The sequence below is a fragment of the Leptodactylus fuscus genome, chromosome 1, assembly GCF_031893055.1.
Source record: "Leptodactylus fuscus isolate aLepFus1 chromosome 1, aLepFus1.hap2, whole genome shotgun sequence".
Classification (NCBI taxonomy): Eukaryota; Metazoa; Chordata; class Amphibia; order Anura; family Leptodactylidae; genus Leptodactylus; species Leptodactylus fuscus.
Window position 1 is genome coordinate 26,184,465 of NC_134265.1, and position 72,089 is coordinate 26,256,553.

The 72,089-nt window shown below is 45.1% G+C and overlaps 4 protein-coding genes across 4 annotated transcripts; all 4 read right to left on the minus strand.

Annotated features, from left to right (window-relative positions):
- Positions 1-10,697: 10,697 nt before the first annotated feature.
- SKA1 (spindle and kinetochore associated complex subunit 1) lies at positions 10,698-15,875 on the minus strand. Its single transcript, XM_075262376.1, has 6 exons — positions 15,775-15,875; positions 15,169-15,293; positions 13,403-13,494; positions 12,312-12,446; positions 11,895-12,064; positions 10,698-10,949 (listed from the first exon to the last, which is right to left on the minus strand). Exons 1-6 carry the CDS (start codon positions 15,860-15,862, stop codon positions 10,801-10,803), a joined length of 759 nt encoding a protein of 252 aa, XP_075118477.1. The 5' UTR covers positions 15,863-15,875; the 3' UTR covers positions 10,698-10,800.
- A 7,510-nt stretch (positions 15,876-23,385) lies between these two features.
- LOC142197934 (acyl-coenzyme A amino acid N-acyltransferase 1-like) lies at positions 23,386-28,126 on the minus strand. Its single transcript, XM_075268665.1, has 3 exons — positions 27,664-28,126; positions 24,159-24,361; positions 23,386-23,982 (listed from the first exon to the last, which is right to left on the minus strand). The coding sequence occupies exons 1-3, from the start codon at positions 28,124-28,126 to the stop codon at positions 23,386-23,388; spliced, it is 1,263 nt and encodes a 420-aa protein (XP_075124766.1).
- Positions 28,127-34,318: 6,192 nt separating this feature from the next.
- On the minus strand, positions 34,319-36,061 carry LOC142197921 (acyl-coenzyme A amino acid N-acyltransferase 1-like). Its single transcript, XM_075268639.1, has 3 exons — positions 35,599-36,061; positions 35,052-35,254; positions 34,319-34,915 (listed from the first exon to the last, which is right to left on the minus strand). The coding sequence occupies exons 1-3, from the start codon at positions 36,059-36,061 to the stop codon at positions 34,319-34,321; spliced, it is 1,263 nt and encodes a 420-aa protein (XP_075124740.1).
- Positions 36,062-57,057: 20,996 nt separating this feature from the next.
- Positions 57,058-60,731, minus strand: LOC142197942 (acyl-coenzyme A amino acid N-acyltransferase 1-like). The gene is made up of 3 exons (XM_075268676.1): positions 60,269-60,731; positions 57,802-58,004; positions 57,058-57,654 (listed from the first exon to the last, which is right to left on the minus strand). The coding sequence occupies exons 1-3, from the start codon at positions 60,729-60,731 to the stop codon at positions 57,058-57,060; spliced, it is 1,263 nt and encodes a 420-aa protein (XP_075124777.1).
- Positions 60,732-72,089: the final 11,358 nt, after the last annotated feature.

The following is a 72,089-nucleotide window of genomic DNA, read 5'->3' on the forward strand; positions in this document are numbered from 1 at the left end:
CCACTTATGAAACCTTTGAAGGAGTCTCAGGAGTTGAACCCCCACGGATATGCAATCCAAAAATTAAAAAGTCCCAGAAAACCCCATTAATAAAACTAGTATGTAATACAAAAGTAAATAAACAACAACTAACAACACCCCCCTCTGCTAAAAACGGGCTCTGTTTTCTATAAGCGTTCATGTGGGTCGAGGCGAACTATGGCTTTGGACATGTTACAGATTTCGGGTTGTCTAGATTTTATCTCTACAAATGGGGTGCTAAAACTGCTACCGGGAACTGGAAGGGCTTTGGTGGCCCAGCCTAGGGCCCCTAGAGCCCTCCATTTCTGTTTGTGGTTTCAGCTCTTTCTGGGCACAGAGACATTGTATACAATATACTGTAGTTCTGGGGTGCACAGTGGGTCTTAAAGGTTCCGTAGAAGGCGACATTGAAATCAGTTATTTACCACTGGCACCTATAGGGGGAGTTTATTAACCCATCTGCACCAGTTCTGATTTGATTATAAGGTGAATTCGTGCTCCTTCCGACCATGGTGACATAGGTAAGGTCTATCTTTTATTTGGGGTGTGTGTGACCCCCATCGCTGTACCTTCAACATATAAACCTTCTATGGCTACAAAGAATTTTACACATTTAAAGTAAAGTTCCTGTTTTAATATGTTTTGTCCCAAACACGGATGTAACTATAGATCCCCCACCATACACGGGCCCCGGGGCTTGAAAGGGCCCAATAGCTTCTCTGCCATATAAAACCCAGTGTTGTCTTAGATGATGCAATCTCTGCAGCCCGGGTGATAACCGGGGACATGTCTCAATGAAAGCCAACGCTCGGCTTATGACTACTAGATTTGGAGTCTTTTCCTTTTGCATAAATTATTCCGTCTTCTCTTTGTACTCGGCATCTATAGAAAAAACCACACAGCCTGAAACGTAAAGGTCAATAGAGCAGAATTAATTCCTGCCTTATACGCCATGGCAGGAAACCCTGGTATTTAGAGTGGATGCAAAATCCTTCCCGTGGTCTCTGCAAATTACCATTTCTAAATGTCACTTCTACAGGTCTTTCACCAGTTTTTTTTTCCATCTATTTTTTCTAGTCTGTCTTGACGCAAAGTGACAGTAAATTGTGCAGGCGGCCGGGTCACCGTCATATTCTTCTGGGATGATATAGAAGCAAATCATCCTCTACGTCAGGTATGGAAATAGGATGCATTCATTCTATCCAAGGTGATAGGCAGCAATGGCCTGAAAAAACTGCAACGTGAGGACAAGTGCATTTGCTGTAAACTCAGCCCCGCATCAGAAGTCGTCGTGGTCGTGGGTTTGGGACGATAAGGGCAGGGTTATGATATCCTTAGGATAGGTCATGAATTGAAGATATCTAGGACCCCTGCCATTCAGCTATTGGAAAAGGTCGCAATATTTGGGTGAGTGTTGCAGCCTCTTCGCTAAGCACAGCGCCATACATTGTATAGTGGCAGTGCTTGATATGGCAGCTCAGCCCATTCTCTTGAATAAAACTGAGCTGCAATCCAGTCATCTGGCCAATGAATGTGATGTCACATGACCTGTAAAGCAGAAACGGCAGCCAGGACGGGTGTCTGACCCCGCTGATCTTCAGATGATGGCCTATCCCAAGGACAGGTCAACTAGATAAGTCCCAAAAAACCCCTTAAGCATATTATTGCATTGTGGCAGATTTGTTATGGATGAGTTGATATGGTATCGCACCAGATAAGACCGGCGATCCTCCCCAAGATGGCGCCTCGTGCCGAGTCTCTGATGTTCTTGATTTTAATGGGATGTTCCAGGATTTTGGAGGTCCAACTTTGGGCAAATGTTTTTTTTCCCATGTCCTTTTCAATAGACTTTACAAGACAGAAGATAAGTCCCTGTAGCTATATTTTCTGCACCAGTTTCGGTGACGCAGTTTGCGTCCAGGGCCTTCATTACCCACCAGCTGAACTTCACGCCCTATCGAGGCTCCACTTGTAGAGCGGACGGTAATTAATTGTGCAGCCGAGCGTACCGGGAAACTATTAGTACTATTAGAGGATGAGCGCGGACGCTTGTATCCATGTCATTACACTACGTGTTATTGTATCAGCCATCTTGTGCTATTAATAATCCCGAAAGAGCAGGGCAGGATTGGTTATTAGTCACTGACTAATAGAAGTGTTATGGGGTTAATATTCATGGCTGGAAAAAAACCTCTCTTATCTTGTCCCTAAAAACTTAGTATGCAATGTACATATTCTTTACATATAACCTGCAAGTGTAGGCCATGCCCAAACAAACAGCCATACAATAATCCCAGCACTACCCACTGTATCTATATATACTGTGTGCCTGTATGGTGCCTAACATCAGTAGTACTCAAGCAGTGGCTATGGAAGCACTTGGGGCTCTCTAGTAGTTGGCAGCTGCAGATACTATGCACAAGCAGCCATTGCAATACTAGAACTTTCTCACCAGTTGCATTAAAAAGCACTTTACGAGCTGTGAAAGGTCCGGACTGCTGCAAAAAAATACTGGTTGTTGGCAGTAACCACAATGGGGAACTCATTGCATACATAGGAAACCTCTTAGGACATTCTTGGTGCCCAAACTATGAGCAACACGCCATACTGACAGGATCCCACTTTACAAAGAATGCTGTGACATTTCACATAATACTGCCCCATGTCCGAAAATATAGCTACTATAATACTGCTCCTATATACAAGAATATAACTACTATAATACTGCTCCTATGTACAAGAATATAACTACTATAATACTGCTCCTATGTACAAGAATATAACTACTATAATACTGCTCCTATGTACAAGAATATAACTACTATAATACTACTCCTATGTACAAGAATATAACTACTATAATACTACTCCCTATGTACAAGAATATAACTACTATAATACTACCTCCTATGTACAAAATATATAACTACTATAATACTGCCCCTATGTACAAGAATATAACTACTATAATACTACTCCTATGTACAAGAATATAACTACTATAATACTACTCCTATGTACAAAATATATAACTACTATAATACTGCCCCTATGTACAAGAATATAACTACTATAATACTGCTCCTATGTACAAGAATATAACTACTATAATACTGCCCCTATGTACAAGAATATAACTACTATAATACTACTCCTATGTACAAGAATATAACTACTATAATACTACTCCTATGTACAAGAATATAACTACTATAATACTGCTCCTATGTACAAGAATATAACTACTATAATACTACTCCTATGTACAAAATATATAACTACTATAATACTGCCCCTATGTACAAGAATATAACTACTATAATACTACTCCTATGTACAAGAATATAACTACTATAATACTACTCCTATGTACAAAATATATAACTACTATAATACTACTCTGTACAAGAATATAACTACTATAATACTACTCCTATGTACAAGAATATAACTACTATAATACTGCCCCTATGTACAAGAATATAACTACTATAATACTACTCCTATGTACAAGAATATAACTACTATAATACTACTCCTATGTACAAGAATATAACTACTATAATACTTCTCCTATGTACAAAATATATAACTACTATAATACTGCCCCTATGTACAAGAATATAACTACTATAATACTGCTCCTATGTACAAGAATATAACTACTATAATACTACTCCTATGTACAAGAATATAACTACTATAATACTGTTACTATGTACAAGAATATAACTACTATAATACTACCTCCTATGTACAAGACTATAACTACTATAATACTGCTCCTATGTACAAGACTATAACTACTATAATACTACCTCTATGTACAAGAATATAACTACTATAATACTGCCCCCTATGTACAAGAATATAACTACTATAATACTGCTCCTATGTACAAGAATATAACTACTATAATACTACCTCTATGTACAAGAATATAACTACTATAATACTGCTCCTATGTACAAGAATATAACTACTATAATACTACCTCCTATGTACAAGAATATAACTACTATAATACTGCCCCCTATGTACAAGAATATAACTACTATAATACTGCCCCTATGTACAAGAATATAACTACTATAATACTGCTCCTGTGTACAAGAATATAACTACTATAATACTGCCACCTATGTACAAGTATATAACTACTATAATACTGCCCCTATGTACAAGAATATAACTACTATAATACTGCTCCTATGTACAAGAATATAACTACTATAATACTGCTCCTGTGTACAAGAATATAACTACTATAATACTGCCACCTATGTACAAGTATATAACTACTATAATACTGCTCCTATGTACAAGAATATAACTACTATAATACTACTCCTATGTACAAGAATATAACTACTATAATACTGTTACTATGTACAAGAATATAACTACTATAATACTACCTCCTATGTACAAGACTATAACTACTATAATACTGCTCCTGTGTACAAGAATATAACTACTATAATACTACTCCTATGTACAAGAATATATCTACTATAATACTGCTCCTATGTACAAGAATATAACTACTATAATACTACTCCTATGTACAAGAATATAACTACTATAATACTGCCCCTATGCACAAGAATATACAGTCCTATGAAAAAGTTTGGGCACCCCTATTAATCTTAATCATTTTTAGTTCTAAATATTTTGGTGTTTGCAACAGCCATTTCAGTTTGATATATCTAATAACTGATGGACACAGTAATATTTCAGGATTGAAATGAGGTTTATTGTACTAACAGAAAATGCGCAATATGCATTAAACCAAAATTTGACTGGTGCAAAAGTATGGGCACCCTTATCATTTTATTGATTTGAATTCCCCTAACTACTTTTTACTGACTTACTGAAGCACAAAATTGGTTTTGTAACCTCAGTGAGCTTTGAATTTAATAGCCAGGTGTATCCAATCATGAGAAAAGGTATTTAAGGTGGCCAATTGCAAGTTGTTCTCCTATTTGAATCTCCTCTGAAGAGTGGCATCATGGGCTACTCAAAACAACTCTCAAATGATCTGAAAACAAAGATTGTCCAACATAGTTGTTCAGGGGAAGGATACAAAAAGTTGTCTCAGAGATTTAACCTGTCAGTTTCCACTGTGAGGAACATAGTAAGGAAATGGAAGACCACAGGGACAGTTCTTGTTAAGCCCAGAAGTGGCAGGCCAAGAAAAATATCAGAAAGGCAGAGAAGAAGAATGGTGAGAACAGTCAAGGACAATCCACAGACACCTCCAAAGAGCTGCAGCATCATCTTGCTGCAGATGGTGTCACTGTGCATCGGTCAAAAATACAGCGCACTTTGCACAAGGAGAAGCTGTATGGGAGAGTGATGAGAAAGAAGCCGTTTCTGCAAGCACACCACAAACAGAGTCGCCTGAGGTATGCAGAAGCACATTTGGACAAGGCAGCTTCATTTTGGAAGAAGTTCCTGTGGACTGATGAAACAAAGATTGAGTTGTTTGGTCATACAAAAAGGCATTATGCATGGCGTCCAAAAAAACAGCATTCCAAGAAAAACACTTGCTACCCACTGTAAAATTTGGTGGAGGTTCCATCATGCTTTGGGGCTGTGTGGCCAATGCCGGCACCGGGAATCTTGTTAAAGTTGAGAGTCGCATGGATTCCACTCAGTATCAGCAGATTCTTCAGAATAATGTTCAAGAATCAGTGACGAAGTTGAAGTTACGCCGGGGATGGATATTTCAGCAAGACAATGATCCAAAACACCGCTCCAAATCCTCAGGCATTCATGCAGAGGAACAATTACAATGTTCTGGAATGGCCATCCCAGTCCCCAGACCTGAATATCATTGAACATCTGTGGGATGATCTGAAGCGGGCTGTCCATGCTCGGCGACCATCTAACTTACCTGAACTTGAATTGTTTTGTAAAGAGGAATGGTCCAAAATACCTTCATCCAGGATCCAGGAACTGATTAAAAGCTACAGGAGGCGACTAGAGGCTGTTATCTTTGCAAAAGGAGGATGTACTAAATATTAATGTCACTTTTCTGTTGAGGTGCCCATACTTTTGCACCAGTCAAATTTTGGTTTAATGCATATTGCACATTTTCTGTTAGTACAATAAACCTCATTTCAATCCTGAAATATTACTGTGTCCATCAGTTATTAGATATATCAAACTGAAATGGCTGTTATAAACACCAAAATATTTAGAACAAAAAATGATTAAGATTAATAGGGGTGCCCAAACTTTTTCATAGGACTGTAACTACTATAATACTGCTCCTATGTACAAGAATATAACTACTATAATACTGCTCCTATGTACAAGAATATAACTACTATAATACTGCTCCTATGTACAAGAATATAACTACTATAATACTACCTCCTATGTACAAGAATATAACTACTATAATACTACTCCTATGTACAAGAATATAACTACTATAATACTACCTCCTATGTACAAGAATATAACTACTATAATACTACTCCTATGTACAAGAATATAACTACTATAATACTACTCCTATGTACAAGAATATAACTACTATAATACTACTCCTATGTACAAGAATATAACTACTATAATACTGCTCCTATGTACAAGAATATAACTACTATAATACTACCTCCTATGTACAAGAATATAACTACTATAATACTGCTCCTATGTACAAGAATATAACTACTATAATACTGCTCCTATGTACAAGAATATAACTACTATAATACTACCTCCTATGTACAAGAATATAACTACTATAATACTACCTCCTATGTACAAGAATATAACTACTATAATACTACTCCTATGTACAAGAATATAACTACTATAATACTACTCCTATGTACAAGAATATAACTACTATAATACTGCTCCTATGTACAAGAATATAACTACTATAATACTACTCCTATGTACAAGAATATAACTACTATAATACTACCTCCTATGTACAAGAATATAACTACTATAATACTGCTCCTATGTACAAGAATATAACTACTATAATACTGCTCCTATATACAAGAATATAACTACTATAATACTACTCCTATGTACAAGAATATAACTACTATAATACTGCTCCTATGTACAAGAATATAACTACTATAATACTGCTCCTATGTACAAGAATATAACTACTATAATACTGCCCCCATGTACAAGAATATAACTACTATAATACTACTCCTATGTACAAGAATATAACTACTATAATACTGCTCCTATGTACAAGAATATAACTACTATAATACTGCCCCCATGTACAAGAATATAACTACTATAATACTGCCTCCTATGTACAAGAATATAACTACTATACTACTGCTTTCTTTTGAGACAAATCCTAAGCAGGTAGTTTTTTTTCCCCAGCCTTGTATCATACTTCTATTCCCTGAGCCGTGTCCTGATCTCACATCAGTAGTATACGGCACATTTGCAGTCACATCTTCTGCTCGCTCTGGTTTCCCTCTCTTACTGATAGATTATGTTATCATTCTGCATGCTAGTCAGGCCTATATACCATGAAGCTGCTCCTCGGAGAGTCTCTCTTGCCGTATTACTTTCTACTTAATTAAAAAGTGAGAAATGAAAGCCATTCAGTGTCACGGCTTTGTGAAATGTTGCAGGCGGCTTCTTCATTGCAAGACGCGTATAATTTATTTATATAGGAAGAAACGTCCAAAGAGATCACACAGCATGGAGAAGAGGAAAGAACATCTCAGATATTACGGCGTCCACTGCTGTCCAGCTATCGTATGTGGTATCGGTTTCTGAGAAACCTTGGGAAGTTACTGACTCTCCTTAAGAAGACTGGTGGGTATGAAGTCACGAAGGACACTGCTTGTCACTGGCTGAACCTGCTGCACGAGGCAATTGCTCAGATATCATTACACATGTATGGGGTCAGTAAGGGCGTGCGCGCAGTCTGCATTTACAACAGATAACCTTTGCACTTACAGATTTTTCTGTCTGCACACAATCCATCTCCTGAATAATGTAAAGTATATAACCCATGAAAAGACAATTGTTCTACAGGAACCTACAGCTATAGATAAGGAGGTTACTAAGACGTCACGGGTGAAATCAATGCTGTAATGGTAACACATGTCCTTGGAGGCGTTGTATGGCCGGTCCGTCATATAGGAACATGAGAGGTGTAATTCCACTGTGATAAAACTGGTGCAATGTAATACAGATACAGATTTGGCTCTAAGACTTAAGTCCGGTACTGCAAGGGTCTCATATGTGCTTGATATCGCAGCTCAGCCCACTCATTTGAATGGGACTGAGCAGCAATCAGGCGATATGGCTGATGTCATAGAGGTGTCTCTGGTGTCAGACCTCTGCAAATCTTTGGTTGAGGTCACCAGTGAATAAGTCCCAAAAATCCCCTTTAGCACTTGGGAGTCACTTTGTATTGTTCGTGCACAAAAGTGCTGCAAGTATTGATGATTTTACACGAAAAAATTTAAAAATTGCAATACCGCATTTGACCACTTGGTGCTGCTGATGAGAAATCTGTCCAAAAGCAACACAGCAGTCTACACCACTATGGAGCCACCTAGTGGTAGAAACATTTAGTGCATGGATAAGATAATGCTCTACACACCATCTGCAGTACACAAATCTCTTTCAGTTTGCTACAATGTATCATGATGTCGAGCTCATAGAGCATTGCATAGACTGGATACAATGTATCAGACTGCTGTAGATGACATTGAGCTCGCAGAGTATTGTATAGACTGGATACAATGTATCAGACTGCTGTAGATGACATTGAGCTCGCAGAGTATTGTATAGACTGGATACAATGTATAAGTCTGCTGTACATAACATTGAGCTCACAGAGTATTGTATAGACTGATTACAATGTATCAGTCTGCTGTACATGACCGTCGAGCTCGCAGAGCATTGTATAGAATGGATACAATGTATAAGTCTGCTGTACATGACATTGAGCTTGCAGAGTATTGTATAGACTGGATACAATGTATCAGTCTGCTGTACATGACATTGAGTTCGCAGAGTATTGTATAGACTGGTTACAATGTGTCAGTCTGCTGTATATGACATTGAGCTCGCAGAGTATTGTATAGACTGGTTACAATGTGTCAGTCTGCTGTATATGACATTGAGCTCGTAGAGTATTGTATAGACTGGATACAATGTATAAGTCTGCTGTACATGACATTGAGCTCGCAGAGTATTGTATAGACTGGTTACAATGTGTCAGTCTGCTGTATATGACATTGAGCTCGCAGAGTATTGTATAGACTGGTTACAATGTGTCAGTCTGCTGTATATGACATTGAGCTCGTAGAGTATTGTATAGACTGGATACAATGTATCAGTCTGCTGTACATGACATTGAGCTCGCAGAGCATTGTATAGACTGGATACAATGTATCAGTCTGCAGTACATAACATTGAGCTCGCAGAGTATTGTATAGACTGGATACAATGTATCAGTCTGCTGTACATGACATTGAGCTCGCAGAGTATTGTATAGACTGGATACAATGTGTCAGTCTGCTGTATATGACATTGAGCTCGTAGAGTATTGTATAGACTGGATACAATGTATCAGTCTGCTGTATATGACATTGAGCTCGTAGAGTATTGTATAGACTGGATACAATGTATCAGTCTGCTGTACATGACATTGAGCTTGTAGAGTATTGTATAGACTGGTTACAATGTGTCAGTCTGCTGTACATGACATTGAGCTCGCAGAGTATTGTATAGACTGGATACAATGTATAAGTCTGCTGTACATGACATTGAGCTCGCAGAGTATTGTACAGATTGGATACAATGTATGAGCTGAGAGCAGGACTAGTGACATGCAGGGTGACGGACGAGGAGTGTGGTCAGGAGTCTGCTCAGTCACTGACAGCAAGCAAAGATCAAGAGAATGGTGAAGAGCTGAAACAAAGTATAAAGTTACAGAATATTTTATTTATACAACCGTTGTGCAAACTTGACATTTTATTACCCATCTTCAGTCTGATTGCCCAGACCCCCTCCACTGAGGAGAACTGGGGTCCCCTGTGCTCATCCGAACGCAGCCCTGGTTGCAGATACACTGCCGCTCCGTCATCTCTATGGGACTGTCAGATTACTGGCTGCTTTACTCTGATTGTTGTAGTCAGCCCCCTAGAGACAAGCTGAGCGACCACTATTCTATTGAGAGACTACAGACCCCAATTCTTGCGATTAATGGGGGTCCCAGCAGTCAGAGCTTCCACCGACCAGACACTTAATATCTTACATACAAACAGGCAATAAGTGGTCAGCTTGGCACCGCCCCTTTAAGCTTTCCGAACCTAAAACTGGAAAACTCAACTGCTAGGTTTACACTAGTGTCTGCTCTCGGTCCTTCGGGAGACCTGAACACTAAAAAAGCGGTAACACATGGAGAACGACTGATCCCACTGGCTAGAACAGGGTCCGTCGTTCTTAAACTGAAACTGGCGAGAAAAAAGCCCCCCCCCATGTAGGACTTTGTTCAGCAGACACAGCAATGGAGACCCCGGAGCAGATATGAATGTAGTCTTATATACAACTAATCCCGTACTGTAATAAAGGATGCAGTGATGTCATGTCAAAGCCATTAGAATAAGCAGGGCATTAGAACAAGAAATTTGGGGGTCAGTTTCTCGCTCTGTGCTCCGTATCCAATAGACTGTTATGTAGTGGAGTCCTTCCTGACGTCCTGTGTATTGTCTGTAGTGTCGGGGGTGCTGAAGAATACTCCGTATGGGAGAGTCATTAGCAGATAACATAACGCACCATCCCTTTCCCTCGCAGCTCTCGGAGGCGGTGACAGTGCCGCAGGATGCTCAGCATGCCGTGGAATCGCTTGTCTACCTTCACTTGGGTGAATTCTTTGATATCTTGCTCGACCATAAAAAACTGGCCTAAGGGGAAAAGGCAGAAGAGTTAACACGTGACAGTGAGGTCTCTGGTAGATTGTCTGCAAAATCGATATTTCAGGATCACTTTCTGTAATGTTGCCTATACAGTAGGGCTGCAGCCCAGACACCAGTCACCGTTTCTACATTAAAGGGATCCTATCATTGGATCCCCTTTTTTTCCCCTAACTTGTAGGAATAGCCTTAAGAAAGGCTATTCTTCTCTTTCCTTTAGATGTCTTCTACGCGCCGCCATTCGGTAGAAATACGTGTTTTCTTCAGTATGCAAATGAGTTATCTCGCAGCACTGGGGGCATCCCCAATGCTGTGAGAGAACTCTCCATCTTCTTCTGGAACGGCCTCTCCCTGTGTCTTCTTCCATCCTGGGTTTCAATCTTCTAGGCCTTTGGCACAGCCGACTGTGCATGCCCGACTCACAAAAAAATGGCCGCTTACATCTGTGTAAGCGGCCATTTTCTTTTGGCCTGGGCATGCGCACTTGGCTGTGCCCGAGGCCTAGAAGATTGAACCCGACTCTGGAAGAAGACACAGAGAGAGGCCGTTCCAGAATAAGATGGAGAGTTATCTCACAGCAATGGGGACGCCCCAAGTGCTGCGAGAGAACTCATTTGCATACCGAAGAAAACACGTATTTCTACCGAACCGCAGCGAAGACATCTAACGGTAGGAGAAGAATAGCCTTTCTTAAGGCTATTCCTACATGTGATCAAGAAAAAAAGGGTATCCAATGATAGGATCCCTTTAAAGTAGAAATGGTGACCGGTGTCTGGGCCGCAGCCCTACTGTACAGCAACATTACTTACTACACTGGAGTTTGTCAAGTAGACTTCAGCTATCCAAAAATCATATCAAAATAGGGTAACACTGTCCCTGTTAGTTCAGCACCGTTGAAATTTTACTCCTCAATCCCCCTAATGTTGTATGAGATACCTTTCGTATCTGAAGTCTCCTCCTCTTTGAAGCGTCCCAGTTGCTTTCTGGCAATGTTGTTCAGAGATTTAAGGGGCTGGTGCATGATCTTGTACTTGCTGACCACGGCCTTGTTGAGCTCTTCGATAAGGTGGTTGATCTGCTCGTACGTCAGGCGGTTTTTCATATACCTGTGTAAGGAACGCTATGGTTTAGCGGATCACGTCTGGCATCACAGTGTTGGGTCCTTCTCTATCAGACTTGGACACAGTGGAGAAGATTTATTACGCTTTGCGTGCTCGTTTTTTGGAATACAAGGCACAAAATGTTGCAATTTATTTTGCAAAATTCTGACTTTTTGATTTCTATGTCACCTGCCATAGTCATAGATGCTGAGATGTAGGATGCCTTGATAGAATACCATTACATTTCACTTACGCCGGCACATTGGCGAACTCCTGCACCGTAATCAGCTCCATTTCTTTGATGTGTTTTTCTCTGACAGATTTCTTGGCCGGCTCTGGAGCGGCGACCTTAACTTCCACCGGAGGTTCCTCACCTGGGACTGAATTACTAGGAAACAGATGAGACAGGACATTAATATTCAGGGGATGAAGTCTCCGAGGAGGAGGCGGCTGGGAACAGTGCGTTCTGCATCACCCGGACCCTGCCACACATGTGACTGCGAAAACTACATCTACCTTATCACTATGTGTAACTCAGAGGGGCGGGATGGGAGGAAGAATGAATGCAAGGTCAACAATGGAGGGCACGGATGCCAAATATTAGAACGAGCATCCTTTCGTGTTATTGCAAACTGGGGCATGGGACACTATGGGCAGGGCAGAAACTTGGCACAATACAAGCTTTTTGATAGGCTCGAAATTGCAGCTCAGGGCTCATTCACATCTGCGCCCAGGTGTCCGTACTTGAGGTTTCCGTTTCCTGCCTAAAACAGATGCAGGAGACGGAAACCTGCAGGAGTCTTTCATTTGAATGGGTGAGAAAGCTGTCCGGCCGTGAGCGGCGGTGAGCGTTTTGCGCTCTCCGCCGCGAAACCGGGTTTTATAATCCAGACACAGAGTCGGACATGCAGTACTCTGTGTCCAGATAAAAAAATCCGGTTTCGCGGCGGAGAGCATAAAACGCACACCGCCGCTCACGGCCGGACCCGGTCTGTGCTTTCCGTCTTCTGGCATGCAGAAGACGGAAACCATAGAACGGAGAGCAGAACGCAGGTGTGAACCTAGCGTCAGCCCCATTCAATTGATTGGGACTGCATTGCTGCTGTACCATATGAACCATGAATGTCACAATCCTTCTGATGACCAGTCCTTTGAGATAGGCCATCAATTGAAGGTCTATGAGGGTCCGAAATCTTGGACCCAGCAGCATTTGTATGTGAAGGGGACGCAGAGCAGATCGGTCGGGGTCCTGGGTGTCAGACCCCCCTCCACTGATCTTGACATGATGACCTATTCTGAAAATAGCGACCTGCCTAGAAAACCCCTTTAAAGACTTGAATTTACCTGGTAGGACATTTCTTGGGAAGATGAGGCGGAATATTGTCATTGAGATGAGACGCTTCCTTGACATCTCGCTCTAGAGTTGCTTGCAGCTCCTGAAGCACAAAGAATTCACCCTCCTGAGTAACACACGGGATGAGCGGTACACTTTATACTTCAGTCACGAATACATCTTTGTGTTCAGACCCTAAAGTGGGACTCCACTCCACTTTATCGGGAGCATTCAGCATTTTAAAGGGAATGCCTCACCTCTAAAGGAGAGTCCACCCTCTTGGCTGAAAGGTGGTCAGCAAAACGGTATTTCTGCTCAGGGTCATGTGACTAGGGATTCTGAACTAAAACATATCAGATTGCAATAAAATGATCCTGTACATCAGGCTAATGAGTTCTCTCGCAGCAATGGGGGCGGGCCCCAGCGCTCAAACAGCGATGGGGGCGTCCCCACTGTTGCCCAAGAACTCTCTTCGGCGACGCCTCCTTCTTCAGCTGCATCTTCCCCTTCTCTGTCGTCTTCCTTCGGCGTCAGCTCCGACACCTGCGAGACACTAGTAGAGCCGACTGCGCAGTACACTCCTCGAAGTCTTCGCTGAACAGAGCGTTCTGCGCATGCTCAGTAAGGTCTGTACAGACCCTCCGAAGCCTGGATGACTTCACTCGCGCGTCGGAGGTCTGTACAGACTTTACTGAGCATGCGCACTACGCTCTGCGAAGACTTTGAGGAGTGTACTGTGTGTAATTGCAGCCTCGAAAATATGGCCGCCGGCTGGCATGCGCAGTTGGCTCTACTAGTGTCTCGCTGGCAGAGCTGACTGCGCAGGCGTCGAAGATGACGCAGAAGGAAGACGACAAAGAAGGGGAGGATGCAGCTGAAGAAGGAGGCGTCGCTGAAGAGAGTTCTCGGGCAGCAGTGGGGACGCCCCATTCGCCGTTTGAGCGCTGGGGCCCACCCCCATCGCTGCGAGAGAACTCATTAGCATACTGGTAAAAACCGGGATTTCTAAGGAACGGTGCCACGGAAACCACGTCTAAAGGTAAGAGACGAATAACCTTTCTAAAGGCTATTCCAACGTCTAAAGCAGAAAAAATACCTATTTAGTGGTAGAATCCCTTTAAAGAGGAGCTTTCACCGATTTGGGCACAGGCAGTTCTATATACTGCTGGAAAACCGACAGTGCACTAAATTCAGCGCACTGTTGGCTTTCCCGATCTGTGCCCCGGGTAAAGAGCTAGCGATCCCGGTTCTGCGGCTCTTTACAGTCAGAAGGGCGTTCCTGACAGCCAGTCAGGTATGTCCTTCTTCAAAGCAGCGCCTATCGCGCTGTACAGTGTGAGGGGAAGGAACGCCCCCCCCCCCTCCTGATAATACTCGTCTATGGACAAGCACTGTGAGCAGAGGGAGGGGGCGTTCCTCCCCGCTCACACAGTACAGCACAATAGGCGCTGCTGTGAAGAAGAACGTACCTGACTGACTGTAAAGAGCTACGGCACCAGGATCGATAGCGCTTTACCCGGGGCACAGATCGGGAAAGCTGACAGTGCGCTGAATTCAGTATACAGAACTGCCTGTGCCCCAAACCATGAAAGGTCCTCTTTAAGGTCATTTAAGGCCTGGCAGTCGGACCCCCAGCGATCAGGAGAAAGTCCCCCATACAGTCTCCTGGTGATTGGAGAGACGGTGCACTTGCTATGGCATTGCCATTCCTGTGGCATCCTGCAGCCAAATACGTGGATGACCCCAGTAACAGAAGCCACATTGCTCTCCATCTTACCTTCAAGGACTTTGCAATGGTTTCCTGCCTGTGAACTTCCGTCTCCACTTTATTAAGGAGCTCACACAGAAGCTGCAACTCCTGGGCCACTTTACTGAGCACAGACCCTAAGGAGGGGTCCTGACCTGGGGATAAGGGGAAGCGCAAGCAGATGTTATACAAAAGGGAATCAATAGATAATCAATTCTATATTATACTACAATATATAAAGCAGGTTACCAGTGGGGTCCGACATCTGGGACCCCCAGTGACAGGTTCCCTTTAACTAGGTCACTAGGTCATCCCATGTCTCAATACTATTTCTATCAACATATCCCATAGGAGACGCCCCCTTTAGGTAAAGTTCAGACATGGCAGCAGATCACAGTACAAGACACGTGAATGAGGTTTAGCTGAACTCTAAGGCAGGATAGTGCGCTGTAGAGGTCCCCTTTAATACATGGGGTGAAGTGTCAGCACAATCTGCACATCACGTGTACGGTATATGACACTGAGGAGCTGCCAAGGATTTACAGGAGATCCACAGTGGGGGACAAAAAAACCCAACAACATGGACTTAAAGGCATGGCAAACTAGAGCGGCCAGTCTGACCTGAGGGAGACTCACCGATGTGACGGAGCTGCAGGGTCTTCTTGATGACAGAAATCTTAGAATGGACGTGAGAACAAAGATCATCCAGGTCCAGCGGATCCATCTCTCACCACTGAGGAAAGAGTCAGGGTGTGAGGTCAGGCTCCAGCACACAGCTGGTTAAAGGGAGGGTAAAGATTGGGTAACGTCACCCCCAGACTTAGCAATACCTGCACTGTACAGGAGAACTATGAGCGAGGCTGTGATGGGGACAGGTTGTTATTATAGTAACATTACGGCTTCTTCTATTATGGGGGCACTCTGCCAGGATATACTATAGGGGCACTATGGCTTCTATTATGGGGGCACTCTGTCAGGATATACTATAGGGGCACTATAGCTTATATTATGGGGGCACTCTGCCAGGGTGTACTATAGGGGCACTGTGACTTCTATTATGGGGGCACTCTGTCAGGATATACTATAGGGGCACTATAGCTTATATTATGGGGGCACTCTGCCAGGGTGTACTATAGGGGCACTGTGACTTCTATTATGGGGGCACTCTGCCAGGGTGTACTATAGGGGCACTATGACTTCTTCTATTATGGGGGCACTCTGCCAGGATATACTATAGGGGCACTATGGCTTCTTCTATTATGGGGGCACTCTTCCAGGGTATACTATAGGGGCACTCTGTCAGGATATGCTATAGGGGCACTGTGACTTCTATTATGGGGGCACTCTGCCAGGCTGTACTATAGGGGCACTATGGCTTCTTCTATTATGGGGGCACAATGCCAGGCTCATAGTTATAGAAATGGATTTGCCAATAGTATATTACATGACGTCATGACACAATGAATACACAGCCCATATCCTGCCCCCGTATACAGACCTGTCACCCCTGTACACAGCACTAGTCACTGACCTGACAGCCGGGACTCTGTAATTCAAATCTACCCGCCGAGCGCTGCGCTGACGTCACATCCAATACTGTATGAACACTAGAGCTCAAACACAACGCCCACACCCGTCCTCGTGCTCCCGTGTTACTGATCGCGGTCAGCCATTTTTCTGAAGACCGTGGTTTAATCTCACCGGGAAAACCACGTCTGTCGGACGCGGCCATGTTGTGTTCGTCTTTATGTTGCTATAGTAGTGCTGCAAGAGATATTAAAACTTAATTTTCCCCTGGTGTGTTATTATACTGGTGTATTATTATACTGGTGTATTATTATTATACTGGTGTATTATTATTATACTGGTGTATTATTGGCCCCCATTAGTTTGTGGGAGTCTTTATTAATACCTTCTCCTGATATCTGCCTACCCTGCCATCTACTTAACGGTACATTCAGACATAGCTGTTATCTTGCAGTTTATTGCTGCGACTACTGCGCGATTTACCACAAAATGCCGCCGATTTGCTCTGATTTTGCAGTAATTGTGGCAGTAAACCACTACATCCCCGCTGTGTCTGAATATACTCCTAACATACCGTCTTATCGTACACTGTTATGCAGCTGAAAAACGCATAGGTGTGAACACTGGCACAGTTCAGAGATTCATTGTGTAAAATTCATCCTGATTTTGTAGGTTTTCCATAAAATCGTATAGTGACTAACCGTTAGAAATCCATTCAGAGAGCAGGGCCCGCCGTGTGGTTTTCATCCTCCCTGTGGCTATGGCATTGGACACTAAGGGCGTATTCACATGACGCAGTTAGGGTAAGTTCTACGTAAATAACGTGTGGCTTATTTTGGCATTGGAAAAAAAAAAAAGCTTCCTAATTAGGAAGCTTTTTTTGGACCTTCCCAAGCTTTTTTTGGAGCTTTTTTTTCCCGTAAAAACAGCTTTAAAAAAAAAAAAGCCAGGCTGTTATCCACTCCTGTAAAGTGAATGGGCTGAAAAAACCGTGTCGCGTTTTTTTTCCGTGTGTTTTTTTGCAAAAAAGCATCGCTTATTTTTGCAAAAAAACACAAGGTTTTCGCCTCCCATTTACTTCTATTGCTTTCTTCAGGCGGAAAACGCCTGAAGAAAGGTCATGTCGCTTCTTTTTCTCTGCTAGCAGAAAAGAAAAAGCTAGCAGTCTACATAGACTAAGGGTGCATTCACACTTCGGATACGCTGACTGATTCTGAACGTTAAAACACGTTCAAAATCAGCGCGTATAAAGCAGATCCCATTCATTTCAATGGGAGCCGGCATACGAGCGCTCCCCATTGGAAATGAATGGGCTGCTTTTTTCTCTACGAGCGCTCCCATTGAAGTGAATGGGAAGTGTTTAGAAGCGCTCATGTGTACGGCTCGGAATGAGCCGAGCGCTTACGCCGTGTGAAGGGGCCCATAGAGAAAAAAGCAGGGTAGGGTATGTTCACACAGCAGAATTTGTATTCCGCGTGTGAAAACTTCCATGCGGCTAGCCGCACATGGTGGTGCATCCCGTCACTGCATTCTGCTGCAGATTAGGCCCAAAGAATGGACCTCATTGGGAGGGAGTCTCGTGTTGCAGAATCCACGGCAAGATAGGGAAGCTCGCTTCTTTTTTCCTCTACCAGCTAGCAGAAAAAATAAGCAAGCGGCTCCCATTGAAGTCAAAGGGAACCGTTTTTGGAGCCGGATTTTGAGGTGGATTCCGCATCAAAATCCTCTCCAAAAAACTGTGTTTCGGCTTCGGCTACTGAAGCAATCACGTGGGATACAGAAATTTAGGCACTGAAGCCATGGCATCCAAACAGACAACGGTGGCGTACACTGGATCGCCAGGTACCGGTGAGTATGAATTTTTTTTTTCTGCTACACCTTCCCCGGCCTAATCTGTCATTTGTTCAATTCCTGGAAACCCCTTTAATGGAAAATCAGCTGTAGTTCATCATTCGGGACCCTCGAAGACCAGCTGTTTGAAGGGGCAGTAGCGCACTTTGAATGCCACTTCCACTTCACATGCCATGTGACGTAATGTTCATTGACCACCTTCAAGTGAATGGGCAGTAGTGAGGAGGAAAGTAGTGAAAAGTCTGCAGCGCCCGCCTGTTCACTAAAGGCCTCTTCAAGCAGCACTCATTCCCCATCCATAGGGCAGGAGACAAGAGTACGATGGCTGGGGGTCCGACCGCTGTGTCTCCCAGTCGTCAGGAAGATTGGGGACTGACAGTAAATAGAGTATCAAAAAGCTTGTGGTTCTTGTCGCAATTACAAGTATGTCTAATTTAATTTTATAAGTATGGTAGACTACAATTATAAGGTGTTATTGTTTGGATTTAGTAAGGTTGTTGATATATTTTCCTTTGTGGATCTTAGGATAGAGGATATTTAATAATTGTACTAGGTATCTAATAGAATTATCTGTAAACTATGGTGCACCGGGCTCTCCAGCGGACGTTTCAAGTACCGTATTTTTCGGACTATAAGACGCACTTTTTTTCCCCAAAATTTGGGGGGAAAAGAAGGGTGCGTCTTATAGTCCGAATGTGGCGCCTGGCACCCGCTGTACTAGAGAGGTGGAAGCCGGAAAGGGATAGACGCCGGGGCCTGAGACATCGCTGCGCTCCTCTGCCTGCATGAAGCCAGCAGCGGGAGGAGTGATGCTATTCCGCTCCTCCGTCCCCCCGCTGCTGGCTTCATGCAGGGCAGGGCAGCGATGTCTCAGGCCCCGGCGTCTATCCCGTGCCGGCATCCGCCTCTCTAGTACAGCGGATGCCGGGTCAGTATCAGCGGCCCCTTCTCCCCCGGGGCCGGTCCCCATCGGCCCCGTACCTGTAGAGTTGCAGGCCGGCTCGTGGCGATATCGCAGGAGCCGACCTGTTCGGGTGACAGCCGGGAGCCTAATGAGGCTCCCCGGCCTGTCACTGCTGTATTAGTATTGCGGCTGGTCTCTATGACCAGCCGTAATACTAATAGACAGAATGTCCCATAGACGGCAATACAGTTGTATTGCCGTCTATGGGACTTGCAATCAAGCGACCGCAGGTTCAAGCTCCCGGGGGGGGGATAAAATAGTAAAAAAAAAAAAAAAGCTTTAAAAATATAAATAAAAGTTCTAAATCACCTCCTGTCCCTAGAATTTTTATATATATATATATATATATATATATATATATATATATATATATATATATATATATATAATTTATTTTTTTTTCTAGGGACAGGAGGTGATTTAGAACTTTTATTTATATTTTTAAAGCTTTTTTTTTTTTTTTACTATTTTATCCCCCCCCCGGGAGCTTGAACCTGCGGTCACTTGATTGCAAGTCCCATAGACGGCAATACAACTGTATTGCCGTCTATGGGACATTCTGTCTATTAGTATTAGTATTAGTATTATTATATTATATATCATAAACCACCGGGTTTTTTTTCAATACAAGGTGATCTAAGCAATAGATATTCCCCAAAATGGTATAACTAAAAAGTACAGCTGGCTCCACAAAAAAAAACACTCTATGCGTCCCCGTACAGCTGCAGGGTCACCTGTCAATGTGGCCTTGCAGCTGTTGCAAAACTACAACTCCCATATATTAAATATTTTACCATTTTTTGCTTCAAATTTTTTTTTCCCTATTTTCCTCCTCTAAAACCTAGGTGCGTCTTATAGTCCAGTGCGTCTTATAGTCCGAAAAATACGGTACATATTATATGGTGAGCTGAAATATACCTACTTGTTGGTTATACATTACACGTCACTTATCCCTGTGACGTGTAATGTAGCTGTAGTGAGGCTGTAGTGAAGTTAATAGCAGCATTAGGAGTGATATCCGTCATCAGTAGCCATCTTCATAACCGGCAGTGTCCGTCAGTTTGCACTTTCTCTTGTGTTTTCATATGTACATCATTCTAATCTACACCCCCATGCTTAACCCCACCCCCAACCACACCCCTTCCCCACCCCCATCCACACCCCTTCCCGCCCCCACTGGGCCATAGAAAAATTGTCTTGCTGAAACTGGTCCCTGGTGGAAAAAAGGTTGGGGACCACTGGTCTATGGTGTTCAGATCAGGTGAACAAGGCGGCCATGTCATTATTTTTTCTTCTTCTAGACCTTTACTGGCCAGCCACGCTGTGGAGTATTCGGATGCATGTGATGGTGTATTGTCCTGCATGAAAATCATGGTTTTATTGAACGATACTGACTTCTTCCTGTACCACTGCTTCAAGAAGGCATCTTCCAGAAACTGGCAGTAGATCTGGGAGTTGTGTTTCACTCCATCCTCAGCTCGAAAAGGTCCCACAAGTTCATCTTTGATGATACCAGCCATACCAGTACCCCACCTCCACCTTGCCTGCGTCTGAGTCGGAGTGGAGCTCTCTGCCCTTTACTGATCCATCCTCGGGCCCATCCATTTGGCCCATCAGGAGTCACTCTCATTTCATCAGTCCATAAAACCTTAGAAACATAAGTCTTAAGATATTTCTTGGCCTAGTATTGACGTTTTATCTTATTTTTCTTGTTCAAAGGTCGTCAGCCTTCCTTAACTTGGCCATGTCCCTGAGTATCGCACACCTTGTGCTTTTTGATACTCCAGTAACGTTGCAGCTGTGAAATATGGCAAAACTGGTGGCAAATGGCATCTTCATGCAGTTATTTTGCGCCTTTTTTTATCAACACGCTTCTAGCGACCCAGTTGGCTATTTGCCATGAAACACTTGATTGTTCGGTGATCACGCTTCAAAAGTTTGCAGTTTCAAGACTGCTGCATCCCTCTGCAAGACATCTCCCAATTTTTGACTTTTCAGAGTCCGACAAATCTCTCTTCTGACCCATTTTGCCAAAGGAAAGGAAGTTGCCTAATAATTAAGCACACCTTATATAGGGTGTTGATGTAATTAGACCACACCCCTCCTCATTACAGAGATGCAAATCACCTGATTTACATAATTGGTAGTTGGCTTTCAAGCCTATACAGCTTGGAGTAGGACAACATGTATAAAAAGGATGATGTGATCAAAATACTCATCTGCCTAATAATTCTGCACACAGTGTAGTGCTGCAGTCTTTGCCTGTAGAGTTCATAGGCTGTAAACCTTGCAGTCTGTTCTCAGCAAATCTCCAGAACCTATAGACCAGACCTGGGCAAAGTACGGCCCACAGGCCATATCCGGCCCTCTGACTGATTCAGTCCAGCCCGCATAGCTTGACTAGGGAGGCGTGTCTAGGAAAGCGTGTCTTAGTGCCAGCAGGACTGTGCAAGAAGACAGAGACACGTGTGGTGTGTGTCCTAAGGTACTGAGAGGGGAGGGGGGTATGTGAGATGCAGGGTGGAGAGTGTGTGTCTGTCTGTATATGTCTGTCTGTGTCTATCTGTATGTGTGTGTCTGTCTGTGTGTGTGTGTCTCAGTAACCTAGGGGCAGAGATGGAAGGGGAATGTTATACTGGGGGAAGAGATGGCAGATGGAGGGGGGGATATGAAATGGGGGAGATGAAGGGGGATATGAAACTGGGGGAGAAATGGAGGGGGACATGAAACTGGGGGTAGATGAAGGGGGCACTTAAACTGGGGGGACATTAAACCATGGAGGTAGCTGGTGGGGGACATGTCTGCCTCTAGTTGCCCCCAGATTAATGTCACCCTCCAGCTACCCCTACGGTTTAATGTCTGCTTCCAGCTGTCTGATTTTAATGTCCCCCTCTAGTTGCCCCCAATTTAATGTCCTACTTTATCTGCCATTAATTTATTGTTCCCCTCCAACTACCCCTACTGCTAACATCCCCCTCCAGCTGCTCCAGTTTCATATCCCCCTCTAGTTGCCCCTAGTTTCATGTCCCAGCTGCCATTAATTTATTGCCCCCTTCCAACTACCCCCACTGGTTAATCTCCCCCCCTCAGCTGCTCCAGTTTCATGTCCCCTCTAGTTTCCACCAGTTTAAACTGGGGCACCAGGAGAGGGACTTAATACAGTGGGGCAGTTGGAAGGGAACATTATAATTTGGGAACATATAATGTACGGGTGACTGTAGGAGGATTATACTTTGTGGGGGCACATGGAAAGATGATTGAGAATGGGTGGAGTCAGCGTAGAAGTGGGTGGGGCTAAATTTGCCACGGCACAGCCCTCTAGCATAGTTTCAATTTCTTATGCGGCCCCATGGGAAAATTAATTGCCCACCCCTGCTATAGACTATTTATAAGGCATCTTTCCTATCAGGAAAGTACCAGTGGAAAAACCTTGAATCTGTTTCTCCTATCTGACTCTGCTCTGTCTGCCGTGACTTGTACTTGTATACTGACTTTGACCTTTGGACAGAACGTACTCTGCCAACCCTTACCTCAGTGCTCTCACCACAGTTTTGCTTGTCTTTTCAATGCACCATGCACTGGTGTCTCTCGTTCCCAGTTAGATCAGCTATCAATGTACGGGAACTACTCCTACAGGTGGCAACCTGGTGATTCATTGATGCGAAAGCCATATTTCTGCATAAGGAGGAGTTAAAGGATGAAAACCAGGTGACCTCAGACAAACCTTTGACAGTGCCCTCAGGTGTAGACAAAAAAATATCACAATCTTTTAGCACCCAAATCAAATAGTTGTCTATGGAGTCCATTAGCTTTCTGCTTTCATTTATTTGGACGTATGTATTGTATGTGCTATCCCACTGTATATGTTTTTGGAAAGGCCCCCATATTACCTGTACTGGGGCGGTTCACAATTTATTCCTCTGAGAACATGGTATATATCGATGTAAGAAGTCAAGTGTTTCCCGCCAGCTCATCTCTTGCGCTTTGCAGTGCCCCACGAGTTCTCCACCCCATAATACAGGAGCACCAGAAATAGCATTTAGTGACGCAGGGCATAAAGGGGAACCTGAGGGTTCGAGAAGATGTCCAGCACCAGGGTACGACCGTAAGTACACGTCCTTCTTACCAAACTTTTCCGCTCTGGATTGAGATAGTTTAGCATATAACACACTGTCATGACATAGGTCATTTTCTCCCACCAAGAACATGATGGGACATCTGGATTTCTCAATAGGAAGCACTGAATCCTGGTGTGCCGGGTCTCTCGGGTCTCCATACATGTGACTACAATCAATGGCGCCCGAGGAGGTTATCAAAGCTTTTTCTATTTTATAAGGAAGTGCTCTTATTGTCAGGTCACCATAACGGAGATCCTGGTCAGTTACAAAAATGGTCCCATTGATACAGACTGTAGCCACAATATGGGGTATGAAACATGCCATGGCCTGACCTATCTCAGCCCCTTTACTAATCCCTACAACTCCAACTCCAATGCTCGACACCTGGAAGAAAAAGATGTCAATAGGAAAAAATATATGAATTATGATCAAATTTACCTAACCAAGTCTCGTACTAGTAATACATATGAGTATTGTAATAGCTTCGACCACTCATACCTGGGGACAACGTTGTGGTGGTAAAATGTCTAGATGGCTAACAGGAAGTGGGTATTGCTTACCTTGGGATGATTAAGAAGAAAGTTAACAGCTTCTTCAAAATATTTAAGATCAATATGGTCCAGAGTTTTTGGAAGATCATCGTAACCAAAGTAAGCCAAAGCAAGAGCGGCAAATCCATGACTGGCCAAGAGACTGCTTCGAAACTCTACAAGACCTCCGATACCACCAAATAGGTCTATAACCCCTCGGAAAGGACCTTCACCTATGGAGAGAGAAAACTAATTATATCTCTACAGACATTATGATACTTGTGCACGATGTTGAAGAAAAATCCGTCAAGTCCAATCTATTACTCTACAGTGTTAATCCAGAAGAAGGCAAATACCAATGGCCTCATATTCAGTTACCCTTAAATCTGCAGTAATTGACAGCGAAACAGCTGTTACTTCCAACTAACCTATACATATAGCGTATATAATTGTCTTAGCCAAGTGTGTATGTGTTTCGATTGGGAAGAGTAGAGTGATCCTGGACAACCAAATACTTGTTTGGTCAACAGCTATGTGTTGGAACGGGCCAGAGCCTCCACTGTGCTGCGCCCTGATCCCTGCCTAGCACCGGGATATCTGCTTGTTCTGGTGCTGGGGTAGGCCGGAGGCCTCCGCTTGAGTGTGCAGAGGTTCCAGTTTCTCCCTAGCGTCAGGACCGGCACTTCTGGGGTCAGGGGAGTCAGCGATGGGCCTGAGGCTCATTTTGGTTTCAACCTGCCGCTAGTTATTCTTTTTCCCAGTGGAATCAGCTCCCCTAGCGATAAGCCTCTCCCGTTCCCTGTCTCCTGTCCTGCTACCTCCATGTCTCTTTTCCTGCACCTGGATTTCCTTGTATGTGTATGACCCGGCTTGCTTTACAGACCTCTCCTCCCTTTTGGATCCTGATTTTAGCACCTTCCTGACCACCTGTGTATGACCTCTGGCTTACACCTGACCTCCCGTTTGGATCCTGATTTGGCTACTTCGTTGACCTCCTGTGTATGACCCGGCTTCCCTGACTATGCTTCTGCCTCACCCTCTGTTACCACATGACCTCCAGTTATCGACTCGGCTTGTTTGACCACAAAATTGCTTCTTGGGTATCTGCGTGACTTCCCTGGATTACCCTCCTGCTCATCGGCACTCCAGTCCATCCTGTTCTCTTGGACTTCACTCTCAGGTTAGTGACTTGGTCCTTCTGGGTCCTCCTACTTGGGGTTCGCTGGGTGTGTATCGCTCTCTGGACATTTGCGGATCTGGGCCTTGGACTTTACCAAGTCCAACTCCACCATCAGGAGCTCTGATGAAGAACTCCAGGGTCCACTCCGTTTGGGAGAGCGTAGCACACCCAGGACTGTTTTTGCCTCATCGCTTGGGGATTCTAGTTGCCTGGGACTTACTGAGTTATTTGTTGCACCAGGTTCCTAACACTATGTTGCCCAATTCGTACGTACACATGCATGCTCAGCTTGTACGACATACAGGAGTCACTGGCCGACACCTCCGGCAGTAACTTTCTATGGGGTGAACAAAAATAACAGGCATTGTAATTCAACACGTCTGTTCTCTGCATTGGGGAGAACCAGTAATCCGTATACACATTATATTGCTGGTTCAGCATGGGAGATTTTAAGGGTAAAATTTCTACTTGCGACTCCAGATATGGTGATCTCATTGACATTGGTTTTATTGGATTTTTACTTTAACTTAACCCTTTAAAAACTGAGCCAATTTTCATTTTTGCATATCCAATCTTTCACACCAACCCTTGAAAAGCCATACTTTTTTTTCGTCACATGATGAGTCACATGATGGCTTATTGTTTGTGGGACAAATTGTACTTTGTAATGGGATCGTTCACTATCCTGTGCAAAGTATTGGGAAGGTGGAACTTCTGAATAATATTGAATTGAAAAAAAATGCAGTTGCACCAATTTCTTATGTGTATAATTTTTATGGCATTCACTATACGGTAAAAATGTTACCTAAATTCTGTGGGTCAGTATGATCCCAGCAATACCAAATCTCTATAGTATTTTTAATGTTTTAGTACCTTTTAAAAAATTTTAAAGGGATCCTATCATTAAAACTTAATTTTTTCTCACTACCACGTCGGAATAGCCTTAAGAAAGGCTATTCTTCTCCTACCTTTAGATGTCTTCTCCGCGCCGCCATTCGGTATATCATCTGGTTTTCGTTATTATCTAAATGAGTTCTCTCACAGCACTGGGGGCGGTCATCAGCGCTCAAACAGCACTGGGGGCGTCCCCAATGCTGTGAAAGAAATATCCAGCGCCGCCTCTATCTTCTTCAGGAACGGGTCTTCTTCCAGCGGTGGCTTCAAACTTCTTAGCCTCGAGATTAGGGCAAAGCCGACTGTGCATGCCCGCCGGCACCAAGGAAATGGCCGCTTACATAGTATTGTACCCAGCCATTTTCTTGTGGTCGGCAGGCATGTGTGGTCGGCTGCCCGAGGCCTAGAAGATTGAAACCACCGCTGGAAGAAGACGCGATGAAGACCCATTCCTGAAGAAGATGGAGGCGGCACTGGAGAGTTCTCTCGCAGCATTGGGGACACGCCCAGTGCTGTTTGAGTGTGCAGTGCTGCCAGAGAACTTTTTTTTCGGGAATTCGGGAATTTGTGAGTGCGGGGGATGCCTAAAGGATTTATGTTTATTATATTTATTATTATAATTATTGCATTTTTATATTTTTTATGGTTTTTTTTGTTTTTTTTTATACTTTTATTTCTATACCACTTGGGGACCTTTAACCCTAGCGTGTCTAATCACTCATACAATACACTGTAATACTAATCTTTTGCAGTTGACTTCTAATATACTCTGCAATTGGTAATCAATGACGGGTAGGTACGTCATTGGTCATTAAGATTGGGTTCACCAGCACTCACTCTACGTTTAGTGATTTTGTCCCCAAATTCACTTGAAAATTGCCCACATTTTCCGGGCAGAAACTCGGCAGACCCTATTAAAGTTGGATAATTGCTTTTGAAGCGGATTGGGATTTCATTTTTTGGGTCTCCAAATGGAGCCGAAGTATGGAAACCCAAACATTAGTGTTGAGGAGTTGGTTCCTAGTGTACGTTTTAAAGAAAATTGTATTAGCCCACTAACCACCCACGGCAACCTCCGTATGGTGGGTCCCTACTCTATTGGGTGCGTTGTCACATGGCAAACACCACTGCAGTACAGCACCCTTATAAGCATCTCTATAGGAATAATTTGACTACAGTACATTGCAATGTAGCTGAATGTTTCTCAAAATAATGCAGTAGAAAATTACAACTCAGTGCACAAAAAACAAGCCCTCGTATGTCAACATATAAGTGAAACAGTCATGGCTTCTCAGTGTGACAACGAGAAACAAACAAAAAAAGAGGATCCACATCCTTAAGTGCCAATCTAGGTTGTGTCCTTTAAAGGTTAACACGAGAACATTGGCCCACTAAAGCCCCACGTTGCGGGAAAGCTGCTTCTTTTGTTGAAGATTTAATTTATTTTAATCCATTATTTACCTGGAGGAAGGAATAAAGCTCCTCTGATTCTTCCTTGTCTGACCTCCAATCTCTGAACCCCAGGAGACGCGTACCATCTTTCGACACTTGTCGTTGCAGCAGGAGGCTCCTTGGGAAAGGGAGTCAATTCCACATGACTGTAGACTTCCAGGTGAACATGGAAAGGACTTCCAATTACGTTACGTTTTATAAGTCGTAGCAATGGGGTGGATGGCTTCAAAGCCCAGAACAGACCCATCGGACACACTCCTTGGAAGTCTCCACCAGTGGCTGGTGAGTGCTCCAGGTCTACTTTCCCCTCCGTATTACTGATATAGAAGGCTCGGGAATGAAAAATCTTCCCTTTCTCATCCTGTAACCAAGCTCTCAAGGTTATTATTTGCTCTGGCGGAAGACCCCAAACTTGGATTCTCACAGGTTCATCTACTAGAGAGGTCTTGGGGGAGGCTTTAAGGCTGATCATATCTAAATAACCAGAAGAGTGAGAATAAATTGAGAATCTAAAAAGTAAAGCACTAAAAATCCTGTACAAAAATAATTGCTCACCTCCGTCTTCTTTCTACAGATATCTGATGCACAAAACCTATCCCCAGGAGAGACTGTATTCCTCTGTGCTGCAGGGAGGTGCTATAAAGGGCTTGTCTTATGAAATTTAAATATAAAGTAATTATTACACAGACTGATACGTATATGTTTCGAAACGTTTTAGGGCACGTGGGTTAATGTTTAATCCACAGTTACTAGACAGTGTACTGTCAAACCAGTATATCTGACCCCAGGGCTGTTTGAATACATTGGTGAGCCCAGTGCAAAAGTTTCAGAGGACAAAAGATGAAGAATTTTGGTGGTAGAATTTTAAGTCATGACCCCTAACCCTGCCCATGACCCCAACCATTCCCATTCGGTCAGTTTGCTCTCCCATGCAGTAACAACACACTCAGTACAATACCCATGTGTACCCCGACATAGTATGATGCTTTCAATACAGTATAGTGCCCCCAAACATTATAATGTCCCCACACAGTATAATACCGCCTTAGTGGCCACCGCGCAGTATAAAGGTCCATTTGTAACCCTTCTTCTATAATGGCCCAGGTCTAGGTGTTGATGAAGGTGGAGTGGGTCCAGTATTAGAAGATTTTTTTATTATCTTTCTCCACCCATATCCTTGTCATGATATCCTAATTACATCCTGGAGAATAGATTTGCATATTTTTTACCCAGAATCCCTAGCGGAGCAGGAATGACTTGTAAGTCTCCGTACGCCTATGTAGGCACGCACTCTCCCTGATGTGTATGATTATCCCCTGACCCTGGTCTATAGTCTCTCATTCTGCCAAATCAGTATCCCTGCGCTATGCTGAGGAGGCCCAAAAGGCCGAAACAGTGCTGTCCATAGCTGGGAATCTGTTCTTTTTGGAATAGAAATACTAATTTGGCAATGAACTCCGCATCATGCTAGAAGACTTTTTAACTGAGTCATGCATGATGTTAAAGATGCTGCCTCTAGAGGGCGGCATACAGAGTGCACTGTTACACTAATTACATCCTGGAGAATAGATTTGCATATTTTTTACCCAGAATCCCTAGCGGAGCAGGAATGACTTGTAAGTCTCCGTACTGCCTATGTAGGCACACACTCTCCCTAATGTGTATGATTATCCCCTGATCCTTACCCACAGTGAGACATCGGATCGTATCAGCAGGTGCACAGGATTATCCGCTCATGTACATAACCCATGGACTCGTGTATGGATACTTTCATCTCTTACCTAATGTTATGGTTTTTTTTGCTCTTTTTGTGACCTTGCAGGTCGTCTTTGTATGTTCTGTTTTTTTGTTTTCTACTCTTTAACAAAAATGTATAAAATGATTGAGAAACTAAATACCTTTGTACGCTTTTGGGTCATAGGCAACCTGACCTGCTTACTTACCAGTTCAGCTAATCCTGTTGCATCACCATGTACTTTATACTTGAGTTACCACCGATGATAGCAGAGTGACGGCTTCATTCTGAATAACTGATATGTCCTCAAGTGCCCTCTTGGAGAAGGACCCAATTCTTCTTGCATTGTGTATTATTAAAGTCTTCAGCTCTATCCACATATTGTTATGTTGAGACCTTGTATTAAAAAAGGAAAAAAAAAATCTAATGTTTCCTTATTAATCTGCACTCAGTACCTCATAATGAGAATCTGAAAAATGATTTTTTTATAATTTTTTGCAAATTTATTAAAAAATATTTTTTGTGCTGTTCTCCTCATACTTATTAGTTAAATGTCCTGTATTACTATTTCCCTTTCATGTTACTTCTATGCATTGTTGTTGCTGCCATCTGCTGGCCAGAATTTGCATGCTGCACGCCCTTGTTCTTGAGTTTTTTCTCTCTGGGCGTGGTTTTAGGCAAGCCCTGGTCCATGTCACTCCCTGCAGCCATTTTAGTTTTTCATAGCTGTGTGACAGGACTTCCTTATGCTTGGGCTTGTGAAGGCATCAGTTTTTGACCAGCATTAGCCTCAGGAAAGACACCAACAGGACTGCATTCAATACCACGACTGCCAAGGCTATTACAGTATTGTGTTATCGCTTGTCGCTGTTCTTGGGTCAAATAAACCCATGTTGGTTCATCATATCATCGTGTCTACGTTTGAATCCATCTATCCTGAGCTCCTGCCGGTCCGGTCTGCTCCACTGCTTGGATACGAAGGTAGAAGAGTCACACGGCCGCTATTAGTTACACCTTCAATCGCCTTCATGTGGGGACAGAACAATTTTATGAATGAAATTTTTACATGGACATACCCTTTGTTAAGACTCTTACAGTTTAGCTTGGTGACCTCTATTTTTCTTGGTCATCTTTGAGATTCTCCACTTTGGTTGGAGTCCACCTGGGGTAAATGAAGTGGATTGGGCATGATTTGGAAAAACACCCCCCTGTGTGTAAAAGGTCTCATAGCTGACAATGCGTTTCAGAGCAAAAACCGAGCCATGAAGAGGAAAGAGCTGCATGTAGAGGTCAAAGATAGGATAGTAATTGGGGATGGACTTAGGAAGAGATATACTGAATGTTTCCAGAGACTGGAGATACTGATAGGAAATTTAGAATGAAAACTGGTGTTTTTTGCAGCAATTCACATGCAGGAACTGAGACTCCGCAGGGGCTGGTGCTTTGACAGATGGCGGTAGTGATCTTCACTTCCCCCCAGGGCATTCCCTGTTTCTCCTTAAGCCCAATGGTGGCTGGAGTACCCTTAATGTTGACGGGTGCAGTATTTAAGAGTCAGGAGACAAAGGATGGTGCAAATAGCTCTCGTTTTAACTATTCTTTGGATGGATGTTAAATAAAACAATCAAAAACAATGGTGGTACAAGCAGAAGTTGTCTAGGAGCAGCAAGACTGCTGGGTGACATCGGAGCATCAGGAACAGGTGAGTATGTTTTTTTTTTCTGTGTGTGTGTGTATATATATATATATATATATATATATATATATATATATACAGTCCTATGAAAAAGTTTGGGCACCCCTATTAATCTTAATCATTTTTAGTTCTAAATATTTTGGTGTTTATAACAGCCATTTCAGTTTGATATATCTAATAACTGATGGACACAGTAATATTTCAGGATTGAAATGAGGTTTATTGTACTAACAGAAAATGTGCAATGTGCATTAAACCAAAATTTGACCGGTGCAAAAGTATGGGCACCTCAACAGAAAAGTGACATTAATATTTAGTAGATCCTCCTTTTGCAAAGATAACAGCCTCTAGTCGCTTCCTGTAGCTTTTAATCAGTTCCTGGATAAAGGTATTTTGGACAAACAATTCAAGTTCAGTTAAGTTAGATGGTCGCCAAGCATGGACAGCCCGCTTCAAATCATCCCACAGATGTTCAATGATATTCAGGTCTGGGGACTGGGATGGCCATTCCAGAACATTGTAATTGTTCCTCTGCATGAATGCCTGAGGATTTGGAGCGGTGTTTTGGATCATTGTCTTGCTGAAATATCCATCCCCGGCGTAACTTCAACTTCGTCACTGATTCTTGAACATTATTCTCAAGAATCTGCTGATACTGAGTGGAATCCATGCGACTCTCAACTTTAACAAGATTCCCGATGCCGGCATTGGCCACACAGCCCCAAAGCATGATGGAACCTCCACCAAATTTTACAGTGGGTAGCATGTGTTTTTCTTGGAATGCTGTTTCTTTTTGGACGCCATGCATAACGCCTTTTTTTTATAACCAAACAACTCAATTTTTGTTTCCAAAATGAAGCTGCCTTGTCCAAATGTGCTTTTTCATACCTCAGGCAACTCTATTTGTGGCGTACGTGCAGAAACGGCTTCTTTCTCATCACTCTCCCATACAGCTTCTATTTGTGCAAAGTGCGCTGTATAGTTGACCGATGCACAGTGACACCATCTGCAGCAAGATGATGCTGCAGCTCTTTGGAGGTGGTCTGTGGATTGTCCTTGACTGTTCTCACCATTCTTCTTCTCTGCCTTTCTGATATTTTTCTTGGCCTGCCACTTCTGGGCTTAACAAGAACTGTCCCTGTAGTCTTCCATTTCCTTACTATGTTCCTCACAGTGGAAACTGACAGGTTAAATCTCTGAGACAACGTTTTGTATCCTTCCGCTGAACAACTATGTTGAACAATCTTTGTTTTCAGATCATTTGAGAGTTGTTTTGAGTAGCCCATGATGCCACTCTTCAGAGGAGATTCAAATAGTAGAACAACTTGCAATTGGCCACCTTAAATACCTTTTCTCATGATTGGATACACCTGGCTATGAAGTTCAAAGCTCACTGAGGTTACAAAACCAATTTTGTGCTTCAGTAAGTCAGTAAAAAGTAGTTAGGGGAATTCAAATCAATAAAATGATAAGGGTGCCCATACTTTTGCACCGGTCAAATTTTGGTTTAATGCATATTGCACATTTTCTGTTAGTACAATAAACCTCATTTCAATCCTGAAATATTACTGTGTCCATCAGTTATTAGATATATCAAACTGAAATGGCTGTTGCAAACACCAAAATATTTAGAACAAAAAATGATTAAGATTAATAGGGGTGCCCAAACTTTTTCATAGGACTATATATATATATATATATATATATATATATATATATATATATATATATATATATTTATCCTGGACATACCCTGGTTGATGGCAGTTTCTGGAGTCATTTGGTGTCTCTTTTGCTGGGGCAATTTTCTTCATTAAGATTGTGCTGCATCCACTAATGCTATAAAGTATCTACAATGCCCTGGCCATGTGGTACAGATCTTAAATCCCTTTTGACTTGAGGCTGAAGGCGAGACCCTCACATACATATCTTGCACACAATCTTCACAGAAGTGAGCAGTGACAATTCCCATCTCCTGACTGCAAGACAACACTGGACCCAACCGAACGCTGGACAAACAGAACATTCCAGATTAACATGTCTTTACTCTTCCTGATGGAGCAGGAGACTCACGATCTCTTCCTTCTAATTACGATGTTCTCCATCATACATTATACCATCTTCTGAACTCCAGCCCCAATGGTTAAGACAATTTCAGGACATTCATTAAGATGTTAATTATATAAACATGTTATGTAACCATACTCCACTGGGACACCAAAGAATCACCTTGGGTTCCGGGCTGTTTCCAACTTTTAGTTTGCATTGCAAAGGTTGAAAATCAATGGTAAAACCTACAGCAATGACTAACAATTTGTGCTACGGCACATGGATTAGACTATTGTGGTGGCCAACCTGCTGCAAATACATCTAGTGTGTCCTCAAACTTAGGATTCCCACCAGCAATGTCCATTGTAGAGCCACACTTGTGAGCTATTTCAGGCACAATTACCAAAAGGAAGGTGCCTGAGCAAAAAGGTTCCTAGTGGGCTGCAGGGTTGTTTACCTGACCTTGCACCTGCTTCTTATATCGGAGTCACCTGCCCTGACTTATGCCTGTATACCAATTCTGAACCCTGCTCAGGCCTCCTGTCTGACCTCTGTGCTGAACATACCCTGCCTCCCCTGACTTCAGCCTGTACTCTGACCACACATGTTGTGTCTCTCTTCATTTCCACACTTCAGAGTCTCTTGAGCCATGTGAATCTGATATCACTGAACTACTCCTAGTAGTTCCTTGCAGCGGAGAGTAGATCCATGTTTAGAAATGGGTTAAAGGGTAAAGACCAGGAGACCACTTAGACAACTCCCTGAGGAGTAGCCCCAAACCAAACCCATCCAGTGACACAGTGTGTCCATACCTTCTGTGCTGCATCCATTTTTCTTTGATGGTCCATTGGTTTAAGTAGAATTATCCTTGGCGGTCTACTGGGGTAATAATCCTTCTTAGGAGTGTCTGTGAGTTACATATACTATCCCTGTTGGTGTATTATGTAATAGTAAAATCCTTTGTGTTCTACAGGTAAATAATATCCTCGGAGTCCAGTAGTTACATAACTTTCAAATTATTCTTCCTGCGCAGGTCTCTGCATTGATAACAGAAGAACATTCATGAAGAAGAGGAAAAACTTTAGAAGTCTTTTATTTATTCGGCTGAATAAGTTCTATACAGTATTCTATTCGGTTTAATATGTTTTCAGGAAGGCCCCCATGTTACCAGTACTGGGGGGAGGTTATAATTTATTCCTATGAGAACATGGTATATATCTGCGGAAGAAGTCAAGTGTTTCCCGCCAGCTCATCTCTTGTGCTTTGCAGTGCCCCACGAGTTCTCCACCCCACATTGTAGAAACATCAGAAGCAGAATTTAGTGACGCAGTGCATAAAGGGGAACCTGGAGGTTCGAGAAGATGTCCAGCACCAGGGTAAGACCGTAAGGACACGTCCTTCTTACCAAACTTTTCAGCTCTGGCTATAGATAGTTTGGCATATAACACACTGTCATTACATTGGTCATCTTCTCCCACCAAGAACATGATAGGACCTCTGGCTTTCTCAATAGGAAGTACTGAATCCTGGTTTTCCGGGAGTCTTGGGTCTCCAAATACAAATCTATAATCAATGGCCCCTGAGGAAGTCATCAAAGCTTTTTCAACTTGATAAGGAATTCCTCTGATTGTCAGGTCACCATAACTGAGATCATTGCCAGTTACGCAAACAGTCCCGTTGATACAAATGGTAGCCACAATTTGGGGCACAAAACATGCCGTGGCCAGAGCTATCTCAGCTCCTTTACTGACTCCTACAATTCCGACTCCAGCACTTGACACCTGAAAGAAAATTACATCAATGAGATGAGATAAAGTAAAATAAAATTTCTAAGTGTGGTCAACTCTAGTTGTTGTAATATACTTGATCGTAGAGGAAAAATGTCTAGATGGCTTACAGAAAGTGGATTTAGTTTACCTTCGGATGGTTAAGAAGAAAATTAGCAGCTTCCTCGAAATATTCAAGATCAATATGGTCCAGAGTTTTCGGAAGATCATCATAACCAAAGTAAGCCAAAGCAAGAGATGCAAATCCACGACTGGCCAAGAGACTGCTTCGAAACTCTACAAGACCTCCGATACCACCAAATAGGTCTATAACCCCTCGGAAAGGACCTTCACCTATGGAGAGAGAGAACTCATAATATCTCATGGAAATCTGTTGTCCACCACTACAAGCCTTCGAGAGTCATGATGAAGCTTGCAGGTCATATTGAAAATAGTCACTGGTTTATCAAGTTCAAAAGACCTACGGTGGTTTCTTATCCGTCTTGGTTCATTCACGACAGGTGCAAGACACGCTAGAATTGGTGATAGGTTCTAGCCTCTAAATTGTTGTATATGTAGGTGTGCCTGAACTTAAATATACATCAGTCAGGGACTGCTTTATTTTAACAGAATCCTAACCAACGGGATCTTTATTAGCAACATGTATTATAGTCTGAAAACAAAAGTACACTATTTACCTGGAGGAAGGAATAAAGCTCCTCTGATTCTTCCTTGTCTGACCTCCAGTCTCTGAACCCCAGGGGATACATACCATCTTTTGACACTTGTAGTGGCAGCAGGAGGTTTCTTAGGAAAGGGAGTAAATTCCAGATGACTGTAGACTTCTAGGTGAACATGGAAAGGACTTCCCATCACGTCACGTTTGATAAGTCGTCGGAAAAGGGTGGATGGTTTCAAAGCCCAGAACAGACCCATCGGACACACTCCATGGAAGTCTCCACCAGTGGCTGGTGAATGCTCCAGGTCTACTTTTCCCTCTGTATCACTGACATAGAAGGCTCGGGAATGAAAGATCTTCCCTTTCTCATCCTTTAACCAAGCTCTCAAGGTTATTTGTTGCTGTGGCTGAAGACCCCAAATTTGGATCTTCACAGGTTCATCTACTAGAGAGATCTCAGGGGAGGCTTTAAGGCTGATCATATCTAAATAACAAGAAGAGTATTAAAGTGAAAATTATTTCCAATGTTCTTATCTTAACTATATACGTACTTAGCCACCATTTTGCCCACTTTTATCAAGACCTCAATGCTACATCAACTACTCTGTAGGCTCCATTCCTAACTTCCATTTCAACTTGGTGACCCTTGGCAGGTACTTTCTCCAACTATCCCTCATCTTACCCCATCTTAATTGGTTGACTGCTTTTAAAAGTTGACATAAAAAAAATCTAAACAACCCCAATAACTGATGGGGCAGTGGTGGTTTGCAGCTTACTAGGGGTAGGAGGAGAGATTTACCTATATACAGTATAACATCCACTTAGTGTCCCTTACACAGTACAATACCCCTTCAATTATTATTATTATTGCTTATTTATATAGCACCATTATTTCCATGGTGCTTTACATTTGGGGGTTACATACAGTACACAGAATATACAGGTAGATATACTACTAACAGTGACCGACTGGCATGGTGGGGTAGAGGGCCCTGCCCGCGAGGGCTTACAATCTATGTGGTAAGAGGGATTCAGACAAAAGGTGAGGGTTCAGATAATGGTGTGGTGACAGTAGTGTTATTGGAGGTTGTAGGCCTTCCTGAATAGGGGAGTCTTCAGGGCCTTCTTGAAGCCTGTGATTGTGGGGGTCAGTCTTATGTGTCTTGGTAAGGAGATCCAGAGTATGGGGGATGCACGGGAGAAATCTTGGAGACGGTTGCGTGAGGAGCGGATGAGAGAAGAACGAGGAGGTCGTTGGAGGATCTGAGGTTACGTGTGGGCAGGTAGCGGGAGATTAGGTCAGAGATATATGGAGGGGACAGGTTGTGGATGGCTTTATATGTTAGCGTTAGTAGCTTGAACTCAATTCGCTGGGCTATAGGTAGCCAGTGGAGGGACTGGCAGAGGGGAGCGGTGAATTAAATGAGCAGCGCAGTTTAAGGTGGACTGGAGGGGGGCGAGGGTGTTAGCTGGGAGTCCATGGAGAAGGGTGTTGCAGTAGTCTAGGCGGGGGATTATGAGGGCCTGGACGAGCATCTTGGTAGTTTCAAGGATGAGGAAGGAGCGGATTCGATGGATGTTCTTGAGCTGGAGGCGGCAGGAGGTGTTGAGGGTTTGAACGTGTGACTTGAAGGATAGGTCCGAGTCCAGCGTTACCCCAAGACATCGGGCCTGTGAGACAGGGGTAATTGTGGTTCTGTTAACTTCAATGACCCTATACAGTATTATGACCTTCACAAGGTATAATGTCTCCTTCAGTACCCCCACAGTATAATGTTCACTTGTGGCCCTACAAAGTATAATGCCCACTTATACCTCCCACACAGTACAATGTCCTCTTATACCCAACACAGTCCACGGCTCCAACAAAAGATGATGCCCCCAGCTCAGACCCTGTACAGTAAAATGTCCCCATCCACACATTATAAAGCCCCCAACTCAGCCCCCATACAGTATAATGGCCTCAGCACAGTGTAATTTCTCCAGCCCCCAACACTGTATGTGGCCTAGGGAGTGAACAGTGAGTATACTCAGTACTCACTGCTCTTAGAACAACCCACTCATTCATTGCTCTGCACACCAAGAGTGGTGAATACAGAGACTCATACTCACAGCTCACCCTATAGGCCCCTATGGAAGTAGTAAGTGCCTTGATAACTACTGATGGAAGCACTTATTGGTTTCCCAGTTGGGCCTGATAACCAGTGAGCCACCACTGATCATGATCATGGTGGCGATGATGATGATGATCATCATTTAGTGGAGCAGTGGCCGGCCATGAACTTGTGAACATCTCTGAATATACATCTCTGTAACTCAACCCAATTGTTGCTATCAGATACATTGACGAATTATAATGCACCTGTATGGTTTACCTACAGCATAGTAATGGGATTTGATGCTGGATTACCATTATTTTGGGAATTCTGAGAGTTACAAAAATTTGTCCAAGAGCAAGGAATGGGAATAAATAAAGTAACCCCATCTCTTCAATCCTCGCTGTGCCATGATATCCAATCTCGATAACAGCCACTGAAGTCAACACATTATGTGTAGAGACGAGCAAACAGTGAAATATTTGATATTCGATATTCGTTTCGAATAGCAGCTCAATATTCGACTATTCGAACGAATATCAAATCCCATTATAGTCTATGGGGAAAAAAAGCTTTGTTTCAGGGGAAACCACTATTCGACTCAGGAGGGTCACCAAGTCCACTATGACACCTCAGGAAATGAGGACAACACCCTGGAATGACACTGGGACAGCAGGGGAAGCATGCCTGGGGGCATCTAACAAGCCTAAGTCCCTGTATTACCCCACTAATAATGCGTGAGCTGACCATTTCCCATAGGAATGCATTGATCAGCGTTGATTGGCCGAATGCCATACAGTGTGCAGCATTCAGCCAATCAACGCTCAGCTCTGCTACATCTGAGATGTAGCAGCGCTATGTCAACTCTGCTATACTTGAGATGTAGCAGTGCTGTGTCAACTCTGCTACATCTGAGATCGGACCACAATGGAGACTGCTGTGGACCGATCTTAGACTCCGCCTCCTCTGGCAGAACCAGCGATGATTGGCTGTACACTGCAAGGCATTCGGCCAATCAACGTTGGTCAATGCATTCCTATGAGAAAAAGTCAGCTCCCACATAATGCAAGCTGACAGGGATCCCGACCAGATAGAGCCCCAAAGAGCTGTTTGAGTAACATGCCCCCCTAAATAAAGGTAATCCCTAGCTAACCCTGCCTGTAGATCTGTCCCTGTCTCACAGTCACATAGTTCACAGTCTCATATGAACCGAAGCTGAAATCCACCATTCGTATAAAGTGGAGGTCACCTGATTTAGCCAGCCAATTACTTTTTCCGATTTTTTTTTTGATGCCTCCGTTTTCCTACTTCCTGTCTCACCTCCTCTGCACAATTATTGGTGCAAAAAAGCGCCAGGGAAGGTGGGAGGGGATACAAATTTTTACTGCGTTTGCCGTGTGGTATTCAATTGGAATCGAATATCTCGAACAGCCTGATATTCGATCAAATACCAATTCGATGGAATGCCGTTTGCTCATCTCTAATTACATGTCATGTTAATCTTTGCTACATCTGTAGGTGACTGATCTATCATAAGGTACAAACTTACTGCAACTGACCCAACTGACTGTAACTCAACTATCTGACAGTGACTGATCTGACCCATATTGTTTCTTGCCTCATACTTGCTGACAACTGACAGTGACTGAACTCTCAATAGGTTCATATCTGACCCCTGATAAGGTACAAATCAGACTGCGACTGACCTATGATAAAGTACTTATCTGACTGACCTATGATAAAGTACTTATCTGACTGACTGACCTCTCGTAAGGTTCATATCTGAATGGTAATTTACACACTTGAGCAAGGAACACAGTCCCAAAACGCGTCGTGTGTTTCTCTTATGAAATAAAGGATTTTATCTTGGACCAGCGCTCTCCCTGCCTCTTCTCTTCTGCTTGACTATTGATCCTGATGTGTAAAGTTCTTCCTGCGTTCCTGAAGCCACTTACTGGGGTCCGTATATCCTAAAGGAATTTTATTCCTTATATGCACATCAAGTGATTGTGAACGGTTGTCACAACCTTAAAAGGAGAGTACCTTTATAACAGCTTGTCACATATACTGTCATTTGCAGTTACGGGATCACGCTATTAGCACTTGGCGCGGTCACTTTTTTTGTTTTATATTTGAAGATATCTGACTGTGACTGACTGCTCATAAGGTATATACTTACTGCAAGTGTTATGTCCGTCACAGTAAGTATCTTAGGTTTAGATAAGACACAATCAAATATGTCAGTTTGTTGTGATATCTGACAGGGACTAACATATCCTACTAATATTATAAATGTGAAAGTTTGTGTGTTTGTGTGTTTGGATGTTTGTGTGTTTGGATGTTTGTTCCTCAATCACGCAAAAACCGCTCAACCGATTTGGCTCAAATTTTCAACAAACATAGTTCCTAGGCAGGATTGAATGATAGGCTACTTTTCGTCACAATCGCAGACATACATTTTTGCAAGGACCCCCACAAAACCACAACTCATACCACCAGCTCTACAATCCCACACACTTTTTAGCATAGCAAGCCACAAATTCCCTATTGCCCTCTTGGACCTATCTCCTAACCCCAGGCAGGGGAGGAGGCCGGGGTTGCAGGGGTGGGTGCAAAGGGGTCAGGGTGGGGGGAAGGGGGGTTGGAAAGGGGATGCAATGACACCTAGACGGGCGAACGGATTTGGCTGAAATTAAGCACATACATACCTTGGGCCTGGATTGAACGATAGGCTACATGGAATTCCCATACACCACTGCAATTCACTTCCGTGACTGGTGCTTTTCACTTTTGAATTCGCTGCACGACCTGGGACGCTGTAGGACCTGGGATCACGTCATCCCAGCCCCATCAGCAGCTCACCTGGATGGGTTCCACTTCTCTATGTGAGCGGAGCTATCGGCCGGCTGGCGTCCACGAGAACATGGCAGCTCTCAGAGGTTTCAGAGCGTCCTGAATAGGGTTGAGCGATTGTGTTCGGAAAAAAAATCGGATTCCGATCGGCAATCAAGAAAATTTCACGATCGCGATCGGAATTCCGAACACGATCTTTTTAGGTGGGATCGGGATCGGTTGTATTTCCCACAATGCCTTCACACTGAGTATATAGTGTATACTCAGTGTGAAGGCTCCACTGCGGTTCCATAGGAATGAATGGAAGCAGCCGGCACACAGCCTTAACCCCCTGCGCGCCGGCTGCCTCCATTCATTCTAATGGGAGGCTAAACTAACATGTCTCATAGCTACTTACCTCCAGAGATGGCTGCTCCGCTGCTGTTCGCCTCGCTGCAGTCTTCTTCGCCTCGCGGCCCCCTCCTTGCCAGGTTAGGAGAGTGTGGGCGGGTTAGGAGAGTGTGGGCGGGTACAGGGCAGGGAGACGAAGAAGGAGGAGCAGCCATCTCTGGAGGTAAGTGGACACCAGGGGGGACTAAGTAGCCAGAGGATTAAAAAAAAAAAAAAAAAAATCCTCTGGCTACTTAGTGATTCACTACACAGCGTGGATTCTAACAATTCTTAGATTCCATGCTGTATAGTGAATAGTATTGCTTTTAAAATCCAATCTCCGATTAATAAAAAAAATCCCATTGACTTGCATTGGGATCTGAATTGGGATCGAGATCGGGTTCGAATGAAAAATTATCAGAAATCGGATTTTAAAATCGATCCTGAAAAGTCAGGATCCGCTCAACCCTAGTCCTGAACCAGCGCTGCCCCAACTCTGGGGCAGTGAGAAGTGTGTACGCTGCCCCGCCTGCATGGGCTTACCACAGGACCACAGTGCTCTGCCGCGGCCGGACAGGGGGTTGCCTGCGCCGCGGTCTGGAACGCCGGTTCGGCCTGCTGTCCCGTGGTGGCTGCGGCCTCTGGACTCTGCATGTCCGTCGCCGATGTCTGCTTAGGGCTATCTACAGTGTCATTCGACGCAGGAGAAGGGTTGTGACTAGAGATGAGCGAACACTAAAATGTTCGAGGTTCGAAATTCGATTCGAACAGCCGCTCACTGTTCGAGTGTTCGAATGGGTTTCGAACCCCATTATAGTCTATGGGGAACATAAACTCGTTAAGGGGGAAACCCAAATTCGTGTCTGGAGGGTCACCAAGTCCACTATGACACCCCAGGAAATGATACCAACACCCTGGAATGACACTGGTACAGCAGGGGAAGCATGTCTGGGGGCATAAAAGTCACTTTATTTCATGGAAATCCCTGTCAGTTTGCGATTTTCGCAAGCTAACTTTTCCCCATAGAAATGCATTGGCCAGTGCTGATTGGCCAGAGTACGGAACTCGACCAATCAGCGCTGGCTCTGCTGGAGGAGGCGGAGTCTAAGATAGCTCCACACCAGTCTCCATTCAGGTCCGACCTTAGACTCCGCCTCCTCCGGCAGAGCCAGCGCTGATTGGCCGAAGGCTGGCCAATGCATTCCTATGCGAATGCAGACTTAGCAGTGCTGAGTCAGTTTTGCTCAACTACACATCTGATGCACACTCGGCACTGCTACATCAGATGTAGCAATCTGATGTAGCAGAGCCGAGGGTGCACTAGAACCCCTGTGCAAACTCAGTTCACGCTAATAGAATGCATTGGCCAGCGCTGATTGGCCAATGCATTCTATTAGCCCGATGAAGTAGAGCTGAATGTGTGTGCTAAGCACACACATTCAGCACTGCTTCATCAAGCCAATACAATGCATTAGCCAGTGCTGATTGGCCAGAGTACGGAATTCGGCCAATCAGCGCTGGCTCTGCTGGAGGAGGCGGAGTCTAAGATCGCTCCACACCAGTCTCCATTCAGGTCCGACCTTAGACTCCGCCTCCTCCGGCAGAGCCAGCGCTGATTGGCCGAAGGCTGGCCAATGCATTCCTATGCGAATGCAGACTTAGCAGTGCTGAGTCAGTTTTGCTCAACTACACATCTGATGCACACTCGGCACTGCTACATCAGATGTAGCAATCTGATGTAGCAGAGCCGAGGGTGCACTAGAACCCCTGTGCAAACTCAGTTCACGCTAATAGAATGCATTGGCCAGCGCTGATTGGCCAATGCATTCTATTAGCCCGATGAAGTAGAGCTGAATGTGTGTGCTAAGCACACACATTCAGCACTGCTTCATCACGCCAATACAATGCATTAGCCAGTGCTGATTGGCCAGAGTACGGAATTCGGCCAATCAGCGCTGGCTCTGCCGGAGGAGGCGGAGTCTAAGGTCGGACCTGAATGGAGACTGGTGTGGAGCGATCTTAGACTCCGCCTCCTCCAGCAGAGCCAGCGCTGATTGGTCGAGTTCCGTACTCTGGCCAATCAGCGCTGGCCAATGCATTCTATTAGCCCGATGAAGTAGAGCTGAATGTGTGTGCTTAGCACACACATTCAGCTCTACTTCATCAGGCTAATAGAATACATTGGCCAATCAGCGCTGGCCAATGCATTCTATTAGCTTGATGAAGCAGAGTGTGCACAAGGGTTCAAGCGCACCCTCGGCTCTGATGTAGCAGAGCTGAGGGTGCACAAGGGTTCAAGTGCACCCTCGGCTCTCCTACATCAGAGCCGAGGGTGCGCTTGAACCCTTGTGCAGCCTCGGCTCTGCTACATCAGAGCCGAGGGTGCGCTTGAACCCTTGTGCACACTCTGCTTCATCAAGCTAATAGAATGCATTGGCCAGCACTGATTGGCCAGAGTACGGAATTCGGCCAATCAGCGCTGGCCAATGCATCCCTATGGGAAAAAGTTTATCTCACAAAAATCACAATTACACACCCGATAGAGCCCCAAAAAGTTATTTTTAATAACATTCCCCCCTAAATAAAGGTTATCCCTAGCTATCCCTGCCTGTACAGCTATCCCTGTCTCATAGTCACAAAGTTCACATTCTCATATGACCCGGATTTGAAATCCACTATTCGTCTAAAATGGAGGTCACCTGATTTCGGCAGCCAATGACTTTTTCCAATTTTTTTCAATGCCCCCAGTGTCGTAGTTCCTGTCCCACCTCCCCTGCGCTGTTATTGGTGCAAAAAAGGCGCCAGGGAAGGTGGGAGGGGAATCGAATTTTGGCGCACTTTACCACGTGGTGTTCGATTCGATTCGAACATGGCGAACACCCTGATATCCGATCGAACATGTGTTCGATAGAACACTGTTCGCTCATCTCTAGTTGTGACGACAGGCGAGTTAGGGGACTTTGCAAAGGAAGAGGGGTGGGGTGTTGGGAGTGAGGAGGTTGCCACTCCAGTGAGGGACGCGGGAATGGGGGGGCCTGGGCAGGTGCACCCGGGGGCCCCTGAAAGGGGGACGGGGACAGGGCCTCCACAGCGCCCACAGATGGAATGGGGGCACATGGCTTGCTGCGGGAGGGGGGCCCTCATAGGCACTTCTGTAACATCGGTGCACGGGGAGCCCAGGGATGGGTGCGGCCGTGGGCACAGGTTGGTGGGGGGAAAGGTGACACAGGGTATGGGGGGGGAAAGGGGTCACTGGGTAGGTAAGACAGGGAAGGGGGCGTGGGGTGGTGGGAAAAAGGGGGCATGGGGTTGGGGGGGGGAAGCGGACATGGGGCTAGGGGGGCAAAGGGGCACGGGGTAGGAGAAAGAAGCGAGCACATGAGGGAGTGGGTAGGAAAAAAAGGGGATTGGCGGGCGCCAGGGGGGAGATGAGGAAAAGGGAGCCGCTGTGGACACAAGGCAAAGGAAGAAGCCTGCGCAGCACTACAGATGGGTCGCGCAGGGGTCAGTGTTCCGCGGACGAAGTCGCAGGTACTGCTATTCTGTCATAAAGTACTTACTGCAACTGATCTATCACAAGATTCTTATATACTGTGACTGACGTCATCAGGTATATACTTACTGCGACTGACACATGTGACTGTTTATGATAGATCAGCCGCTGTCAGATATATCAGTAATAGTCAGATATGTCAGTCACAGTAAGCATGTACGTTATAATATCTGACTGTGACTGACACATCTATCATAAGGTACTTATGGCACATTTGACAGTGACTGATACGATATCTGACAGTGCCTGGCATCTATCATAAGATACTTATGTGCTGTGACTGACCTCTTATATGGTACATACATACTGACTGATCTATCATAAGATACATACTTACTGCGACTGACATATTTGACTGTGACAGACCGATCAGACTGATGGGGTTACAATATGGACATGGAGTTGGTCCAGTCTTCCACTGCTAAGAAATGAGGCCTCAGCGCAGCCCAGTACTCGGGACGTCAGTCTTCAGGTAGCAGCAGACCCAGATCCTACACCTAATCGGGGCAGAGTCTGTCCTTGCTGCCTACTCTGAAGAACAAGACAATACAGACAGATTCATCTAATGACAGATTACAGTGAACCTCTCCGACTATAAAGGGGTCCATCAGGAATCCACCATGTTCTCCGTCATGTCATCAGACAAAGAGTCCTGTGTTAAAGCTTTTTTGTCAACAATTTTAGATGGATTCTGTAACAGGCTCCTACCAGAAGTAGAACATAACCTGAGTGTGCTGTAAGCGTATCCGGCACTCACCTCCTCAGCTTCCACAGACGTCTCAGCTTGTGCCTCGCACCTGCACAATCCCAAATACACCTGGGGCACTCGCCCCGCCTGTCCCAGGTGCCTCACCCAGCTACGCCTCTGCCCCCAAAGGTAAAACACAGTAAGTTCACAGCGAGTTTGGAAAAACAAAGTCTCCACTGCATTTCTCATTTTTGTCTCTCTCCATAAACATCCATGGGGAAAAAAAGCAGCGTTTCTGCATGAAAAAATAACATGCTGCATTTTTCAAAAACACAGATGTTTTTGAAAAAATGCAGATTTTCTGCAGCATTTTATTCTGCAATATGTGGATGAGATTAAACAAAATTTCATTAAGTTCGCTCATTCGCTTCTGATACAGCCAAAAACGATGCATTTATTTCCACAGGCTGGATTCATGTGACCAAGTTTCACTGGTGTGTGCGCCGGATTTACCAGGCTGAACATCATGCTAGGATATGTTGATAGGAGTCTCTGCCTCCCAACGATATACTGTCCTATACTATAATCAATACAGGACAGCACAGATAACTATAATAGTAGTATACTCAGTTCCCCTGCTACTGCGCCGGCGCAGGATTGAAGACGAGGAAGACGGGACCAGAGGAGTAGCAGGGGAACTGAGCATGCTCAGTGTGCTCAGTTCCCCTGCTACTGTTCCCTTTCTACTGTGCCGGCGCGGGATTACAAGCAATGACGCCACAAGAAGACGGGACCCCAGGACATGGCTGCAAAAAGAAAGAAGATGTAGGCGTGGCTAAAGATGATGTTGAACCGTGCATGCCCGCCCAGCGTGTACGATACGGTATGATTATCATATTATTTTTTAGGGTAATATTTAAAAACGGGGGGTAGTTTAATATAACATTAGCGGTGCCTGAATAGCCTTTTGTGGGGCTCTATCAGCATCATTTTGCTGATAGAGCCCCTTTAAAAGAAGGAGATCCCCGCCGGGGTCCACCTCCCCCTTTTAAAGACAATTTAAAAAAAATAAGGGTCAAGTTGGGCCTGTGACACCATGAGGACCCCACATGATCACCAGGTAAGCATGCAGACCTGGATATAAATGGCATCCCGTCGCTGCTAGCCGTGAGGAGAATTCACACGGCGTAAAAGGTTTCCGCCGTGTGAACATACCCTTAGGATTGCCAGCAGAAATGTCCATTGTAGTTCTACAGCTGTGAGCTAATTAAGACAAATTTCCCAAAAGGAAGGTGCCTGAGCAAAAAGGTTCTTAGGTTGTTAGTGGGCCGCAAACTTGTTTACCTGTTTTTATCACCTTGGACCTGTTTCTTGTATCTGTGCCACCTGCCCACCAATTTTGAACTGTGCCAAGATCTCCTGCCTGACCTCTGTGCTGAATGTACTCTGCCTCCCCTGACCTCAGCCTGTCCTCTCAAAACAGATGTTATCTGTCTCTTTATAGACCACAGGGCTAAAAAATCTGATGGCAGGGATCCTGCTACTGCATTGCAATGTATTAAAAAATCCCTGCCCTTGTATTACAGGCTGCCTAGTGCAATAGAAGTGTATGGTTAACTGTTCTCCCCCTTCCCTGGCTCATTGTCCTTCCTCTCTTCACTTTGTATTTTCTCCAGGTGTGTATCCTTTGTCTTGTTCTTGTATCAGCTTTCCGATGTATGCTGATTCATTGGTTTTATTTTACAAAGTTTTGTCTTTCTCACCCTCTTTTTTCTCTATTACTGTTACTGCAATAAAAAAAATTCTTAATAAAATCTACAGTTAAAAAAAAAAGTGTACTGTTATAGAAGTGTACTCATGACAAGTCTATGAGCCTTCAACTGGCTCTTGGCTGTCTTAGCAACTATAATTAGTCCCCTCAAGCAGTTCTCCAAGATGGCCTACTCCTTGAGTGCACAGGTGGAGCCATTGTGTCCTGTGTCACACAACACAAGAGCCAGTGCAATTCATAGGCATATCTTTGTACTGCCTCTAAGGTGTCATCTTCTGTTGTGCTGAATCCCACATGAGCGGTCAGGTCAGGGGGGCTCAACTCCTTCCATACAGCTAGCCTAAGTATAAATTGTCCGTACTTGCCGCCCTACCCAGTGATTTTGTGACAATTTAGAAGTACATTTGTTCATCCCCCGCTATTGAAAAAACCCTCCCTGGACCCATCCTGTGCTGCTAACTATCAACCCGTCTCTAACCTCCCCTTCATCTCTAAACTCTTGGAACGCCTGGTCTATTCTCGTTTAATCTGCTATCTCTCTGCTAACTCTCTGCTTGACCCCTTACAATCTGGTTTCCGCGCTCTGCACTCTACTGAAACGGCTCTCACAAAAGTCTCCAATGATCTCCTAATGGCTAAATCCAATGGTGACTTCTCTCTTCTTATTCTTCTGGACCTCTCTTCAGCTTTTGACACTGTTGACCATCAACTTCTCCTCACTATGCTCCGCTCAGTCGGCCTCAATGACACTGCGCTCTCCTGGTTCTCCTCTTATCTCTCAGACCGCACTTTCAGTGTATCATTTGTGGGCTCTGTTTCCTCCCCTCTTTCCCTTGCTGTTGGGGTTCCTCAGGGCTCGGTCCTAGGCCCCCTGCTCTTCTCTCTCTACACAGCCCCCATTGGACAAACCATTGCCAGATTTGGCTTCAGGTACCATCTTTATGCTGATGACACCCAATTATACACATCTTCCCGTGACATCACCCCTGTACTCATACAGAACACCAGTGACTGTCTCTCTGCTGTCTCTAATATCATGTCCTCGCTCTATCTGAAACTAAATCTCTCCAAGACTGAACTACTACTGTTTCCACCATCTAATAGATCTGTCCCTGATATATCCATTGCAGTCTCAGGCCTTACTATAACTCCTAGGCAGCAGGCCCGCTGCCTCGGGGTCATGTTTGACGCAGACCTTTCCTTCACCCCTCATATTGAATCACTCGCACGTTCATGTCACCTCCACCTCAAAAACATCTCCAGAATACGCCCTTTCCTCACCAGAGATACACTAAAGACACTTATTGTCTCTCTGATTCATTCTCGCCTTGACTACTGTAACTCCTTACTAATAGGTCTTCCCCTCACTAAACTCTCCCCTCTACAATCTATCCTGAATGCAGTGGCCAGGCTCATCTATCAGGCTAGACGCTACAGCGATGCCTCCGGTCTGTGCCAGTCACTACATTGGCTGCCTATTCATTATAGAATAAAATATAAAGTTTTCACCCTCCTCCACAAAGCTCTTCATAATGCCGCACCTCCATACATTTCCTCCCTCATCTCTGTCTACCGCCCAACCCGTGCTCTCCGCTCACTCAATGACCTAACACTTACATCCTCTATTATCAGAACCTCCCACGCTCGTATACAAGACTTCTCCCGAACTGCACCACTTCTCTGGAATGCTCTACCCCGGACAATCAGATTAACTCCCAATTTCTACAGCTTCAAACGCAAACTAAAGACGCATCTTTTCAGACAGGCCTATCACAATGTCTAACGTAAACCCTTAACCCTCCTCTGTCCCCGCTCCCACATTTCCCCACATGATTTGATGTCATCTCAGGATAACTTTATAGGTCCAAGCTCCATCCACATGTTACAGGACACGACTAGTGACAGCTCATAAAGTCTTATGTTTGTGTAATGACAGTCACCTCTATTACAAAAGTGTCTGACCTCTGCATAAGCAATGCCGCCCCTGCAACCTCTTGTGTCACCCCCTCTACCTCATAGATTGTAAGCTCTTGCGAGCAGGGCCCTCAGTCCCATTGTGTGAAATGACTTTCTTTGTTATGTATCTTTCTGTCTGTATTTGAACCCTACAAATTGTACAGCGCTGCGGAATATGTTGGCGTTATAGAAATAAAATTTATTATTGCCACGCATTAGTGTCCCTTGACCTGTGTGGGTCACCTGTCACTGTACAGGGACTACTCCTAGTACTCCTACTACTAGATAGGAATGGGTTAAAGGGTAAAAATCCTCAGGAGTATCTACTAGAGATGAGCGAACACTAAAATGTTCGAGGTTCGAAATTCGATTCGAACAGCCGCTCACTGTTCGAGTGTTCGAATGGGTTTCGAACCCCATTATAGTCTATGGGGAACATAAACTCGTTAAGGGGGAAACCCAAATTCGTGTCTGGAGGGTCACCAAGTCCACTATGACACCCCAGGAAATGATACCAACACCCTGGAATGACACTGGGACAGCAGGGGAAGCATGTCTGGGGGCATAAAAGTCACTTTATTTCATGGAAATCCCTGTCAGTTTGCGATTTTCGCAAGCTAACTTTTCCCCATAGAAATGCATTGGCCAGTGCTGATTGGCCAGAGTACGGAACTCGACCAATCAGCGCTGGCTCTGCTGGAGGAGGCGGAGTCTAAGATAGCTCCACACCAGTCTCCATTCAGGTCCGACCTTAGACTCCGCCTCCTCCGGCAGAGCCAGCGCTGATTGGCCGAAGGCTGGCCAATGCATTCCTATGCGAATGCAGACTTAGCAGTGCTGAGTCAGTTTTGCTCAACTACACATCTGATGCACACTCGGCACTGCTACATCAGATGTAGCAATCTGATGTAGCAGAGCCGAGGGTGCACTAGAACCCCTGTGCAAACTCAGTTCACGCTAATAGAATGCATTGGCCAGCGCTGATTGGCCAATGCATTCTATTAGCCCGATGAAGTAGAGCTGAATGTGTGTGCTAAGCACACACATTCAGCACTGCTTCATCACGCCAATACAATGCATTAGCCAGTGCTGATTGGCCAGAGTACGGAATTCGGCCAATCAGCGCTGGCTCTGCTGGAGGAGGCGGAGTCTAAGATCGCTCCACACCAGTCTCCATTCAGGTCCGACCTTAGACTCCGCCTCCTCCGGCAGAGCCAGCGCTGATTGGCCGAAGGCTGGCCAATGCATTCCTATGCGAATGCAGACTTAGCAGTGCTGAGTCAGTTTTGCTCAACTACACATCTGATGCACACTCGGCACTGCTACATCAGATGTAGCAATCTGATGTAGCAGAGCCGAGGGTGCACTAGAACCCCTGTGCAAACTCAGTTCACGCTAATAGAATGCATTGGCCAGCGCTGATTGGCCAATGCATTCTATTAGCCCGATGAAGTAGAGCTGAATGTGTGTGCTAAGCACACACATTCAGCACTGCTTCATCACGCCAATACAATGCATTAGCCAGTGCTGATTGGCCAGAGTACGGAATTCGGCCAATCAGCGCTGGCTCTGCTGGAGGAGGCGGAGTCTAAGGTCGGACCTGAATGGAGACTGGTGTGGAGCGATCTTAGACTCCGCCTCCTCCAGCAGAGCCAGCGCTGATTGGCCGAATTCCGTACTCTGGCCAATCAGCGCTGGCCAATGCATTCTATTAGCTTGATGAAGCAGAGTGTGCACAAGGGTTCAAGCGCACCCTCGGCTCTGATGTAGCAGAGCTGAGGCTGCACAAGGGTTCAAGCGCACCCTCGGCTCTGATGTAGGAGAGCCGAGGGTGCACTTGAACCCTTGTGCACCCTCAGCTCTGCTACATCAGAGCCGAGGGTGCGCTTGAACCCTTGTGCACACTCTGCTTCATCAAGCTAATAGAATGCATTGGCCAGCGCTGATTGGCCAATGTATTCTATTAGCCTGATGAAGTAGAGCTGAATGTGTGTGCTAAGCACACACATTCAGCTCTACTTCATCGGGCTAATAGAATGCATTGGCCAGCGCTGATTGGCCAGAGTACGGAATTCGGCCAATCAGCGCTGGCTCTGCTGGAGGAGGCGGAGTCTAAGATCGCTCCACACCAGTCTCCATTCAGGTCCGACCTTAGACTCCGCCTCCTCCAGCAGAGCCAGCGCTGATTGGCCGAATTCCGTACTCTGGCCAATCAGCACTGGCTAATGCATTGTATTGGCATGATGAAGCAGTGCTGAATGTGTGTGCTTAGCACACACATTCAGCTCTACTTCATCGGGCTAATAGAATGCATTGGCCAATCAGCGCTGGCCAATGCATTCTATTAGCGTGAACTGAGTTTGCACAGGGGTTCTAGTGCACCCTCGGCTCTGCTACATCAGATTGCTACATCTGATGTAGCAGTGCCGAGTGTGCATCAGATGTGTAGTTGAGCAAAACTGACTCAGCACTGCTAAGTCTGCATTCGCATAGGAATGCATTGGCCAGCCTTCGGCCAATCAGCGCTGGCTCTGCCGGAGGAGGCGGAGTCTAAGGTCGGACCTGAATGGAGACTGGTGTGGAGCGATCTTAGACTCCGCCTCCTCCAGCAGAGCCAGCGCTGATTGGTCGAGTTCCGTACTCTGGCCAATCAGCGCTGGCCAATGCATTCTATTAGCTTGATGAAGCAGAGTGTGCACAAGGGTTCAAGCGCACCCTCGGCTCTGATGTAGCAGAGCTGAGGGTGCACAAGGGTTCAAGTGCACCCTCGGCTCTCCTACATCAGAGCCGAGGGTGCGCTTGAACCCTTGTGCAGCCTCGGCTCTGCTACATCAGAGCCGAGGGTGCGCTTGAACCCTTGTGCACACTCTGCTTCATCAAGCTAATAGAATGCATTGGCCAGCACTGATTGGCCAGAGTACGGAATTCGGCCAATCAGCGCTGGCCAATGCATCCCTATGGGAAAAAGTTTATCTCACAAAAATCACAATTACACACCCGATAGAGCCCCAAAAAGTTATTTTTAATAACATTCCCCCCTAAATAAAGGTTATCCCTAGCTATCCCTGCCTGTACAGCTATCCCTGTCTCATAGTCACAAAGTTCACATTCTCATATGACCCGGATTTGAAATCCACTATTCGTCTAAAAAGGAGGTCACCTGATTTCGGCAGCCAATGACTTTTTCCAATTTTTTTCAATGCCCCCGGTGTCGTAGTTCCTGTCCCACCTCCCCTGCGCTGTTATTGGTGCAAAAAAGGCGCCAGGGAAGGTGGGAGGGGAATCGAATTTTGGCGCACTTTACCACGTGGTGTTCGATTCGATTCGAACATGGCGAACACCCTGATATCCGATCGAACATGTGTTCGATAGAACACTGTTCGCTCATCTCTAGTATCTACAAGCCAAATCCATCCAGTGATACAGCGGGTCCATACCTTCTGCACTACATCCATTCTCCTTTGATGGTCCAGTGGTTTAAGTCGTATAATTCTTGGGGTGGGGTATTAATCTTTTTAAGGGTGTCTGTGGGTTATAAATGTGATCCCTGATGGTGTATTAATCAATATTAATATCCCCTGTGATCTAAAGGTTAATAATATTATCCCCGGAGTCCAGCAGTTATGTAACTGTCACATTATTGTTCCAGTGGCGTAACTAGGAATGGCGGGGCCCCGTGGCGAATTTTTGACATGGTCCCCGACCAACACCGACAGATCTTGACCGACCCCCTCCTACGCATTCCTCGCATACAGTATTATACATAGTGGTCCCTGCACACAGTATTATCCCCCATAGTGGCCCCTGCACACAGTATTACATTGCCTGGTCTTTGTAGGCCTATTGCACCACCATGTACTTTATACAGTCCTATGAAAAAGTTTGGGCACCCCTATTAATCTTAATCATTTTTAGTTCTAAATATTTTGGTGTTTGCAACAGCCATTTCAGTTTGATATATCGAATAACTGATGGACACAGTAATATTTCAGGATTGAAATGAGGTTTATTGTACTAACAGAAAATGTGCAATATGCATTAAACCAAAATTTGACCGGTGCAAAAGTATGGGCACCTCAACAGAAAAGTGACATTAATATTTAGTAGATCCTCCTTTTGCAAAGATAACAGCCTCTAGTCGCTTCCTGTAGCTTTTAATCAGTTCCTGGATCCTGGATAAAGGTATTTTGGACAAACAATTCAAGTTCAGTTAAGTTAGATGGTCGCCGAGCATGGACAGCCCGCTTCAAATCATCCCACAGATGTTCAATGATATTCAGGTCTGGGGACTGGGATGGCCATTCCAGAACATTGTAATTGTTCCTCTGCATGAATGCCTGAGGATTTGGAGCGGTGTTTTGGATCATTGTCTTGCTGAAATATCCATCCCCGGCGTAACTTCAACTTCGTCACTGATTCTTGAACATTATTCTCAAGAATCTGCTGATACTGAGTGGAATCCATGTGACTCTCAACTTTAACAAGATTCCCGATGCCGGCATTGGCCACACAGCCCCAAAGCATGATGGAACCTCCACCAAATTTTACAGTGGGTAGCATGTGTTTTCTTGGAATGCTGTTTCTTTTTGGACGCCATGCATAACGCCTTTTTTTATAACCAAACAACTCAATTTTTGTTTCCAAAATGAAGCTGCCTTGTCCAAATGTGCTTTTGCATACCTCAGGCAACTCTATTTGTGGCGTACGTGCAGAAACGGCTTCTTTCTCATCACTCTCCCATACAGCTTCTCCTTGTGCAAAGTGCGCTGTATTGTTGACCGATGCACAGTGACACCATCTGCAGCAAGATGATGCTGCAGCTCTTTGGAGGTGGTCTGTGGATTGTCCTTGACTGTTCTCACCATTCTTCTTCTCTGCCTTTCTGATATTTTTCTTGGCCTGCCACTTCTGGGCTTAACAAGAACTGTCCCTGTGGTCTTCCATTTCCTTACTATGTTCCTCACAGTGGAAACTGACAGGTTAAATCTCTGAGACAACTTTTTGTATCCTTCCCCTGAACAACTATGTTGAACAATCTTTGTTTTCAGATCATTTGAGAGTTGTTTTGAGTAGCCCATGATGCCACTCTTCAGAGGAGATTCAAATAGGAGATCAACTTGCAATTGACCACCTTAAATACCTTTTCTTATGATTGGATACATCTGGCTATGAAGTTCAAAGCTCACTGAGGTTACAAAACCAATTTTGTGCTTCAGTAAGTCAGTAAAAAGTAGTTAGGGGAATTCAAATCAATAAAATGATAAGGGTGCCCATACTTTTGCACCGGTCAAATTTTGGTTTAATGCATATTGCACATTTTCTGTTAGTACAATAAACCTCATTTCAATCCTGAAATATTACTGTGTCCATCAGTTATTAGATATATCAAACTGAAATGGCTGTTGCAAACACCAAAATATTTAGAACAAAAAATGATTAAGATTAATAGGGGTGCCCAAACTTTTTCATAGGACTGTATATGTGTTATCACCGATACTGGCTGGGTGACCAGTTCCTTCTGCATAATTGATATGTCCTCTAATGTCCTCTTGGGACAGGGCCCAATTCTTGTTGCTCTGTCTATAAATGTTAGTTTTTAGGGCCGCCTCAGGTTCCGATCCAAAAACCGGGTAGCTGCGACTAAAAGCTACTGCACTGCACCGGCATCCAGCCGCGCACTCCGCTCCGGATTAGACCCAATGAATGGGCTTAGTCGGGAGGAGTGAGTGTCTTCAGGCCGAATCATGAGGCCAAACGGCCTGAAGAACTATCACCTCCTGAGTGGCTCCCATTGATTTCAATGGGAGCCGTAATTTTGGTCAGGATTTTGAGGCGGATACGGCCTCAAAATCTTGACCAAAAAACTCTGTGTGAACTTACCCTAAGACAATACAGGAGAGGCTCAGGGGCCAGTGAATGTCCGTGTATGGCCCAGCAGGAGTCCTGACTTGTACATCTCTGGAGAGACCTGAAGATGCCTGTCCACTCATGTTCCCATCCAAACTGTCAGAGCTTGAGAGGATCTGCAGAGACGAATGACAGAAAATCCCCAAATCCAGGTGTGTAAACCTTGAGACATCATACCCAAGCAGACTGGAGGCTATACTCACTGCCACTAAGTACGGAGAACATAGGTCTGAAGATTTATGGCAATGCAAGGTTTTAGTTTTTCCTAACATCCTGCTTTCACTTTGTTTGGGGCAGAATGATGGGGAAAGTTTTTTTTTTAATTTGAGCACAAGACTGAATGTGAAAGGGTCTGAAGACTTTCCGAATGCATCGTGTGTAAATAACTATGTAAAGTGCAAATATCCCCAACAATCCCACCATAGAAACAACCCTGAACCGGCGACAGAGGTCTTTGAGGCCTAATGCCAAGTTAACAGATCCCTAGATTATCAACTATTTTACCCCCAGCCATTCTCCACCAGCTCAGGGGCACCAAATTATTTAAGCTCCTTGGTGCCAAACTAGGTCGTAAACTCCTTCAAACCCCTTTAACCCGAACTGAATCCCGTTGAAACTCAGCCGATGGTCTGGGCAGTCCAGTTCCTGCCTTGGGGCCCTCTCCACCACAACTATCTCAGATACCTCCATCTTCAAGGACCCCATCGCCGTAGGTACTGTGACAAAACTCTCTCCCAAACCAAATTACAACCCCTAATAACTAGTGTGGTTGGATGGGGGCTTTCTCTGCTCTGTCATCTCGCAAGTGGCGTGAATTTTCCACCCTTTCTTTATATACTCCCTCCTTCTTCTAATGGCCAATTTTAATTCTTCCCCTACACCTCGTCGGGTTTTCTTCTGGCTAGCTCCTGTCATGCAGGCAGGTCCTCACCTTCAGTCCGGCCACATGTAAAGATATTTTTGGTAACAGGAATGATTACTTGGTGGCAACTATGGTGACACTCTTCCTCCTTTTTAATGGTTGAAGGTATGTAGTGCAGAGATATTCACTAGAAGGCGGCCTTGACAGTCAGCTGGTGCTGGGGCCCATGGAGAACAGGCCGAATGAGGACCCAACGTGATCATTCAGTTAGTTTATGCACAGACAACACAAAGCAAGGACAGAGCTGAGGAACTAGGCCGGAAACCTAGGTATTAGAGTTGAGCGAACACTATTTGGAACAGCCGTTCCGAATAGCACGCTTCCATAGAAATGAATGGACGTAGCCAAAGTGTGCGTGCCGGCCGCTTCCATTCATTTCTATGGGAGCGTGCTATTCGGAACGGCTGTTCCGAATAATGTTTGCTCATCTCTACTAGGTACCTACTGTCGGTGCAGCTCGGATGCAAATGAAAACTGCTCTGTGTCCTCAGCTTTAGGCTAGGTTCACATGGTGGAAAACGAACAGAACTTCATAATTTTCCGCCGTATTTGGCCACTGTATTGACGCAAATGAATGCATCGGCATGTATGGCAGGTTTCCTCTACTGATTAGCCCCAGATGAATGGGCTCAATTGACAAAGAAAGGGGTAAAAGGTCAAAATCAGGAGACCACTTGGACAGCACCCTCAGTTGCCCCAAGCCAAATTCATCCAATGACCCATCAAGTCCATACCTTTGGCTCTCCATCCATTCTCTTTTGATAGTCCAGTGGTTTAAATAGTTGTATCATTGGTGGCTACTGGTGTAATAATCCTTATAGGGGTGCCTGTGGGTTAGAAATACGATCCCTGATGGTGTATTATTTAATATTAATATCCTTTGTTATCTACAGGTTAATAATTTTATCAGCGAGGCCCAGGACTGTCACATGATTGTTTCTGCGTCGATCTCTGCATTGATAACTGTGTTTAAAGACTGAGAGGAAAATTCATGCAGTAGTATCAAACGAGATTAGTTTTTTACAGATTTTTTTGCTTTAATTTATTTGGTAGAATATTTTATATACAGTATTCTATTCAGTTGTATATGTTACATGCAGTATTCTATTCAGTTGTATATGTTACATACAGTGTTCTATTCAGTTGTATATGTTACATACAGTGTTCTATTCAGTTGTATATGTTACATGCAGTATTCTATTCAGTTGTATATGTTACATACAGTGTTCTATTCAGTTGTATATGTTACATACAGTATTCTATTCAGTTGTATATGTTACATACAGTATTCTATTCAGTTGTATATGTTACATGCAGTATTCTATTCTATGTTTTCAGACAGGCCCCTATATTACTGGGGAGGTTATAATTTATTCCTCTGAGAACATGGTATATATCTGCGGAAGAAGTCAAGTGTTTCCCGCCAGCTCATCTCTTGTGCTTTGCAGTGCCCCACGAGTTCTCCACCCCACATTACAGAAACACCACTAAGAGGATTTAGTGTCATAAGGCAAAAAGGGTAACCTGGAGGTTCGAGAAGATGTCCGGCTCCAGGGTACGACCGTAAGAACACGTCCTTCTTACCAAACTTTTCCGCTCTGGTTTTAGCTAGTTTAGCATATAACACACTGTCAAGAGATAGGTCATTTTCTCCCACCAAGAACAAGATGGGACCTCTGGCTTTCTCAATTGGAAGTACCGAATCCAGGTTTGCCGGGTCTCTCGGGTCTCCTTGCATACGGCTATACTCCACCGCCCCCATGGAGGTTATCAAAGTTTTTTCTAATTGATGAGGAAGGCCTCTTATTGTCAGGTCACCATAACTGAGATCCTGGCTAGTAATACAAATGGTCCCATTGATACAGATTGTAGCTACAATTTGGGGTATGAAACATGACATGGCCAGAGCTATCTCAGCTCCTTTACTAATCCCTACAACTCCGACTCCACCACTTGTCACCTGAAAGAAAAAAATATAAATGAGAAAAAACTACAAGAAAATAGTAATATGTGTGGTTATAGTAATAATTTTGATCACTTATCCCCCAGGAACAATATTGTGGTGGCAACATGTATGGATGTTATACAGAAGGTTGATTTTGCTTACCTTCGGATGATTAACAAGAAAGTTAACAGCTTCCTCAAAGTAGTTAAGATCAATATGGTCCAGAGTTTTCGGAAGATCATCATAGCCATAGTAAGCCAAAGCAAAAGCGGCAAATCCACGACTGGCCAAGAGACAAGGTCGAACCTCTACAAGACCTCCCACAGCACCAAATATGTCTATAACCCCTGGGAAAGGACCTTCACCTATGAAGAGAGAAAATCAAATAGATCTCTGTCCCCCACTATCTGCCTTTGAGAGTCACCATGATGCTTATAGGACAAGTTGAGAAGCTTGAAAATAGTCACAGGTCTATCAAGTACAAAACGATATAGGGTGGTTTTCTTTTTTTTTCTTTTTTTTTTTTTTAGGGTGGTTTTCTATCCAGTTTTAGGTTCCAAAATCTTAAAGGGGATTGTCCGGGGTTATTATTTTTTTCTTATGTCCTATCCTCAGGATAGGCCATAAATATCGGAACGATGGGCCGACACCTGGCTACTGGACCGATCATCTAAGCGGATCTGCTTCCCACATGTGTCCAGTACATAATATATGGTCAGAAGCAGAAAGCTCCATCCATTGTCTGGCAGTCCGCCGCCTTAACTGCAGCTCAGCTCCCATTGAAGTCAGTGGGAGTAGAGTTGCAGTGAAGGCCTCGGGCTGCTATAAAGTGGACGGAGCTTTCTGCTTCCGGCCTCGTATGGTTTATAGGACAGGTGCCAGAAGCAGCTCCGTACAGCTGATCAGTGCAATAGTCGTTCTAGTTTATGATGGACTGGGTTGCCCCAGCTCTCGCCCTGCTCCAACCATTATCTAAAAAAGTGACAAGTGGGTTGCAGGAACTAAAATGTGCCAAGTTGAAGTATAATGTTGACCACCTTCTAGGTGGAGTGCAGATAGGAAATCTAATGTAATTCTACACTACTCATCCAATGGAAGCCAAACAACCCTACACATTTTTAATATAATTGTTGACTGAATGGCTATTTCTCCCAGCTACCCTATACACATACATGCTTGTCTTGGCCAAGTGTGTATGTGTTTTTAATACGGAGACTAGAGAACTACTGCCCATACAGCTGTCTCATTCATCTCCTTCATACATCATACGCCTGCTCAACTAAGCTCATCGTGCTTGTTTCATGAATTCAGAGAGGAGAGAAGATTGTTGTAGGACTCTCCTCTCCTGCAGCTTATCTCCTTAAGAACAAAAAGATTGGTCAGCAGTGACTCAGTAGAACCCCATACACATTAGTTAGTTGGTTGGCTGATCCCACTGTAACACTCAGGAGGGCCAGGGCTGGTATCACGGGTAATATATCAGATGTGGCCGGATTTCAGGGGGTCCCTGGGTCCCAAATGTGCACAAAATCTCATTTTTGATGTCCCCGACTACCCACCCCCACGTGATATCTGACAATGACAACAGACAACCAGGTTTCGGGGGTAGCCGTTGCTCTTTTACTAGCAGGACAAGGTAATACAAATGTACATATGTAGTAATTCTTCACATACAATACAGCGATCTTTGTAGGTAGTGTCCAATTGAGCAGGTGATAGAGTTTGGAGCAGGAATGCTTTGGATAGCTTAATTAGTAGTTGCTTGGGTAGTTAAACTTGTATATACTTGTAAAGATGGCCTGTATCCAGGGGGTTAGTCCTCAACAAACTGGGTACACGTATGTAGAAGAGGAAATACAATTCAGCAGCAGGGGACCCTCAATTTCTCCAGACTAGCTATGGGCTTCTTAAATATAGATTTGTCCCAAAGACTTACTTGAATAGAGAGATATGTGTGAGGTTCCCAGATGTATGGATAAGCAGGTCTGTCAACTTTTAGTGCTTGCAGGCTTGGAGCTCCAGAGGAAAACACTCTCTGAGGAGAATCCTGAGTACAGAGGAAAAGCCATCTCTGTTGGAAGTGCTCTCAGACTTGGCTGCCATTTTCCACTTTCCATGTGGCTGTTAGCTTCCCATGTCTTAGACTTGTAGCTACACACAAAGAACCAGACAAAAGGTCCCCAACCCCCCTAGAGGGGGCTGTAACTCCTCCTCCTCCAGGCCAGTCAAGGGAGCTTGATTGGTCCTGAAGGTCACCTGATCATACTGGACATTGCTGTACACTGGCAACTCAAATTACAATGGCAAGTATAGGCAGATGTAATTCACAAAAACATCCACAAGATGGCGCATTAATAGACCCCCTGTGTGCTGGCTTCTTATCTCAGGGAGAACAATAGAATTGGGGCTTTCAAATTGATAATAGAAGTTGGTTACTCAGCTGCTTTTCTCAATGTGTATGAGGACCTAAAAGGGGAAAATTCCTACCTGACTCCAAATACGGCAATAAGGTTATTGAAATTTTGCTTTCGGTTAGTGGAATCCTAACCAAACCAACTGTGATCCAAATGATCTTATTAGCTACATTATTATAGTCTAGTCTAGAAACAGAAGTACACTAACTATTTACCTGGAGGAAGGAATAAAGCTCCTCTGATTCTTCCTTGTCTGACCTCCAGTCTCTGAACCCCAGGAGTCGCAAACCATCTTTCGACACTTGTAGTTGCAGCAGGAGGTGTCTCAGGAAAGGGAGTAATTTCTAGATGACTGTAGACTTCCAGGTGAACATGGAAAGGACTTCCCATCACATCAAGTTTTCTAAGTCGTTGGAAAGGGGTGGATGACTTCAAAGCCCAGAACAGACCCATCGGACACACTCCATGGAAGTCTCCACCAGTGGCTGGTGAATGCTCCAAGTCTACTTTTCCCTCCGTATCGCTGACATAGAAGGCTCGGGAATGAAAAATTCTCCCTTTCTCATCCTTTAACCAAGCTCTCAAGGTTATTCGTTGATGTGGCTGAAGACCCCAAACTTGGATTCTCACAGGTTCATCTACTAGAGAGATCTCGGGGGTGGCTTTAAGGCTGATCATATCTAAATAATCAGAAGAGTATTAAAGTGAGAATTATTTGGCAATGGACATCTGTCAAAATGCCTGTAATCAGATTATCATCAATAAGTATACTATTAAGATTACTCTGGTGACTTCAAAAAAATTGGGCAAGACAAGCTTCTTGGGCTTCAGAGTTCTCCACCACTTGATCCCTAGTACAGTATGTAAGTTGTTTGAAGATAATCCTTTAATAGTCCCCCATGGGGAAATTCAGTGTTACAGCAGAATAGATAAGACAATAATAATACAAGAAAACAACATACAAAAACTCAGAGTAGAAGATAAAAAATATAATATGAGTCATAAAAAAAAGAAAAATGTCAGGATCATTTAGTTCTCTGTTTGGAGTGATCTCCGCTTAGCCTGGTGTTGCTCTGCTAGTTAAAGGCTCTATTCATCCCAAGGGCCAAAAAGAAAAACACTGCTGGTGCAAGGCTCAACTCACCCAAAGGGCCAAAAACTATGCTGGTTAGAGGCTCAACTCACCCCAAGGGCCAAAAACTAAAACTCTGTTGCTACAAGGCTCAACTCACCCCTAGGGCCAAAAACTAAAACTCTACTGCTACAAGGCTCAGTTCACCCAAAGGGCCAAAAACTAAAATTCGGCTGCTACAAGGCCCAACTCACTGAAAGGGCCAAAAACTAAAACTCGGCTGCTACAAGGCTCAATTCACCCAAAGGGCCCAACATTCTGCTGGTTAAAGGCTGAACTTACCCAAAGGGCCTAACATTCTGCTGGTGCAATGTTCAAGATGTAGCAGGGCTGAGAGTGCGCTGACCTCTGCAACACCAGAGATGTAGCAGAGCTGAGTGTGCGCTGAGCTCTGCTACACCAGAGATGTAGCAGAGCTGAGTGTGCGCTGAGCTCTGCTACACCAGATTCTATCCCCAGATTCTTCCCCCACATCTCTGCCCCAGTTTCATGTCCCCCCATCTCTGCCCCCAGATTCATGTCCCCCCCATCAGGACGGTTGGGAGGTATGCAAGCGCAATGCTGTAAAAGCACACGGACCCCATAGACTATAATGGGTTTGTGTGCTTACCGTGCACTGCCCGCACAAATGATGGCATTTTTTGTTTATGTAGATTGTGAGCCCCATATAGAGCTCACAATGTACATTTTTCCCCCTATCAGTATGTCTTTTGGAGTATGGTAGGAAATCCACACATACATGGGGAGAACATACAAACTCCTTGCAGATGTTGCTCCTGGTGGGATTCAAGCCCAGCACTCCAAGGCTGCAGTGCTACCACCCCGATACCCAGCTGATAGGCAAACTGGAGAGGGTCCATAGCAGAGCTCACTAGAGGTTGGAGATGTGTCTGAACCAGTCTTTCTAGAACCTTCATCAAGTGGGATGTCAATGCTACAGGTAGCCATTAAGGTGTGTCGGATGAGATGTCTTTGGAACTGGGACCACACAAGATGTTTTCCATAGTTTTGGTACCATTCCCAGCTTCGGGCTTATATTGAACACAGGTGTAATGACACCACACAGATGGTCTCCGCACATTTTAAGAACTCTTGCGCTTATCCCATCTAGTCCTCCAGCCTTGTCTGCTTTTATGCTTCTGATTTCCCTACACACTTGAGACTCTGTGAAGATCAGATTATAGCCAGATGATAGTTGAGGACATGGATGAACTGGTTTGGTTTGAACTAGCAGCAGGTAGCGGTGGGGACATTGTGGTGGGGAGGGTTGAATGACATGGTGGGGTGGAAAGGAGCTGGTGAGTGATCAAATCTGTTGAAGAATAGATTAAGATCATTAAGCCACTTTGAGTCTCCCTCTACCTGGGGTCAGGCTGAGGACCATATACTGTGAGGGTAGCTGAAGGAGAACATAATACTGACCACCAGAAGATGAAGTTACTGTTCCCCCAGTAACTTCATCTTCTGGTGGCCAGTATTATGTTCTCCTTCAGCTACCCTCACAGTATATGGTATTTGGAGGGAGACATTATAATTAGAGATGAGCAAGTAGTGTTCGATCGAGTAGGTGTTCGATTGAATACTACGGTATTCGAAATACTCATACTCGATCAAACACTACTAGCTGTTCGAAGTTTAAGGTTCGATGCAGAACCAGTGTTGATTGGCAGAATGCTATACATTGTGCCAATCAACTCTGGTTCTTCTCTTACCTTTAGAAGTCTTCTCCGCTCTGCGTCCCCGCGGTGTCTTCCGGCTGAAATTCGCTCTGCCTAGGCATCCGGCCTAGGCAGAGCCGACTGCACATGCGCGGGCATGCCCACACATGCGCAGTCGGCTCTGCTCAGGCGTCGGGCCGGGCAGAGCCGACCGCGCATGCGTAGTCGGATCTGCCTAGGCAGAGTGAATTCCAGCTGGAAGACGCCGCGGGGACGCAGCGCCGGGAAAAGACTTCAAGGGGAATCCAGTCCGACTGTCACTCGTGGACTTGGTAAGTATAATTTTATCGAATGTTGCATACCCCTAAAACGAGCATTTCCCCCCATAGACTATAATGGGGTTCGAAATCTGTTCGAATAGCTGAACAGTGTGCGGCTGTTCGAATCGGATTTCAAACCTCGGACATTTTAGTGTTCGGTCATCTCTAATTATAATATGGGGGCATACCACGTAAGGATGACTGAAAGGGCATTATACTGTGTGTGGGCACAACTAAATTGATAGGAATTGCGTGGAGTCATACTGGAAGTGGGTGGGGCTAAATTAGCACCACATATTTTTTTAACTGTAGATTGTGAGCCCCACATAGAGCTGACAATGTACATTTTTCCCTATCAGTATGTTTTTTTGGAATATGGGATGGAAATCCATGCAAACACGGGGAGAACATACAAACTTGTTGCAGATGGTTTTTTGCCCTTGCCGGGATTTGAACACCAGGACTCCAGCGCTGCACTGCTAACCAATGAGCCACCGTGTGGCACCACATATTCTGTCCTTCTCACAGTGCTTTGAAAATTGTCTGCAGTACCTGACCCCAGACAAGTGACTTTAGGCCACTACCTGCTGGATATACACAGAAAACCAAATAACGGGTCAGTGGCCGCTCACACTACGTATATCCTATATAAAGAACTAGCTGGTACCCGCGACTTCGTCTGCGGTGATTGTAGCAGTGGGTATATACAGGCGCGGGTAAGGTTTTCGTACTGTGTATAAGGGATGGGATATGAAATGTAACTTTGTATCTTGTTTTTGCTATAATTCTGAGAATACGTGAGACTTTTGTGTTGAATGTAATTTGTATTTCAGCTGCTATACGGTGTTGGTATAAACTGTACATAGTGTCTTTGGGACAGAGCTATTTCAAGTGAATATACTTGGATATACGACATTGTATGAGTTGTTATTTTCCGCCAGTACATGTAAGTTTTGGGCACAGGATACTCTTGAGCAAGCAACATAAAGTCTGGCCCTGTGCATGACAGTTTAGTAACTCCATGCGCCTCTTATTAATAGCAATTAACCCCATCATGTCTCTCACATTAACCCCTGTGTAAGAGGTACTGATATGTGAGAGACTTGGAGGTAATAATTAAGTATCTGCATTATTGAGGTCTTTTATTAGTAGCTCCATATGTCTCACATAGTAGTAACCTTTATATGAGGCACACAGGGGTTAATATGAGGGACATGATGGGGTTTATTCCTATTAATGTGAGGCACACAGGGGTTAATATGAGGGACATGATGGGGTTTATTCCTATCAATGTGAGGCACACAGGGGTTAATATGAGGGACATGATGGGGGTTATTCCTATTAATGTGAGGCACATGGAGTTACTAACACTAAACTAATAACCCCAAATGCCTGACATTAATGAGAACAGTAATCCTATGTACCTGTGTGTTTTTCAGTGTCACTTTGCTAGCAGCTCCTTTCCACCTCGGGGAATGTTTGCAGGATGCAAACCACTATAGCAGGCACAGACCAGAGCGATTAAGCTCCACCCCCTGGGTTTCCTGCACCCCTCTCAAAGGGGAGTGTCCTTATGCCTCAGCTCTAGCAGAGACTTCATTTAACTCTTGCAGGTTCTGTGCTGCTGGTGTGCCAGTGAAATATGGCAGGAGTGCCACTCTTGGCACGTGTGCCAGGGGTTGCTGACCTCTGCTGTAGGGGGTAATATGAATTTTGTGGCTTGCTATGGTCCAAAGTGTGTGAGATTACAGAGATAATGATATGAGTTTGGGTTTTGTGGGGGTCCTGGGAAAAACGTATGTGTGCTATTGTGACGAAAAGTAGCCTATTGCGCAATCGAAATCGGTGGAGCGGGTTTTGCGTGATTGAGGAACAAACATCCAAACACACAAACCCACAAACATCCAAACTCACAAACTTTCACCTTTATAATATTAATAGGATTCCATTAGCGATAATGTTCAAGAAAATAAAAATGAACATTTATTAAATATGTATTAAAAGAGGAGGATTCAGCAATGACTATAAAATCCACACACAAACCTATGACACGTAACAGGAGCTGCTGTAAGATATATGTGTCATGTCTTGTGAAATATTCCTTATTCGATTGAATACTACGGTATTCTAAATACTCGTACTCGATCGAGTACCACTCGCTGTTCGAATGTAAAAGTTCGATGCAGAACCAGCATTGATTGGCCGAATGCTATACAGTCGGCCAATCAACGCTGGTTCTTCTCCTACCTTTAGAAGTCTTCTCCGTGCTGCTTCCCCGCGGCGTCTTCCGGCTCTTCATTCACTCTGCCAGGCATCGGGCCTGCGCAGAGCCGACTGCGCATGTCTGCTTGTAGTGCGGGCATGCGCAGTCGGCTCTGCCCAGGCCCGATGCCTGGCAGAGTGAATGAAGAGCCTGAAGACGCTGCGGGGACGCTGCAAGGAGAAGACTTCTCAGAGGATCCAGCCCAACCCTCACTCGTGGACTTGGTAAGTATAATTTGAACGTTGCCTACCCCTGAAATGAGCATTTTTCCCCCATAGAATATAATAGGGTTCGATATTCGATTCGAGTAGTCAAATATTGAGGGGCTACTCGAAACGAATATCGAGCCTCGAACATTTTACTGTTCGCTCATCTGTAATCCTTATACATAACAGGATAAATCTCCAAATAACAACCTCACATCATGTGTAAAATCCTACCAAGTGTAGTGATAAGAAGTAGAGATGAGCGAACAGTGTTCTATCGAACTCATGTTTGATCGGATATTAGGCTGTTCGGCATGTTCGAATCGAATCGAACACCGCGTGGTAAAGTGCGCCATTACTCGATTCCCCTCCCACCTTCCCTGGCGCCTTTTTTGCTCCAATAACAGCGCAGGGTAGGTGGGACAGGAACTACGACACCGGTGACGTTGAAAAAAGTAGGCAAAACCCATTGGCTGCCGAAAACATGTGACCTCTAATTTAAAAGAACAGCGACGCCCAGGTTCGCGTCATTCTGAGCTTGCAATTCACCGAGGACGGAGGTTTCCGTCCAGTTAGCTAGGGGTTAGATTCTGGGTAGGCAGGGACAGGCTAGGATAGGAAGGAGAAGACAACCAACAGCTCTTATAAGAGCTAAATTCCAGGGAGAAGCTTGTCAGTGTAACGTGGCACTGACGGGCTCAATCGCCGCAACCCAGCTTTCCCAGGATCCTGAATGGAATACACTGACAGTGTATTCCCGTATACCCGATATATACCCCCAATACCCGTTCCAACGGTGTGCCCCCCCACCTTCACCCCAGAAATACACTGCAAGTCCCCTAGCAATAGAATTGGGGCTATATACACCCACTATTTTTGCTACTGCCATATAGTGCCATTGTCTGACTGGGAATTCAAAGAATATATTGGGGTTACGTGCACCCACAATTTTTGCTACTGGTATATAGTGCCATTGTCTGACTGGGAATTCAAAGAATATATTGGGGTTATAAATACCCTCATTTCTTGCTACTGGTATATAGTGCCATTGTCTGACTGGGAATTCAAAGAATATATTGGGGTTACAAATACCCTCATTTCTTGCTACTGCCATATAGTGCCAGTTTCTGACTGGTAATTCAAAGAATATATTGGGGTTATAAATACCCTCATTTCTTGCTACTGGTATATAGTGCCATTGTCTGACTGGGAATTCAAAGAATATATTGGGGTTATAAATACCCTCATTTCTTGCTACTGCCATATAGTGCCAGTTTCTGACTGGTAATTCAAAGAATATATTGGGGTTACGTGCACCCACAATTTTTGCTACTGGTATACAGTGCCATTGTCTGACTGGGAATTCAAAGAATATATTGGAGTTACAAATACCCTCATTTCTTGCTACTGGTATATAGTGCCATTGTCTGACTGGGAATTCAAAGAATATATTGGGGTTACAAATACCCTCATTTTTTGCTACTGGTATATAGTGCCATTGTCTGACTGGGAATTCAAAGAATATATTGGGGTTATAAATACCCTCATTTCTTGCTACTGCCATATAGTGCCAGTTTCTGACTGGTAATTCAAAGAATATATTGGGGTTACGTGCACCCACAATTTTTGCTACTGGTATATAGTGCCATTGTCTGACTGGGAATTCAAAGAATATATTGGGGTTACAAATACCCTCATTTCTTGCTACTGGTATATAGTGCCATTGTCTGACTGGGAATTCAAAGAATATATTGGGGTTACAAATACCCTCATTTCTTGCTACTGGTATATAGTGCCATTGTCTGACTGGGAATTCAAAGAATATATTGGGGTTATAAATACCCTCATTTCTTGCTACTGCCATATAGTGCCAGTTTCTGACTGGTAATTCAAAGAATATATTGGGGTTAGAAATACCCTCATTTCTTGCTACTGGTATATAGTGCCATTGTCTGACTGGGAATTCAAAGAATATATTGGGGTTACGTGCACCCACAATTTTTGCTACTGGTATATAGTGCCAATTTCTAACTGGGAATTCAAAATGCGCAAGGCTCCCGGAAAGGGACGCGGACGAGGCCGTGGGCGAGGTCGGGGGAATGGTTCTGGGGAGCAAGGTAGCAGTGAAGCCACAGGGCGTCCCGTGCCTACTCCTGTGGGGCAGCAAGCATTGCGCCACTCCACAGTGCCAGGGTTGCTTGCCACATTAACTAAACTGCAGGGTACAAACCTTAGTAGGCCCGAGAACCAGGAACAGGTCTTGCAATGGCTGTCAGAGAACGCTTACAGCACATTGTCCAGCAGCCAGTCAGACTCTGCCTCCTCTCCTCCTATTACCCAACAGTCTTGTCCTCCTTCCTCCCAAAATTCACAAGCTTCACAGAACAATAACCCCAATTGTCCCTGCTCCCCAGAGCTGTTCTCCGCTCCTTTCATTGTCCCTCAACCTGCCTCTCCACGTCACGATTCCACGAACCTAACAGAGGAGCATCTGTGTCCAGATGCTCAAACACTAGAGTCTCCTCCATCTCCGTTCGATTTGGTGGTGGATGACCAGCAACCCACCCTCATCGACGATGATGTGACGCAGTTGCCGTCAGGGCATCCAGTTGACCGGCGCATTGTGCGGGAGGAGGAGATGAGACAGGAGTTGGAAGAGGAAGTGGTGGATGATGAGGACACTGACCCGACCTGGACAGGGGGGATGTCAAGCGGGGAAAGTAGTGTGGATGTTGAGGCAGGTGCAGCACCAAAAAGGGTAGCTAGAGGCAGAGGCAGAGGTCAGCAGCTTAGGCGAAGCCAGGCCACACCCGGAATCTCCCAAGATGTTCCAGTTCGTACCCAGCCCCGAAAAACTCCCACCTCGAGGACACGTTTCTCGAAGGTGTGGAGTTTTTTCAAGGAATGCGCCGAGGACAGATATAGTGTTGTCTGCACAATTTGCCTCTCGAAATTGATTAGGGGCTCTGAGAAGAGCAACCTGTCCACCACTTCAATGCGCCGTCATTTGGAATCCAAGCACTGGAATCAGTGGCAGGCAGCAACGGCAGGACAAAGGCCGCCTGCCGTTCACGCCACTGCCACTGCCTCTGCCACTGCCTCTGCCTCTGCCACTGCCACTGCTGACTGTGCTGGCGATGCACTCCAGAGGACGAGCCAGGACACCACTTCATCTGCCTCCGCCACTTTGTTGACTTCTCCCTCATCCTCCCCTGTTCCTGTCTTATCTCCTTCTCCTGCACCATCAAAGGCACCATCAGGCGCTTCTTTACAACAACCCACCATCTCTCAGACATTGGAGCGGCGGCAGAAATACACTGCTAACCACCCACACGCGCAAGCCTTGAACGCCAACATCGCTAAACTGCTGGCCCAGGAGATGTTGGCGTTCCGGCTTGTTGAAACTCCCGCCTTCCTGGACCTGATGGCAACTGTGGCACCTCGCTATGCCGTCCCTAGCCGTCACTACTTCTCCCGGTGTGCCGTCCCCGCCTTGCACCAGCACGTGTCACTCAACATCAGGCGGGCCCTTAGTTCCGCGCTTTGCACAAAGGTCCACTTGACCACCGACGCGTGGACAAGTGCATGCGGACAGGGACGCTACATTTCACTGACGGCACACTGGGTGAATGTAGTTGAGGCTGGGACTGCTTCCCAAACTGGCCCGGTGTACCTCGTCTCCCCGCCTAACATTCCTGGCAGGGACACGAGAAGAACACCCCCCTCCTCCTCCTCCTCTACCGCCTCCTCCTCCGCCACCGCCTCCTCCTCCGCTGTTAGATTGACCGCAGCTACGAGTTGGAAACGTTGCAGCACTGGCGTTGGTAGACGTCAGCAGGCTGTGCTGAAGCTGATCAGCTTGGGGGACAGACAGCACACTGCCTCCGAGGTGAGGGATGCCCTCCTCGATGAGACGGCAATATGGTTTGAGCCGCTGCACCTGGGCCCAGGCATGGTCGTTTGTGATAATGGCCGGAACCTGGTAGCAGCTCTGGAGCTTGCCGGACTCCAACATGTTCCATGCCTGGCCCACGTCTTCAACCTAGTGGTGCAATGTTTCCTAAAGAGCTACCCCAATGTTCCAGAGCTACTGGTGAAAGTGCGGCGCATGTGCGCCCACTTTCGCAAGTCGACAGTAGCCGCTGCTAGCTTAAAATCTCTCCAGCAACGCCTGCATGTGCCACAACACCGGCTTTTGTGCGACGTCCCCACACGCTGGAACTCAACGTTTCAGATGTTGAATAGAGTGGTTGAGCAGCAGAGACCTTTGATGGAATACCAGCTACAAAACCCTAGGGTGCCACAAAGTCAGCTGCCTCAGTTTCACATCCATGAGTGGCCATGGATGAGAGACCTTTGTGACATCCTACGGGTCTTTGAGGAGTCCACAAGGAGGGTGAGCTCTGAGGATGCGATGGTGAGCCTTACAATCCCGCCCTTGTGTGTTCTGAGAGAATCCCTGATTGACATCAGGGATAACTCAGATCACACAGAGGAGTTAGGGATAGCATCCGATCCGTCACAGCTGGAGAGTAGGTCCACACATCTGTCCGCTTCACTGCGTTTAATGGAGGAGGAGGAGGAGGAGGAGGAGGAAGAAGAGTTGTCCGATGATGTGATGGTGATACAGGAGGCTTCCGGGCAACTTCGAATCGTCCCATTGTTGCAGCGCGGATGGGTAGACATGGAGGATGAGGAGGAAATGGAGATTGAACTTTCCGGTGGGGCCAGAGGAGTCATGCCAACTAACACTTTGGCAGACATGGCTGAGTTCATGTTGGGGTGCTTTACAACCGACAAGCGTATTGTCAAAATCATGGAGGACAACCAGTACTGGATCTTTGCTATCCTTGACCCCCGGTATAAAAACAACATCTCGTCTTTTATTCCGGTAGAGGGGAGGGCCAATCGCATCAATGCTTGCCACAGGCAATTGGTGCAGAATATGATGGAGATGTTTCCAGCATGTGACGTTGGCGGCAGGGAGGGCAGTTCCTCCAGTAGGCAACCAAGTTCTCACCGGTCCACACAAACGAGGGGCACACTGTCTAAGGTCTGGGACACCTTGATGGCACCCCCTCGCCAAAGTGCCGCCACGGAGGGTCCTAGTGTCACCAGGCGTGAGAAGTATAGGCGCATGTTGCGGGAATACCTTTCCGACCACAGCCCTGTCCTCTCCGACCCCTCTGCGCCCTACACGTATTGGGTGTCGAGGTTGGACCTGTGGCTTGAACTTGCCCTATATGCCTTGGAGGTGCTGTCCTGTCCTGCCGCCAGCGTCCTATCTGAGAGGGTGTTCAGTGCAGCCGGTGGCATCATCACTGACAAGCGCACCCGTCTGTCAGCTGAGAGTACCGACCGGCTCACTTTGATAAAAATGAACCACCACTGGATAGAGCCTTCATTTTTGTGCCCACCTGTGTAAAGCACCCCAACATGAAACTCCATGTCTGTACTCAACCTCTCCAATTCCTCCGCATCCTCATACTCATCCACCATAAGCGTTGCACAATTCTGCTAATACTAGGCTCCCTCCACCCTGATTTCCCCCAACTCTGCTGGTTAGAGGCTCCCTCCACCCTGATTTCCACCAACTCTGCTGGTTAGAGGCTCCCTCCACCCTGCTTTCCCACAACTCTGCTGGTTAGAGGCTCCCTCCACCCTGCTTTCCCACAACTCTGCTGGTTAGAGGCTCCCTCCACCCTGCTTTCCCACAACTCTGCTGGTTAGAGGCTCCCTCCACCCTGATTTCCACCAACTCTGCTGGTTAGAGGCTCCCTCCACCCTGCTTTCCCACAACTCTGCTGGTTAGAGGCTCCCTCCACCCTGATTTCCACCAACTCTGCTGGTTAGAGGCTCCCTCCACCATGAATTGGTCCAAACTGGGGTTTTTAGAGGCTCCCTCCACCATGAATTGGTCCAAACTGGGCTGTTTAGAGGCTCCCTCCACCATGAATTGGTTCAAACTGGGCTGGTTAGAGGCTCCCTCCACCATGAATTGGTCCAAACTGGGGTTTTTAGAGGCTCCCTCCACCATGAATTTGCCCAAACTGGGGTTTTTAGAGGCTCCCTCCACCATGAATTGGTCCAAACTGGGGTTTTTAGAGGCTCCCTCCACCATGAATTGGTCCAAACTGGGGGGTTTTAGAGGCTCCCTCCACCATGAATTTGCCCAAACTGGGCTGTTTAGAGGCTCCCTCCATCATGAATTGGTCCAAACTGGGCTGTTTAGAGGCTCCCTCCACCATGAATTGGTTCAAACTGGGCTGTTTAGAGGCTCCCTCCACCATGAATTTGCCCAAACTGGGCTGTTTAGAGGCTCCCTCCACCATGAATTTGCCCAAACTGGCCTGTTTAGAGGCTCCCTCCACCATGAATTGATCCAAACTGGGGTTTTTAGAGGCTCTCTCCACCATGAATTGGTCCAAACTGGGCTGTTTAGAGGCTCCCTCCATCA

Coding starts and splice junctions, on each gene's coding strand:
- LOC142197934 (XM_075268665.1), bottom strand. CDS start 28,126: ATGATCAGCCTTAAAGCCTCCCCCAAGACCTCTCTAGTAGATGAACCT. Junction 24,362..27,663: donor AGCTTTATTCCTTCCTCCAG/GTAAATAATGGA, acceptor CTCTCTCCATAG/GTGAAGGTCCTTTCCGAGGG. Junction 23,983..24,158: donor TTCTTCTTAATCATCCCAAG/GTAAGCAATACC, acceptor TTTTTCTTCCAG/GTGTCGAGCATTGGAGTTGG.
- SKA1 (XM_075262376.1), bottom strand. CDS start 15,862: ATGGATCCGCTGGACCTGGATGATCTTTGTTCTCACGTCCATTCTAAG. Junction 13,495..15,168: donor CCATTGCAAAGTCCTTGAAG/GTAAGATGGAGA, acceptor TTTGTGCTTCAG/GAGCTGCAAGCAACTCTAGA. Junction 12,065..12,311: donor GAGTTCGCCAATGTGCCGGC/GTAAGTGAAATG, acceptor TTCCTTACACAG/GTATATGAAAAACCGCCTGA.
- LOC142197942 (XM_075268676.1), bottom strand. CDS start 60,731: ATGATCAGCCTTAAAGCCACCCCCGAGATCTCTCTAGTAGATGAACCT. Junction 58,005..60,268: donor AGCTTTATTCCTTCCTCCAG/GTAAATAGTTAG, acceptor CTCTCTTCATAG/GTGAAGGTCCTTTCCCAGGG. Junction 57,655..57,801: donor TTCTTGTTAATCATCCGAAG/GTAAGCAAAATC, acceptor TTTTTCTTTCAG/GTGACAAGTGGTGGAGTCGG.
- LOC142197921 (XM_075268639.1), bottom strand. CDS start 36,061: ATGATCAGCCTTAAAGCCTCCCCTGAGATCTCTCTAGTAGATGAACCT. Junction 35,255..35,598: donor AGCTTTATTCCTTCCTCCAG/GTAAATAGTGTA, acceptor CTCTCTCCATAG/GTGAAGGTCCTTTCCGAGGG. Junction 34,916..35,051: donor TTCTTCTTAACCATCCGAAG/GTAAACTAAATC, acceptor ATTTTCTTTCAG/GTGTCAAGTGCTGGAGTCGG.